Consider the following 72,089-nt stretch of genomic DNA (forward strand, 5'->3'; position numbering starts at 1 on the left):
ATTAGGACAGTTAAAGTGGATATTAAAATCTCCAAGGATTATTGACTCAGGATAGGCGATATTAAAATCAGTTAAAGTGGAGATAAGAGAAGAAAGAGAGACTTTAGTTATTGGTGGGGATAGATAGATAAGAAGAAAGTTAAGAGGAGAGGGAAGATTAATTGAAAATTGGAGAGATTCGATAGGAATGTGAGAAAAGAGGTTAACAGTATTTACCTGAAGAGGAATTGAAGCATGATGTATAATTGCTAGTCCACCTCCCTTTTTATTCGGGCGGGGTTGAAAAAATGCTTTGTAATTAGGTGGGCATGCCTGAGTGATGTAAGCATCATCTCCCTGAGTTAACCATATTTCTGTGAGACATAGAATTTGAAGGTTATGTTGAATGATAATATCATGAATTAAGTGATGTTTATTTTTTATAGAACGGACATTTATTAAACCTGTATTGAGTATAAGGGAATGGTGAGATTGATTGTGACTGAAGTTAGAAGAGGAATGAAGTGGGATGGAAATAAGTTGTCTTGATTGAGGTTTGATATGATTTTTGCAAATTGTAGGGTCGGTATAGCGACGGCCCCAAATAGTTGGGATGGACGACATGATATTAGAAGTGGTAAATGAAAGAATATAGGGGACAAATTCTGAGCCGTGCAGTATCAAGAAAAAAGAAAAGAAAAAGATATATAGTTTGAGAAGAAGACAAAAAGGACTGAAAAAGGAGGAAAAAGTAAACAGGGGTGACGGTCCTTTGAGAGAACGAGAGGGCCTGTAGAGAGTGGAGAGGACAAACATTAGAAAGGTATATGAAGAAACAGTACTGACAGTAAGTAAAACAAATAAAGTAATCAGTAAATCAAGATATAAAGATACCTGAGGTAGGAGTTAAATACAATGCAAATTAAAACAGACTTGAAATGAATTAAAATTAAAAATAAGCAAATAAAATTAGTAAAACCAATAAAATTAGTAAAACCAGTCAAGTGGAAGTTTTAAAATTGAAAAACTGAGTCAGCAAGCATAACAGTCAACCAAGCAGTGCGGCGTGCGCCGCAAAGCAGAGAAATTTATAGGGGAGGTTACCAGCGAGGTAAAGTGGGCGGAGTCGTCGGCGCCGCGGCTTTGCGGCGGCGGTCCTTTGAGAGAATGAGAGGGCCAGCGAGGTAAAGTGGGCGGAGTTGTCGGCGCCGCGGCTTCGCGGCGGCGGTCCTTTGAGAGAACGAGAGGGCCAGCGAGGTAAAGTGGGCGGAGTCGTCGGCGCCGCGGCTTCGCGGCGGCGGTCCTTTAAGAGAACGAGAGGGCCTGAGGTAGGAGTTAAATACAATGCAAATTAAAACAGACTTGAAATGAATTAAAATTAAAAATAAGCAAATAAAATTAGTAAAACCAATAAAATTAGTAAAACCAGTCAAGTGAAAGGGGGTCAGCAGAGAAATGAGAGGGATAAAGATGCTAGATCTGGTGTAGGAGAAATAAAAATGAAGAAAGCAGTGAAGCTGGAATGAATGATGTAAAAAGGAGAGAGGAGGCACAGGCTGGATGGACAGGGGAGAGGGGCATAGAAAGAAGTCAGATACATATGGAAGGGGGAGAGGGTAGGCAGTGGATGGAACGAGCAGATGCTGGATTGAAGAGACAGGGCAGACGCTGGAAAGAAAAGAGTGAAAAGAAGATGAAAGCAGAGACCACAAAAGGTAGAAAAAAATAATTTTATTTCTATTTTCTCATTAGAATATATCAGATTTGAAATATATATCCTGCTAGAGACATAACAGGGGACTGCAAAGCCCAGGCAGTGCATCTTTAGCTTCCAGCTGGCTTAGGGCTCTCTCTGACCAGGGGGCACTCCCCTAACACTATTCCTGTCATGTGTGACTGCAGTATTCTGTTAGCATGATGTTTCTGTGTAGCATTCTGTAATAACTTGGCTTGCTCAGTTTTCTTGATAGTAGAGGGGATATATGTGAAGGGGAGGGGAGACAGGGGTTTTGTTGGTCCTTGCTCTGTATATTTATATTTATAAAATGACAATTGTACAGAATATTGTTTCTTTTTATACTTTAATAAAATACGTTCAATATAAAATCATAACTGAGGCTTGTGCGGATGGGATCAGATGGTTTGTGGGGACCGAGCTTGCGGAGACGGGGCGGAAATGTGTTTTTTAAATTTCAGTCTTAGTAGTTTGCCTGTCCACAAAATAATTCTTTTATTTCCGCCGGTCCATGGGTGTAAAAAGGTTGAAAAACACTGCACTAGACACTAATGCCACCATTGAGCTGGCGTTAGTTTTTGGCGCATAGTGCGGGGGTTAATGCACGCTAACTGTTAGCGTGCGTTAAAACCGCTAGTGCAGTTTAGTAAAAGGAGCCCTTAATCTTTTCTAAATTCAACTTGATCTGCAAATTACATAATTATATAGATAGATATAATTTTCTTTTCCCTAATATAATTTCCTAGTCTTTTGTTGACAATATCCATCTTATTTATTCAACTTTCGCTTTTTTCCCAGGGCAGTTTTTATACATATGCCACTCACTTCATTCAGGCATTTTTTTCCTTTCTAGCTACTATGCCTGGAAATTAGTGGAAATGCATATAACTGTAGCATCCCTAGGATGTAATTCTTTATCATATTAGCCAGAGCACCATATCAGCATCCCAGTGGCCTGGACGTCCAGATAGAGGATTTAAAATATGTATATATTTCTAGATGTATGGTAGTTTGCCTTTCAAAAATAGGCATTTTCTTACTGTCAACTTTGGACATCTAGAGACACAGATCCAAATCGGATTTAGACGCATGTTTTGAAAATGCCCCTCCCCGTGAAACAAGTTTTGAACCAAGATTTTTCTACACGACAGGGGCATATTTCAACTTTGGACATTTGGACTTTGGACATTTCCCGCAAGACATCCAAAGTCATAGGTGGAGAAACAGTTATTTTCAAAACCGGCAAAACTGCTAGACACTAAATTTTTTTTTTTTTAAATTCTTTATTCATTTTCAAATTTACAATAAGTGTAACAATATATCCAAACAAATTAACAATAAATATAACACTTAATAATCATCAATGGTACAAATGATATGCTCTTATCTCCCACCCTTCCCACCCTCTTTTATCATATAATCAATACCTTATACAATATGTAACAATGAATTTACCCACCCCTCCCCTCCTCATAATTGAACTTGTAAATTTAAGGGAAAAAAAATAAAATAACATGTCATCTAATCAATATAATACTTTGTAAATGGCTCTCACCCAATTTTTTTTTTTTTTTTTTTTTAATTATTTACTTAGACATCTTGGCCAACCTTAGGATGTCCAATTTTATTTGCCATTTTTGACCACTAAAACATTCAAGTTCAAAACATCCTAATCCAGACCATTTGGATATGGGAAGGGACAGCACTGTAATGGACTGGCCACACAGACATACCAACAGAGCAATAGGACACCTTAGAGGGCACTGTGATGAACTTCATGTAACCTGCTACTTCCTCAAAGTGTATTTCTCAATAATGTAGTTGTTTTGGTCAAGGGTTCAATTATATTTTCTTTAAGGAAGTAACAGATTTACATTTAAAATAAACTTCACTCAAATAGAAAAAAAAACCACAGGTGAAATAAAATAAATATTAAAAGAACAGTTTATTTGTTATCAAAATTTGGCCCAAGATTTTCCTCACTGATTTCCACAGATAGGATTTCCTCCACAGCAAAAGAGGTGAAATTCTAGTCCTTGTTTAACCTCCATAGGCACCCTGGACCATATGCTCTTTTATTTCCGATTAGTATAAACTTTTTGGCAACAGGTATGGTCTAAAAACTTTGTGCAATTTTTTACTTCCAGGCCACCTTATCTTATCCTTATATTTTGATTGGCCCTAACTTATTTCTCTTGTAGAACGATATTGATTTATACAATATTATGATGGCTGTAGCACTCCAACTTATACTTAATAACAGAAAACAAGCCAATGTTCTCAATGTATATTTCTAGTGGAACTCTTTTTGTTTCATTTATAAATATGAAGCTACTGTAGCAGAATGTATTGGATGGTATAAACAAGTTTTTTTATCCCGGTGGTCCAATCTGAGTAATTACCTATTACAGTCTACTTACGAGTAATCTTGTTTCTTAGATGGGTGTTTAGGAATGGGGTGGAAAGGTTCTCACTGACCTGCATTGTTTATCACTAATCTGGTATTTGTTATGGGCCTTGGGTTTGTACATGTTGAACATTTCAATAAAAATTTTGGAATTTAAAAATAAAATGGGCTTCTTAAATGGCTAATTTTGTTAGCCTGTGCTAAGCTTTAGTAAAAGGGCCTCTGTATCCGTTTTCAAGTCTAGATTAAACAAGATGAAACAGAACACCAGTTCCTTCAACAAAATCTCCTGATTAAGAGGAATTGAAACATGGACCTTTGTCAGCACTTTAGCAATTTCACAAAATTCAACATGTCGTAATTTTATTTGTAACTATGGTGAGCATTTTTCTATGTGATGGATGAGCTTTTTATTAAATTAGCATTACATTAAAACCTTGGTTTTTCGAGCATAATTCGTTCTAGAAGCATGCTTGTAATCCAAAGCACTTGTATATCAAAGCAAATATCCTTATAGGAAATAATGGAAACTCAGACAATTTGTTCCACAACCCAAAAACTTTAATACAAAATATACCAAAAACATGCTTGTAATCCAAAACACTTGTATATCAAAGTAAATTTCCCCATAAGAAATAATGAAAACTCAGACTATACGTTCCACAACTCAAAAACTTTAATACAAAATACTATACGTACTTGTATTGCAAGACCTCACTCATTTAGAACAGTCATTACACTCCCGCAGCATCAGAGAGAGAAGAACCATTGGCTCAATTGTGATAATGTGGCGCACGTATACTGTATGTACTCGTATTGCAAGACTTTGCTTATATATCAAATTGAAATTTAATAAAATGTTTTGCTTGTCTTGCAAAACACTTGCAAACCAAGTTACTTGTAATCCAAGGTTTTACTGTACTATAAAAATAATGGTTGAACAAAACTTGAAGGATTAACAATTATATTTTGGAACTTCATACCAGTGGTATGTTTATTATACTGAATTTTTCATTTTAAGATAGTTTTTTTAAAACTTATGGCTGATGTTAAATCATGTGAAGAAACAGGTCTATGGTATTGCACCAAGAATGAAACTGGGCAGGGCAAATGAGCATAATTCCCTTTTCTCTCTCCATGTTCTAAATCTGATAGCCTCTTTTACAAAGCCATGCTAGCGGCTGCACTGCGCTAACGGTCCCGAAGCCCACGGGGCTGTTGCCGCGTGGAAGCCGCTAGCGCGGCTTTGTAAAAGAGGCTATGAATTTCTAGAGTCAGCTGTATGTGCATTTTCTTGAGGTTATATAGTCAGCACATACAGTGGTGGCTGAAATTGAGCATATTGGCTAGACATGTCACCCTGAAGTTATTCTGAATAGTTTGTCAGATGTTGTCTTGAAAACACAGCTGATTACTGCTAAGAGATAGCAGACTGGCATGAACATCTGTCACAGAATCTCAGCTACAAAAGCACTATCTGTTGTAATAGTCCCTCTATGCCTCCTATGTGACTAATTTCTATCAGTAGGTACTGGATTTGTGGAAGTGTTAATGTATTTTTCTAATTCAAAAAGACGCCTCAGCCCCACCTCTCCACCACTGAGGCGTCTTTTTGAATTAGAAAAATACATTAACACTTCCACAAATCCAGTACCTACTGATAGAAATTATATGAACAACTGGATTTGAAGATTATTGCCATTCAATATTGAGCTTCCTATGTGACTAAGGCATTTATTATAGATCATTTGATGTAGCAAAAACAATTTCTTTTTTTTTTTTTTAGTTCCAAAACTTTTTATTGAAGTTTTATATAATAACATACAATAAAGCAGGAGAAACATATTAAACAAATTACTCATAACATTGTTTATTTATTTATAGATTTCAACATAATATCAAGCATTAAACTTGTACAGAAAAGAAATCAAGCCAAATACAATCTACAACAATCCCAAAAAAAGATTGTTAAACAAATAAATTCATAATAGAACATAAAAACTACAGTGGCTTAACTTTACTCAAGTCCTCAAATTGGATCCAAAACTTACATAATTAGTGAGAAAATAGAAAGTAAACTTAAACTTAAAGAATCACTGCCTTAAGCTGAGAGCAAAATGCATAACTTTCTAACGAGCTTAAGATTTTTCTTTATCCAACCGGGATATAGATAAGAAACTAGTTAATTGAAAAGGTTCAAAGAAAACATACTTATTCATTTGGTGATGAACAATACACTTGCAAGGATGTCGCAAGTAAAAAGTAGCCCCTAAAGCTAACACTCCTGGCTTAAGTAAAAGAAACTCATGCCTACGTTTCTGCGTCTCACATGATATATCGGGAAAAATCTGTATTTTATGTCCAAGAAATTCTTTCTGTTTGTTCTTAAAGAATAAACTCAGAATCCATGCCTGATCTGGTTGGAGAGCAACAGAAATTATTAATGTTGCTGGGATCGCAATTTCTTTATCTGCCGTCTCAAGTAACGCTGAGACGTCCATTGCCTCATGAGCTCTAGACCTCTGATGTTGACTTTGACCACCAGCAGGCAAATAGTACACTTGAGACAGTGGAGGTAAGAGTTTATCTGAAATTCCCAGAATTTCCTGAAAATATCTTTTGATCATTTCCCTTGGAGTCACCAAAGTGACTTTGGGAAAATTAATCAATCTTAAATTATTACTTCATGTGATGTTCTCCAACATTTAAATTTTCCTCCTAAGATTAATGTTATCTTTAATTATTGTCTCTTGGATCTGTTTGGAGGAAATTAAGTCCTGTTCAACTTTCTGAATACTGGATTTAGAGTCACTCAATTCCATTTTAACTTCTTTCAATTCCTTTGAGTGTTCAGTTTCCCTTCTATATATTGGAAATGGGGATTAATGGCTTTTCCAAAATTAGCCACTAAATCCCAAAGTGCCTCGTAACTTCAGAGGGTTTAAAAGGAGCAATAGGTTGCTGACACGTAAAAAAGTTCTCACCAAATGTAGAAGTCTCTTTCCTCTCCTCCGGCTGGTAATTTTCCTCATTTGCAGATGAGATCGCCTTCGGTTCCTTATCTGGGCTTTCCTGATGGAGTACCCCTCCTTCTGAGCTCTCCGAAGCTGATACACTTGCCTCAGGGGACGGAAACTTCCCTATCTCTGGGGTTTCCTCACCCTTTGGAGAGCTCATTATCCGGAGTTGTGGGGCTGGAGCTCGAACGTAGGGGCTGAGGGTTGTATCTGGCCCTTGGAAGGCAACAGCGGTCTCGCCCAATCGCGGCACTTTCTGCGGGCTGCTCGCCGACTGGAGTATTTTGCATTCGCCGTAGGATATCTTCGATTGTGCCCTGAGTGACGCGAGGCAGCAGCGGCGCTTCGGCTGCATCGCTTAGGCATGTCAGGTAGGAAGACAAACCTTCCTCTCTACCGCAAAAAAGTTCTTTGTTCTCATAACATTTGTTAACACAAAGTTTAGATATTGACAAAAAACATTGAGATAAACTCCCTCCCCCCACCCTTCCACATATCCCATTCGCAGAGAGTGAAAACCTAACATACATCCATATCTGCATACATACATCTCCATTCTCTTACTCTAATTCAAACATTATCTGCAAATTCGTGTATAGGTGCCCATAACGATCTAAATTTAGCTCCTTTATTTCTCTTTTCCATTATGACTACCTCATATTTCCCAATTACACAAACTGAATTCCACCAGAAAAAGAGAATATGAATGTTTACAATTGAAGCAGTACAAAATGGGTAAATCTGACTTCAGCTTGTGAGTGGGTGTGAGTACTTTAAAATAACATTGACTAATGCTAACCACTCAATCTTGTTGTCTAGTCTAATTGCTAGATTCACAGAGCAAACGGAACTGCAAGATGTTCTGAGTATGAATCATTAATTGTAGCATAGGAGGCAACTTCTCAAAATTATTGGGAGTACCTCACTCAAAATAGTCCTATATTTTGTTGAACTTGAAGGTGTGGAGAGCTCACCTCAAAATGAGATGGTACCACAAAAATCCAGTGCACTGAGAAGCACCAAGTTCTTAATGCTAATGGCCACAGAATCCTGCAAAAACATACTTATAGCCTATAAATCATGTTTGTCATGTTATTACAGAACTGAAAGAACTCAAACAGCAACAAAACATTATCCAATCTACATAAATTTAAGGAGCAAGCCATCTACTACAAATCAGAAATCAATAGAGCAAAAAAAGAATACTATTCCAAACAAATAAAAAAAGCCAAACACACCTCCGAGTTATATGCAATAGTAAAATCATTATCCACAGAAAAGATAACATCAAATCTGACCATCCAATTACGCTCAGCTCAAACTATAGCCTCTCAGCACAAATTCCACTTTTCCCGTCTTTAGGGATTCAGTCAATACGACTGCGTCCACAAATCTTCCTTTTTCACAAATGCTCGAGGTTTACTCCCCCTATATCCCGTTTAAGAGATCAATCTACCTGCTTTAAATATCAGCAGCAGTAGAAAAACAACTGCTTTTACATACAAGCAGTAGCGAGACCTACCGCAACCACCAAGAGCCCACAGACCCGATCCTGCCAGGAGTGTGAACTCCTCCCCCTGCAGTCCATTGGAGAGATCAATCTGCCTGCTTTTAAATATCAGCAGCAGTGGAGATCAACTGCTTTTACACCCAAGCAGCAACGAGACCAGCCACAACCACCGAGAGCACACAGACCCGATCCTACCAAGAGTGTGAACTCTTCCCCCCATGCAATCCACTGTCGGCTCCGGGCGGCTTTCCCGCAGAGGAGAGAATCCTGCATTCACCATGGGCCTCATCTGGGGCAGCCTCCTTGGAGCGGCTGGGGCACGGGCAGTGTGTCTGGGAGGGAATGCATGGATGGGAGAACATCGCAGGGGAGGAGACATAGGCATCCTGGGACTGTCTGCCAAGTCTCTTCCCTGAAGAAGCCCTTTCTGGAAACGTCAATCGCTCCTCCTAAACTTACTTGCTCCACTTCATCACTGACGCTGAAACCGTGGATTGAAGACAAAGTTTTATTTTATTTTTCTTTCCAGCTTATGATTTATCTTTAATCTTATCTATTGTTTTGCCTTTTGTCTTTGTTTTGTTCTATTTCTATCATTTAAATTTCTCCAGAATTCTACTGTTCAACGGCTCCCCCTTCTGCTTCTATTCCTTTCTCTCCTCTCTTCTACCTTCCAAAGTATTTAGATCAATGCTGTCTTGTTAAAATGTTTATTTTATTTTTATTTTTCCTCTAACTCTACTTTCCACTTCTCTATTACCCTCCAGGTACTTTAGTTAGATTGTGAGCCTTCGGGACAGTAAGGGAAATTTTCAAGTACCTTTCTTATTTCTAATCTTAATGTATATTTTCTGTAAACCGCTTAGAACCTAACGGATGTAGCGGTATATAAGAAATAAATTACATTACATTACATTACATTACTCTACCGACTCTTCAGGATATTCAGAGATGTCTGAACTCACTAAACATAAAAGGTACCACATCAGAAATTATTCCACCATTCCTTCTGAAATGCTTTTTTACAATCTTTGGCCCTGACATCCTAAATCTGGTCTGTACAAATCTAACTTTAGGAACATTACCTAAAACATGGAAAGAGGCAATCATTCACCCAATAATCAAAGACCACAAAATCAGTGTACAAGAAGTTTCAAATTACCGACCTATAGTGAACATCCCTTTCTTGGCAAAGCTTACCGAGAAAATTGTCTTTTGCCAAATCTCAGATTTCACTGAGCAAACCAATTTTACACCCAAATCAAACTGGATTCCGTCAACACCACTCCACAGAACTTTCACTTATTGGTTTAACCACAAAAATACTTTATCATCTTGATCACCACCAGTCAGTTCTGCTTATCTCCTTAGACCTCTCTTTAGCATTTGACACGATAGATCACAAGCTCCTTCTGTTGTGTCTTAGCGAAATTGGTGTCACGGTTCAGATCATAGACTGGTTCTCTTCCTTCTTTACAGAACGGTCCTCCAAGTAGTCTTTAATGCAACATCCTCAGACTCTTTCATGACTGAATATGGCATCCCACAGGGTTCAATTTTATCTCCTCTACTTTTCAATATCTTCTTGGCCCCTCTATTAACATTAGGTCAATCTATTGATTTCACGATGTTCACTTATGTGGACGATGTCCAACTAATTCATCCAATAGACTTAAATAACCCAAACGAGGTAATAATCATAAACCAAAAACTGAAAAAAATTAAATCTTGGCTTGATTCTAATATGCTGTCCTTGAACATCGAAAAGTCCAAATTAATGATTTTCCCATAAAGGAAAGACTGTCCTTACGGGCTCCTCTCAAATTCAAATCTCTATCCATCAATGTCGTACCTTCATTAAAGTTGCTAGAAGTCACCATTGACAGCAAATTCAACTATCATCTTCATATCAGTACAGTGGTCCAGAGCTATTTTTATTGGCTGCGAATGATTACATCTCTTTCCAAATTGCTAGAACCCTCCTCTCTGAACATCCTAATCCACTCCCTTGTGATTTCCTGCATAGATTACTGCAATGCCCTCTACAAAGGCATAACAAAAAAAAAGAAATAAGAAGACTCCAGATAGTACAGAATACTGCAGTAAAAATTATATTTAATGCAAAAAATACGATCACGTTACTCCCCTCTTTCACAAAGCACACTGGTTACCGGGAGAAGATAGAATCACTTATAAAATCGTTTTGCTAACATTCAAAACCCGACAAAATAATCAGCCAGAATTCATTGACAGACTTCTTATTCCATATATCCCCTCTAAGACTCTTCGATTGTCAGCTCAGAATCTTCTTTCTATCCTATCATTAAAGTACATAAACACAATGAGGTCGACCATCTTTACAGTGACTGCTCCCTCTCTATAGAATTGTATCCCGGCTTATCTATGTGATAAAACAATCCTTAATCAATTCAAGACAAAGCTGAAAACATTTCTATTTCTTGATGTCTTTGAGACCTAACTGCCCTTGTAAGGGCAACCTAAAATGATTTTACCTTCATCAAACCCTCCTATTGTTTTTTCCCCTATAGGTTCTCTTTTACTTTGAATATTGTAGTTCTTGCCTTTTTACCTTCTATTCCTGTTTGCAATGGATTTTAATGTCTTTGAATGTAGTAGTCATCTCTAGAGATATCTTGGCATTTTAAAGTTTGTATTTTAGCCAATGTATGTTTTTATGATTTTTTTTATACCGCTTAGAAGTCTGATTAGATGGTATAAGACATTTTAAATAAACTTGAAACTTGAGTAAACTAAACTAAACCTTAAGTTTATATACTGCATCCTCTCTCCATAAAGACAGAGCTTGGCACGGTTTACAGGAACTTTAAAATAAGGAAGGAAAAAACATAATAAGAATTAGTGATTATAAAGAGAGTAGAGAGATTTACATTTTTGAGAATAGCCAAGTTTTCAGATGTTTTCTGAAAAATTGGAGGGACCCAGATTCCGGCAGCAGGATAGGAACGTTATTCCAAAGCTCAGTGAATTTGAAGAAAAGAGATTTCCCTAATTTTCCCTGATAGATGACGCCTTTTAACGAGGGGGAAAGATAGTTCAAGTTTTTGGGTGGATTTGGTAGTGTCAAGTCTTGAAGAATTCTAGGATAGTGGAATTAGGGGAGGAAGAATAGGATCTTGAATGTTAGGCAGGCACATTTAAAGTGCACCTTAGAAATTCCTGGAAGCCAGTGAAGTTTTGACAGAAGCGGGGGAAACATGATCAAATTTACTTTTTGTGAAGATCAACCTAGCCGCAGTGTTCTAGATCCGCTGAAGTCTTTGAATACTTTTCTTGGTTAGACTTAGATAGATGGAGTTACAATAGTCCAGTCTGTTGGTGGTAGAAGCAGGATCTCACTTTTTTCAACATGTGAAGACTAAAGAAACATTTTTTTACCAGAGAGTTGAGATGACCAAAACACCATCAATTCCTTGGGGGGAAAAAGTATAAGCTGCATTGTTACCAAAACAAATTCTCAACAAATACATTCTCCTGGCACCGGAGGTCCCTTGAAACCCCATCCCCGCCCTCTGAACTCCCCTTCCCCCGTACCTTTTCAGAGAAGTTGGAGCAGGAGGGAAGCTCAGTCTATCCTGCTTGTAGGCCCACCAGTCTAAAATGGTGGGCCTTTCCCACCCTGGTGCATCATGTGATGCATGAGGAGGGGCCTAAGGCCCTGATTGGCTCAGACACCTAAGGCCCCTCCCCAGGATACTAGGAGTATAGGCCAAAGGCCCTGCTTAGCTTAGTCAAGCCAATTAGGACCTTAGACTCCTCCCCCTTGAATCCCGGGATACAGAGGGAGGATCCCAAGACCTTGATTGACTCAGATATATAAGGCCCCTCCAAAGGCCATTTTGGACTAGCAGGCCTATAAGCGGGACAGCTTGAGCTTCCATCCTGCTCCAACTTCTCTGAAAAGGTACAGGGGGGGTCGAGGCAGGGGTTCAGGGGGCCTACAGTGGAAGGAAGGAGTGGGTATCCCTTCTGCCTTTTTGGGAGGAGAAGGGGGAGGGTAGGGGATGTTTGGGGGTTCCTGGCATGGGGATGGGCCTTTGGTGGTAGGAGGGAGTGGACATCCCTCCAGCCATTTTGCTGGTGGGAGGGGGGGTGTCTGCATGGTAGGAGAGAGTGGGCATCCTTCCTGTCATTTTTGCCTAGTGCAAGAGGGGACAAATAGCAGGAGGGAATGGCCATCCCTCCAGCTGATTTTCGCTGTGCTGCATTTGTCGGGGGTCATTGGGGATGGCCGTAATCGGCAGGGTAGGGGGCTTTTTTTAAATTTAATGGGACAGATATTGTGTGTGTGTAACATGCGCAGTATCTGCCCATTAAAAAAAAGAGAGTTGGCAGGAGGCTTTCCCCTGCCTCTCAGTTTTCAGGCTTCCACTGCTGGCTCTGTGCATGTGTGAGAGTCACTCTCATAGCGATCAATCAGATGGCAGAGACAGGGATTACGACGAACATCCATGTGAATCATTTGCATGCAAACTTTTTAGTGCATCAATAGCTCTTTCTGAATTGGCCAATAAATAAATAAAATTGAGTCTACTAACCAGGTAACTATCTGGATAAAAATAGGACAGCAAAAAGATTGCCAATGGGGGAAATTCATCCAAGCTTTAGCATGCACTAATGGATATAGTGTACAGTAAGACCCTGATTCTAAAAAGACGTCTAAAGTTAAGCACAACTAGCTAATCTAGGTGCCTAACTTAATTATTTGAAAAGCTTAATCAGTTCCCATAACAAGCAATGAGAACATAATTGGATTAAATTTAAATTAATTGGGTGGTAGGTACCTAACTCGATAGGCACCTACCACTTTCAGGTAGTCCAAAGCACATACCAGAAAGTGGGCATGATTAGGGATGGATCATGGGCAGATTTTAGACATGTTTTGCATGTAGGTGCCTAAACTGAACTTAGGCTCCAGTATATAGGTCAAGATAACCCTGGCATAAATAGGGAGCACCTAAGTTTAGGGTGCCTACCAGCATCTAAGTCTAGTTTAGGTGCTACTAGACACAATTCTATAAATGGTGCCTATCATAAGACTGAATGTGATAAGCACCACGTTTCTCTGCACCTATGTTTTAGGTGCCATTTATATAATTGGGGCCTAAATGCTAAGAAGCCCATATGTATATAATGGGCACATTAACATTTAGCATACGTTAGAACTTTGATTAATCCCCCCTCCCCCCACCCCCAAAAAATTACCTAGATAATTATCCAGGAACGGGTCTAAAGAGTGCCCATACCCAAGGCCTGAAATATATCCAGGTATTCAGCAGTGGTATCTAGGTACAGCTCAGTACTGAATACCTAGATATAAAAACACCCAGCCAGCTAGTATTGAAAAATACGTCGGCTGTCACAGGCTGAATATAGACTTCAAAATGGCAACAGTAAAGATAGTCAAAATAGCATGAGAAAAATAAATGTGAGCAGTAAAGCAATCCAGTAGAGACTATGCTCTTCCTTCAGGCCACCTCAGTTATTCAGAGATCATATTAATTCATGTGTCGGGGAGTCGGCGGGGCAAGAGGGGAAGCAGCAGGACACCGGTAGGAGCTTCTACATGATGGGGGGGGGGGGGTCGCCAGGGCCAGGAGGACTTGGGCTCCCTCCTGGCCCGATATTGTCGGGGAGTTGGGGAGTCAGCGGGGCAAGAGAGCTTGGGCTCCCTTTTGCCCTAATCGTGTCGGGGAGTCGGGGGGGCAAGAGGACTTGAGCTCCCTCTTGCCCCGATCGTGTCGGGGGTGCCAAGGTTGGCTGGGGCAAGAGGGCTTGAGCTCCCTCTTGCCCCGATCGTGTCGGGGAGTCGGCGGGGCAAGAGGGGAAGCAGCAGGACACCGGTAGGAGCTTCTACATGATGGGGGGGGTCGGGAGGCTGTGGGGGTGCAAGCGGTCCTTCAGGGTGGGGGTGCGTGCAAGCGGTCCTTCAGGGTGGGGGTGCGAGCGGTCCTGCGGGGGGGGGGATGAATCGGACATCGGGGGGGGGCATCAGGCTTTCAGGGTGGGGACAGGATTTCAAGGGGGAGAGGAGAGTCGGGGCGGGCGAAAGAAGAGTCGGAGTGGCCAGAGGAGAGTTGGGGCAGGCGACTGGAGAGTCGGGCAGCATGCACGGTATACGGGTGTGCGCGGTATACAAAAATTTCTGTACATAAATTTGTGTTTTCCGCGCGCTATACCCATGTGCGCGTTTTACACGGGTGCGCGTTATCTACGTGAAAATACGGTATTCCAATTGCAGAGGTATTAAGCGAGTCCTTAAAACCTTTCTCCTTCAATCCATTTCAATTCCTGAGCACTATTTATCTTTAAAAGAAACAAAAACAATTATTTACATTACAAACAACTCAAATGCAAAAGAGGTCACTATTGACATATTTGCTTCATTAAGCAGAATATTTTTCACAGCTGTGAGTCATTTTTTTTCTAATTAGTTAATGCAGTGTAAATGTTAAAAGTTGTGAATTAATTCATATAGAATAATAGACTTTTTATTGGAGGTTTGTTTGTTTTTTGTAAAATTCTCATTTATTTCACATTGGCTTCTGAGGAATCAGAAAAGTGCTATTTCAGTTGTGATAGTATTATTCCAATGCACCCCTACCCCCTCCTTTACAAAGACGTGCTAGCGTTTTTAGCGCCGTCCACAGCAGTAACAGCTCATATGCTCATAGGAGTTCTATAAGCGTTGGAGCTGTTACAGCGGTGGCCGCGCTAAAAATGCTAGTGTGGCTTTGTAAAGGAGGGGGCTAAACAGGAAAGGCACAAAAGGTGTAGTATTGTATCAAAAGCAGGTAAATTACAGACCGGTGAGTCTGACCTCGGTTCCGGGGAAAATGGCAGAAGCACTGATAAAAGAAAACATCGATGAACATTTTGAAAGAAACGAAGTTCTGATAACCAGCCAACATGGTTTCTGCAGGGGGAGATCGTGCCTGACTAACTTATTGCACTTCTTCGAAGGAATTAACAAACAGAAGGACAGAGGAGACCCCATAGACATCATATACCTAGATTTCCAGAAAGCCTTTGACAAGGTGCCTCATGAACGTCTACTCCGGAAACTGAGGAACCATGGTGTGGACGGAGACGTGCATAGATGGATCAGAAACTGGTTAGAGGATAGGAAACAGAGGGTAGGGGTGAAGGGCCACTACTCAGACTGGAGAAAGGTCACGAGTGGTGTTCCGCAGGGCTCGGTGCTCGGGCCGCTGCTTTTTAACATATTCATAAATGATCTAGAAACAGGGACGAAGTGTGAGATAATAAAATTTGTGGACGATACCAAACTATTTAGTGGAGCTTGGACAAAGGAGGACTGCGAAGAATTGCAAAGAGACTTGGACAAACTAGGAGAATGGGCAGAGAGATGGCAGATGAAATTCAATGTTGAGAAATATAAAGTATTGCATGTGGGAAGCAAAAACCCGAGGTATAATTATACGATGGGAGGGATGTTATTGACAGAGTACCCAAGAAAGGGACTTGGGGGAAATGGTGGACATGATAATGAAGCCGACGGCACAGTGCGCAGCTGCCGCTAAGAGAGCAAATAGAATGCTAGGTATAATCAAGAAGGGTATTACAACCAGAACGAAATAAGTTATCCTGCCGCTGTATCGGGCAATGGTGCGTCCACATCTTGAGTACTGCGTACAGTATTGGTCACCGTACCTTAAGAAGGATATGGCGTTACTCGAGAGAGTTCAGAGGAGAGCGACACGACTGAATAAGGGGATGGAAAGCCTTTCATACGCTGAGAGATTGGAAAAACTGGGACTCTTTTCCCTGGAAAAGAGAAGATTAAGAGGGGATATGATAGAGACTTACAAGATCATGAAGAGCATAGAGAGAGTAGAGAGGGACAGATTCTTCAAACTTTCAGAAAATAAAAAAACAAGAGGGCATTCGGAAAAGTTGAAAGGGGACAAATTCAAAACAAATGCTAGGAAGTTCTTCTTTACACAACGTTTGGTGGACACCTGGAATGCAATTCCAGAGGACGTTATAGGGCAGAGTTTAAGAAAGGGGGTTTAAGAAAGGATTGGACAAATTCCTGCTGGAAAAGGGGATAGAGGGGTATAGATAGAAATTTACTGCACAGGTCCTGGACCTGTTGGGCCGCCGCGTGAGCGGACTGCTGGGCGCGATAGACCTCAGGTCTGACCCAGCGGAGGCATTTCTTATGTTCTTATGTTATGATTATGCACAATGGACAAGCAATTTTTTTCTTTTTTTATTATTTGGATGTGCTAATACATTAGTTATGTTCATTTTTTAATTTTTATTGAAATTTTCATTTTAATTTTAGAAAGTATTTTCTATTTGGAAAAAGGTATTCTAATGTTGCACTGGTACATACATGTGTACATTATTTTGAGAGAACATGTACTTTTACATGATCGATGCGTAGGTAAACTTGGGGGAAGCATTTGAGCAGAGCTGGGGTATAGTTGCTTTCAAAAGTTATCGAAACGCTAAGGACCCTTTTTACAAAACCATGTAGGTAGTTCCGGTGCAGCAAATGCAACGCAGCCCATAAGAAATGACATGCCGGGACTCGGTACCGCAGCTTTGTAAAAGGAGCCCTAAGTATTTTTGAAAGAAATATTCTTGAGTATATCTGATCCTGCTTTGATAAATTATGCACATTTTTCATTTCATTTGGGACCACTGGGAAAAGTTTGAAACAGCATTTTTTGTGGATTTTTCTTGAAAAATCAAAAGCTTTCTATTATTGCATCTATTTTGCAATTTTGGAATGATTTGATGTTCATTTAAGAAATAAACATTATCCTTGGTGATATTCATGAGAGTTTATATATATTTCAGCAGGATTCTTTTCTCTTTTTAGGGAAAAGCATTTTTAAAAATTAATTTGTTCAAGAGTACATGCTATCTGTCAGCCCAGGTTTACATTGCTAGCTGTCAGCATTTTCTGCTGGCCTAACCAATGTCAGTAGAGGCCTAGGGGAGATTATATCATTCATATCTGATCTTGGGTGATATCAGTGCAGATGGACCATCAGCCTCAGAATGCCTAAATTACATCTAAATTATCAGTGCTTAAAATAACAAAAGACCTTGATACAGTCCTGAGGTTCTGAGGATGTGTTAAGATGTACTAATGTCTGGTGCTTAAGATGGATAGCAGCCCCAGCTGCATGGTTAATCAGAAATCATTGGCAGAGTGATACTGGAAATTAACAGTCTAGAAAGGACAGTTTCTCTCTCTTTTCTTTTCCAGTCTCTCATGCCCCACATACCTTATTTACCATTGTTTCAAACAGTTTACAAAAGACAGGGGTACTTAACATCAATAGATTCTATTTTTAGAACAAGTCTCAAACTTATAAATATAAGTGGTTTATCCCCATCTCTCTCTCTTTGGACCCTGGTTTACTTTCTCCCTGGACCACCCCATTCTCTCTCTCTTTCTCTCGCTCTATTTCCTCTGGACTCTTGCTCATCTCCCTGTCTTCTCACAGACACAGCCTCTCACCTATCCAGACACACATTAATGCAGGTAAACTTTCCTCTCTCACACACACAGAAAATCCACTCTGTATTTGTAAGCTTATTTCTATTTCTTTCTGTACATCTGTAACCCAGTATATGCTTGATGTATCTTTCTAAACATTGCCTTCCTATAATATTAAGCCTATATATAGTCTTTATGTAACCACTCTTGGCTGTCCTTGTCATTAATTTCACTTCCTACTGAACCTTCTATGAGGGTATAGAACCCGGAACCTGGCGGATTGTAAGGCCACCACCTTATATCATTGGGGGCTTCAATATCACCCCTCCAAAACCTTACATTTTAGGGTTCGTACTTACACTATCATGCTTTGGAAAGAGGGGGCTTAGAATGAAAGAGAAAGGGGATAGACTTAGAAGTAATTTAAGGAAATACTTTTTCATTGAAAGGATGGTGAATTCCTGGAACTGCCTCATGGTAGAGGTGCTGAAAATATCATACAGATCTTCCTCTTTAACCGCCTCAGGCAAGCCGACCAGGCGAAGATTATTGCGCCGGCTACGATTCTCTAGCTCCTCCATCTGGTCCAACATTTCAGCACTCTGCTGTTTCAGCTCAGTCACCCGGGATTTCAGTGCAGAGCATGTGTCTTTAGTGGCAGAGACCTGCTGCTCCACCTCCACTATCCAACGGTTCTGGGAGTCAAATTTTTCATTGATCTCATCCACCGCCAATTGTAGTTTGTTAAGGCGGTTCACTAGTGCTGCCGAGACTGAGCGGGTGATCTTCTGGATCCAGTCACCCACTGGGAATGTAAAAGATGCGGGCTCTGCTGCCATCTTAGCTGTAGGTGACTGGATTTTCTCTTGGACAGGTCTGACTGGATGGATGGGCATACCCTGCACTGCTGCACTGCTCAGACGCTACCGGAGAGACACGAACACTGTACCACCGCAACCGAGGCAAGAAGGGGTAAGGGAGAATTGCTTAGACCAGAAAAAATAGCTGATTTAGCTGGGGTGGGAGCGGAGTTCTCCTCTCCTGCGTCCTCTCAGGCAAGCTGTATCACGTGACCCCAGGACTTTGAGATCTTTGTCAAATCATAGGACAGCTGATCCCCCATTTGCAAATGCTCACTGGGAATCTACTCCGAAATGTGTCTTTTTTTTTTTTTAGGTTGGTGTTCATCTTATAGAAGTGGAGGGGCATAATCAAAAGGAACGTCTAAGTCCGTTTTCGTCCAAGTCACAAGTTGTCCAAAGTAAAAAACAGCTTAGGACACATTTTCGAAAAATACGTCCAAATTTTTTTTCCCTTTCGAAAATCGTCTAACTATGATCGTCCAAGCTGCTAAATCGTCCATCTTTATACCATATTTTTGTCCAACTTATCATTCAAGGCAAAAATGCCTAGAAACAGACCTTTTAGACGTGGGAGGGGTCTACAAAGTGATGGACTGGACAACCAGACATGGCACCTAAATAGTGGAGTACCTTACAGGGCACTGCTGTGAACTTCACAAAAAGGGTACCATTTCTTCATCTCACTACAGCTCCCTTATAGATAATGGCGAGCCCTCCAAACCACCTCCAAAATCCTCTAGACCCACCTATCTACCACTCCAATAGCCCTTATGGCTGCAGAAGCCATTTGTAGGGAAGTACAAAAGGGTTTGGGTTTTTTTAGGGGAGTGCACATGTTTAGCCAGCAATGCAGTGATTACAGTGGCTTATGGGCATGGGTCCTCCTCTCCATGGGTCCCTAACCCACCCCCAAGATGACTTAAGCCACCTCTGTACAGGTCAACTAGGCTTTCCTATGCCAGGCTGCCAGGTGATGATGGTCTGGAGGCTGAATTTTAAAGGTGTGATTATGATTTTTATGGGGTTGGGGGGAGAGTCAGTGATCACTGGGGTAGTGTGGGGGGTCTGTAGTTTGTGTCTGCAGTGCTTATCTGGTGACTTTAGGTGTTTTTTTGTGACTTAGACCATGTTTTAAATGGTCTAAATCACAACATCCAAGTTCCGTCTATGCTGTGCTGTATAATTTTCGGTTATACATGCAGTATGACTAAGTCTAAGCCTGCCCACATCCCACCCAAATCCGCCCTCGCTACTTCTCCTGAAATGCCCTGTTTAGCTATGGACGTTCAGTGACACTGTGAAGGCCTAGGTCGTTTTTAAATACGTCCAAAACCTGGTTTTATTATCGGCACTTGGACGTTTCTGACTGATGATCGTTCAAGTGCCGACTTAGGCCAGTTTTTGGATGTTTTTCTCTTTCGATTATGAGCCCCTTAGCTTTCAGGTGTGATCAATGCAGAAGAATCTTTAAAATAATTTTAATTATTATTAAAGATTCATTGCTTTTGTTCAAGTATTTGGCTTACCTGATAGAGGGGACAGAGAGGTTTATATATTAAAGGTTATCTATAATATTGGAAGATTAGGTTTATACCTTCAATAAACTTCTTTGTTAGTCCCTGTAGGATTCCATACACTAGGTGTTCAATCCCAACCCACAATCCAGGAGTTGCAGAAATCCAACACCTTTCTGAGCACATGCTCCACCCCCCCTTAGCCTGATAGCCAGCACACATATCCAGTTAAGTCCCAAACCAAGTAACATACCTGTACAAATCTATGACAAGGGGGTACATAGGAAGATCCCCAGCAACACAAACAAGTCTTGAACTGATCTGCTCTGCAAAACATGAACAAGTAATAAACAGGCACAAAGGCATTCCAGCAAAACATTGAGGAACAATGTAGAACTAACCTGCTGTGTGCAATGAGAACCCACATGAGATAGCCTTCAGGTATACATACTCACAGAAGTAGAAACTGCCTACAGGATCTGTCAACTTGCTGGAAAGTGTTCAAAACTATAAGAACAACCAAAGCAGAAAGAAGCAGGCTATTCCAAACCACTGAGTGTATACAGAGAGAGCGGGTTGTATAGAATCCTACAGGGACTAACAGAAAGAAAATTATCAAAGGTAAAAACCTAATCTTCCATTCTGTTACGTCCCTTCCGGATTCCGGATGTACCAAAGCAATGACAGCATCCAGGGAGGGACAGAAAAGCCTGCCCCCAAAACAGAGATCCCAAAAGTTTAAAGTTAATTAAAATTTGTTATACCACCTATAGTAACTTCTAGGCGGTGTATAATAGTAAAATTATAAAACATAGAAGACAAATTTTATCACTTACAGGTTGGACAGACAGACATAACATTATTTATGTTAATTACTTTTGATTACAAGGGGTTAGGAGGAAGAACTACAATTTTGAATAGGAAAGAAAGACATTTAAGGTTAATACACAAGGGAATGGAAGAATTCCATTTGTGCAGGAGATAAAGAGAAGGAAAGAAATTCATAAATCAAATGCATCCATGAATAAAATGGTCTTCAGGTTCGATTTAAATTTATCCAGAGAGGTTTCTTCGCGGAGATATGAGGAGTTGGAGTTCAATAATTGAGCTGCTGTGACTGAGAATATGGAGGAGCGTGTAGTGTCATAGATTATTTGTTGTGGTGCGGGTATTACTAAAAGGTTCTGATTTTGTGATCTTAACGTTCTTGAGGGTGTATATGTAATCTATGTATGAATTCTGGCTGTTTGGAGGTCTTTGTTTTAAAGGCTAGTAATAAGATCTTATAGATTATTCTGTAAAAGACAGGTAGCCAGTGAAATTTTATTAGTAATGGGGTTACGTCAGTGGCCACGGGTGCAGCCTTAGGGGGGTTGCACAGCCGGCCTGGTCCCTATCATGGTCCCTCCCTCCTTACTGTCACCCTCCTTACTGTTGCTGCTGAGTTGAATCCGGAAGTTGCATCAGAGATGACCTTTACGGCAGCCATATGCAACTACAACGTTCTGGCTGCTGTAAGAAGGCAGTTTAGACATCGCCGGCCACAGGGCAGGGAGGTTTGTCAGACTGGGCCTGTTGGGGGGGGGGGGGTGAAAGCACCACGAAGGTAAGGGGCAGGGAGGGAGAAAGGGAGGAAAGGTGGGGTGGAGAGGAAAAGACGCTGAAGGGAAATGGGTAAAACAGAGGGGGGAGAAGGATGCTGAAAGCACATGTGGAAGACATAGGGGGAGAAGACCCTGAAAGCACATGGGGAAGACAGAGGGGGAGAAGGGCGCTGAAAGCACATTGGGAAGACAGAGGGGGAGAAGGTCGCTGAAAGCACATGGGGAAGACAGAGGGGGGAGAAGGATGCTGAAAGCACATGGGGAAGACAGAGGGGGGAGAAGGATGCTGAAAGCACATGGGGAAGACAGAGGGTGGAGAAGGATGCTAAAAGCACATGGGGAAGACAGAGGGGGAGAAGGATGCTGAAATAACATGGGGAAGACAGAGGGGGGAGAAGGATGCTGAAATGACATGGGGAAGACAGAGGTCAGGGTGTGTCCCGACCGATCAGTCATCTTTCAAACATCTTTCTTAGAAGGCTTTTGGCGTCCTGTTTGAAAGATGACTGATCGGTCGGGACACACCCTGAGGAAGCAAATTTTTTTGTGAAACGCTGGCCACCATTGGTGTACCAATCAGTTGAAGATAAGTGGAAAGTTTTCTTCTATCTTTTGTTTTTCATAAAGCTAAGTACAGCATAAGGCTACATTCACATTGATGGTTTACTGCTCAACCACCTTTGACAAACCACTTCGGTGGAGGAGGAAGGGCCCTTTTCTGAGGCTTTTTCCTTCATTTTGAGGCATTTCTAGCCTATGCTGTTTTTTGCATCACATTATAGGACATAACTGCATCAACCATTCTGAAAGTGTTTATTATTCTATACATATGCTAGGTATGCCACAGAGAAGAATCCTATTTATTTCAAGCACTTCCTTCAGACTTTGAACTTTTTTCTCATGCAAGATCTGATAAGAGAGGAGGAGGCTATAAATCCTTTTTACAGTTATTTAAACTTAAATCAGTGTCTTTCCTATATAAGGAACTATTATTGGTTCAGATCGGGAGGAAGTGCCCAATCTATTTGGCAGTGTTTTACTGCTTCCCAGGATTACCAGTGAAAACTTGAAATAATATATATCAGACTATAGCAGATTTAATGGTATGATATTCTAGGTTATTAATAGTAGGAGATTTTAATGTTCAGATCGACATTGTAAATGAATATAGAACTAGATTGTTGTTATCTTTATTAGCCAATTTAAAATTGAAACAATGGGTTAATGTGGCAACTCATCAAAAGGGACATACATTAGATCTAGGGCTCCTTTTACTAGGGTGCGTTAGGGCCTTAAAGCGCTGAATAGCATGCGCTACATTGCCGCGTGTGCTAGACCTTAATGCCAGCATTGAGCTTGCATTATTCTAGAAGTATACCGCACGGTTTAGCGCACGGTAATTTCATGTGTGTGCTACAAATGCTAGCGCACCTTAGTAAAAGGAGCCCTTAGTGTTAATTTCTGATAATATTGTCAATTTAGGAGGATAAAGACTGAACCTCTTTCATGGAGTGATCATTATGCAGTTAGTTGGAATATAATGTTGGGTAATCAAGTTGATAAGTATAGTGAGTCAGCAAAGATAAGATATTATAGGTCATTGCATTCTATTCAATTAAATGAGATATCTCTTTTTTTCCTTAAGTTTCCCTCAGATTTTCTGGAAGCTATATTAGAGGATCAGGTAGATATTTGGAATAAGGTTTTACAGGAAGTATTAGATGAACTAGCACAACTGAGAGAGAAAAAAACGAAGAATCAAAATAAATGGTTTCATAAGGGATTGTGGTTACCTAGGAGACGGTTAAGAAGGGCAGAAAGAATTTGGAAAAAGAAAACAAATAGTTCAGTTATAGGTCGGTGTAAGAATGTCCAAAGCATTTTTAATAGGGAGATAAAGAAAGCAAAAAAAGATTATTTTCTATGGAAAATAAGATGCAAGAATTCCAACTAAACATCTATTTCTATAGTATCAGCTTTAAAAAAGGGGGAGTCTAATAATAGAACTAGAATAATGCCAGAGGCAGATATGCTAGCTAATTTTTTTTCTCTCAAAAATTTTACTTTTACGGTCAAGGGGAAAAAATGGAACATCAAATAATGTTGAGTTAGGGATGAATCAACAGGATAGTATAAAAATAGGAAAAACAAACTGGTCAACTTTTCAACTGTCTACGTTGACAAAACTAGAGAAACTTTTGAGTAAAATGCATGTTAATTTTTGTGAGTTAGATCCCATCCCGTCACAATGGCTATCTTGGTCTAGACATGGGCTATCGGCTTTGGCTTTAAATATGATACATAACAGTTTAAATAATGGTGAGGTCCCAGTATGCTTATTTTGAAGAACAAAGATCTAGATATATTTAATTGAGCTAGTTATAGGCCAGTTTCAAATCTTTGCTTTTGAGCAAAATTGACATAGCAGATATTTTAAGAGCAATTGGTCTCTTATATCGAGTCAACAAAGGTTTTAAATCCAAGACGGGCAGTATTTCGAACTATACAGTACACAGTACTGAGACAGTTTTAGCAGATTTCCTTAGTGTAGTTCACTCTGTCTTGGATCACGGGAACTTCGCAATGGTAATATCTTTAGATCTGAACTCAGCATTTGATCTAGTTGGCCATGAACTTTTATTGAGATTGCTCCATGAAATAGGCTTAATAGGAGTGGTTTGAGATTGGTTTGCAGCCTTTCTCCGGGATCATACTTTTAGAGTAGTTACGGATGGGTCAATGTCCAGTGATAGATTATTGGACTGTGGGGTACCACAAGGCTCAGCCCTTTCATCTATTCTGTTTAATATATTTTACAAGATGAATTCAGGAATTAGGAATCAGTACATATATCTATGCAGTTGATATTTTGTTGGTATATAATTTATCCCCTTCAACATCAGATCTGAGCCCTCTTTTGGATGGTTTGGATAGGGTATAAGAATGGTTGGGGGAACATGGATTAGTATTGAATATGTCAAAAACAGTAGCATGTTGTATTTCCGGTGACAAGGTAACACCATAACTAGATCTTCCACTACACCATCAGCATATAGAAATAGTAGATAGTTTTAAGTATTTGGTAATTTGAGAAGCAGGTTTCATCTACAGTTGCGAAAGGATTTGGGGCATTAAGACAACTTAGAGATATTCGAGATTTCCTGGAAGAGAAATCGTTACATACTTTAATCCATGCTTTTGTTCTATCTAAATTGGATTATGGCAACTTGGTATATGCGGGAATAACAGTAGGGCAACTGAAACGTTTACAAACAGTACAAAATGTGGCAAGTCAGCTGTTAGGTGGCGCACACATCTATGATCATGTAACTCCATTATATTTGAAATTCCATTGGTTACCAATGGAATTTAGAATTATCCTGATGCTGGCACATAGGGCATTATTTGAGTTCAACCATTATGGGCTCCTTTTACTAAGGTGCACTAGCGTTTTTAGTGCGTGCAAACCCCATGCTAAACAAAAAATACTAACGCAAGCTCTAAGAAGGCGTTAGCGTGTAGCGCGCACTAAAACCACTAGCACACCTTAGTAAAAGGAGCCATATATCTCTCTAATCTAGTGTTATTTTACACACCTAGTTGCTCGTTGAGATCTTTAAATGACAATAGAGTAGCTGTTCCCTATATCTCAAAGGCTCACCTTGCCTCAACCAGAAATGGTGCATTTTTCTACTTGGTTCCAATATTGCGGAACAATTTACCAGTAGAGTTAAGGAAGGAAGAATCATTTCAAAATTTTAAGAGATATCTAAAAGCACATTTTTTTTCAAATGGCTCTCCTGAATTGAATAATAGAACAGGGACCACAATCTGCCTTAATTTGTATTAATTTCTACTGATTCGTGTTGATTTGGGTTTATTTATTTCATATAACAGTTTTAGTGGATATGTTTTAGAAATGTTAATTTCTTTGATGCTCTCAAGCTCTGCCAGTGGCGGATCTGTGAAGTGTGCTATGCCGGGAGTTGTATTAAGACCTGCACTAAAATATGACTGTTTGCTATCAGGCCACTTCAGAGATTTTTCTATCTCTTAAATTTTTTTATTTTATTTTTTTTATTTTCCATAATTTTTTTTATTTTTCAAAATAAATATACAAAGTATACAAATAATTATTATAAATATGCAAATATACATATATGCAAATATACAAAAGATAACTTAAACATGAAACAGACAGTTGTACATATCACAGTTAATAAGTGGGAAGATAGTATTAATTATAAGTCAATATAACCAGTGTCTCATGTCAACCAAATCCAGCAGGGCCAGTACATATAATTTCAGCTGAGAGTATATGTGTAAAGCATAGAAGAGAGTTCCCAATGAGCATCATATTGAGCATCCCAAGTGACTTAATTAAATGACAAGAAGTGACTCTCTCTATATTTTATAAATATTACATTGATATTACATTGAGATAATTTATGTCAACAGTCCAAGCCACAATAAAGTTGAACAGGACTCCATACTTTGAGAAAAGAACTAATTACACTTTCAAATTTGTTGATTATGCATACAGTGTTCTACCATACTATGTATTCTACCTTAGATAAGTCCTTCCAACAGTGCAAGATGTTTTTAATAGCCAAGAATAATAAGATGTTATGTAAACGAGCATTAGGTTCAGGCATAGAATATGTGAGACCATGTTGTCCAAGAATAATAATTTTAAGATGTAAGGGTTCATTAATATTTAGAATAGTGGCTATGGTGCTTTAGACTTTATCCCAATACAATTTAATTTGTGAGCATTGGTATAACATGTGTGGCAGTTTTATTTTATTTTTAATTTTTTATCTTCTTTCATTATTTCTATTTCTTTGATTTTTGATCTTGGAAATTTGTTATATGTTGTTATTACATATTTTTAGTTTATCAAGTACTTTAGCTAGATTGTGAGCCTTCGGGACAGATAGGGTAGTTTTTCTCAAGTACCTAATTTCATTTTAGTTTGATACTTTGTAAACCGCTTAGGTCAGTAAAATGCAGGAGCGGTATATCAAATCTTTAAAAAACATAAACATAAACAATGGTGATTCATGTTCTGGAATGAATTCCATTGCTCCAATGACTACGAGACATTGCAGAGTATCAAAGACCCTGGACTCCTTTTCTGGCCAACCTGCCAGAGTCTAGAGGCAGGCAAAAGAGGTCTAACTTGTGCCTCTCCCAAATAATGGCCAGTATCCATTATTTATTTTATTATTTACATAGCACTTATATTCTAAGTAGTTTACATTCAGATACTTTATCATATTTCCCTATCTGTCCTGGTGGGCTCAAACTCTATCTAGTGTACCTGGGGCAATGAGGGGATTAAGTGACTTGCCCAGGGTCACAAGGAGCAGTGAGGGATTTGAACCTACAACGTCAGGGTGCTGAGGCTATAGCTTTAACCCCTGTGCCACACACTCCCATGATAAAAGTCGATTCCACTTCTGATAAAACTGAGAAGTTGGCTCCGATATGAGGAAGCCCCGCCTGACTCCTGGCAGCATCGTGGATTTTTAGGTGCAGCCACTGCATGAGAACCTGAGGATGCCTGGAATCGGAACTGTTGTAATAGGGGCGCAGCCCTGGTAATATTTCTGGGAGGAAGAACTTGAGGATCCTTGATGACATCAGCATAAGGAACGAAAAGCATTACCATCCCATCCCGACGTCTGGCAAAACTTGTTCACAGGGAGAGACTTAGGGTGGCACTCGGCAACAATAGTGATTTGGTCTAGACATTTACCAAAAAGAAGCTGACCCTTGAAAGGAAGTCTGCTTAAAGGCAGCATCCCCAGCGCAAAGACAGATCCAGAGTCCGGTGTATAGACATTGTATAAGCAGAGACCCTACTAAGAACTCGAATGAGATCATAAAGGACATCTGCCACAAATCTACCTGATTCATCACCAGCGGAGGATAGGCATGCATCTCCACAGAGGACGCAGTGTGCAGTCTAGTCAGGTCAGGCTTGCGTCATAAAGGAAGTGGCCACTGTTGCTTTGATACCTAAAGACAACACTACAAAAATATTTTTTCTTCAACATTTAAAAGGTCGGAAAGAGCTGTCTGGGGCATCACATTGTTCTGTAACTAGACCAAGGAGCTGTGGATGGCATGGAAAAAGGCACATGAGAACGGTTCCTGACTGAAGCCTGAGAAGTGGAAGGTGGAGATTCCAAAATGAGCACTTTCAGAATAGCAGCAATAAAAAGGTGGACAGAACCTTGCTGAAAAAGTCTGCAGATAGAAGAATCAGCCAGCACCCAAATCCAGACTCTCAGGGCGGCCAGGGTGCTAGTTCCGGCAAGGGTATCAGCCCTATCCAATATAGAAGCAGTGTCAGGAGACTGAAGAGGCATAATATCTGAATGTCAACTACTGCAATCGAGGTCTGCCACAGCCGGATGAGAAGGCTCCTGAACAGAAGCTCCGCTACCAGTACAACAGACTGAGAAAGACCCAATGCACCAGCCAGCTGCGTTAAACAAGCAGGATCTGAAGAATACGCTTTCCAGAGAAGCCAAATAAAATCCGGTGAAAAGTCACACCCAGCAACCATGGCAGGGCTCTTGTTGAGGCACACGTGTCAGACTCCAAAACAGCCTCTGGGTGAGAATTTTTTATGAAGTCACGGACCCAGGCCGGCTCCCCAGCCCTAGAACATAAAAATTGCCGCTGCTGGGTCAGACCAGTGGTCCATCGTGCCCAGCAGTCCAGAAGAGGTGAAATCAGAAGTTCCCGCCCCCTCCCACAGCATGCTACAGTATGCAGTACACAGTCACTAATCCAGCGCCAACCCGGTGCAATCATCCAGCAGATTAGGGGCTGGGAACTGCATCCCAAAAGATTTTTAAGACAATCGGGAGGTATTGAAGCAGAAATAAAACTTTGAAAAAAAAGGATGCTTAAAATCCAAGATGCCCACCACCAGCAAATTTGCACCAAGAACGGCAAAAATAAACAAAACCCAAAAATAAAAAATAGCGAGGTGGGGGACCTGAATCTTACCCATAGAAACTGTGAAAAATGACTTTTAAATCGTTCCACAAGCCACCCCTGAAATTCCTATAGGAAAGAATGGAGGTTTATTCACAGTTCTACAGTGCCTTGCCTGTCAGCATTTCTAAGAGCAGATGAATGGAGAGAGAGGATTTTCTGCCTCAGAAACCTTTCCAAATGACCAGAGATGAAGATCTTCAGAGTACCAGTTGGCTGGAAACCAACTATGACCTTCACCCCTGTGCCATGAAACCCGGGTCAGTTTTCCTCCAGACGCATACAACTTGTGCTTAAAACTCATGACAAGGTCAGCAGGCAAGCAAACTCCCAGGGTAATGGACCCCGAGTTTAGAAAGAGTGGCACAAAGCAGGATGGCTCCACAGATCTCTGTGAAGTAGCAGTCCAGCACCGTGGGACTGTGTGCTTTTCTCAGACAGGGGACCACCAGAAAAATGGTCTCAAGGCACTGAAGCCACTGAAAAAGCAAACTTTAAGGGGAACCCCCCCCTCCCCCCCCAATGAAAAAGAAGCAGAGCAACTGGAAAAGACTTCTGCATGGATTGCTTGCAGAAATTGTAACTGGATATGTTTTCTGGCTCTCAGGCTAAGGAGGTGGACATGTGATCAGAAAGGTGTTGGATTTCTGCAACTCCTGGATTGCGGGTTGGGATTTGAACACCTAGTTTATGGAATCCAGAAGGGATGTAACAGAATCTATATTATTTTACAGTGTATCTGTGTGGATGAATTAGGTCTATCCTGTTTTCAATGAGTTATTTTCTTACTAGTCTTTAAGCCCGTTACATTAACTGGTGCTAGAATAGATGTATGTGTCTGTCTTTCTTCCTTTCTTTCTGTCTCTCTCTTTACTCGGCTGTCCACCACCACCCCTTGCTTGCTCCCCCTGTCTAGCAGCAGCCCTTCTCCCTTCCTTTTACCTCCCCCTTGTCCAACAGCACTTCTTCCCTAATCCCCCTTGTCCAGCAGTAGGCCTTCTCCCTTCCTTTTACCTCCCCTCTGTCCAGCAGCACCTCTTCCCTGCTCACCCTGTCCAGCAGTAGGCCTTCTTACTTCCTTTTACCTCCCCCCCCTGTCCAGCTGCACCTCTTACCTGATCCCCCTGTCCAGCAGTAGGCCTTCTCCTTTCTCTGCTCCCCCTGCCCAGCATCCACTAGCTCGGGCAGCCTTGGGGTTTTCGCTAGGCTGGCCCACCTCGCATTATTGAAGTGGGCCGGCCTAGCAAATGCCCCACGGCTGCTGCGTTTGCTGGTCGGAGGGTGAGAAGAGGCGTCCCAGCAGTGCAAGAGTCAAACCGCCATCCAAGCCACCCCCGCACCTCCAAATTTGGCACGGAGGCACACATCACAGCGGCAGGGATCACAAAACCCTAAGTGCGCATGAGCGCTTAGGGTTTTATTATAGAGAATTATTAAGTTATTTTTATAATTTTGTAAACCACCATGATCTCTGAAAGCTAGGCAGTATAGCAAATTTTAATAAAATAAATATGCCATAATTTGTTTTTATTCAGGACCCCGTTTATACAGTTTTAGATTTTATTTATTTAAAAAATGTATAGCTCATTTAAAACCTAAGTGGGTTCTATAAGGTACACACATAGATCAATAACACAAAATAAAATCCATAACATAAAATACTATACAATAATATCAAATCCTACAGTACAATAACCACTTATCCTGCATCTACTGTATCCTGTTATTCATTGCTCCTCACTCACCTAGACAAAAAGCTCATGTTATTGTATGATTGCTATTAGATTTCTTTAAGGGGTCTACATTTTATATAGAATAACAGGATATATATTTAATTAATGATATACAATCCAAGTTGTGTTGGAAGAAAGGAAGAACAGAATGAAAACTGTACTCTCTTTTATTATCTCCTCTCTGAAATCCAAATACTGTAAATCTTTGGAGAAAGGAATTAAAATTTAATGTACTGTCTTGATTTCTAAAGGATGTAGAAAGGTGAGACAGTAGCAGTGTGTTTATTTTGCTATAGGCCTCTGTTAGTTTGTCAATTGCTTTTGATATAATGAAATGTAAACTATAATTTTTTTTAGGTCACACCATGACCATGATATCATTCTTACAATATATTTTGGGAAACTCAGTAAAGTCAATAATGTTGTTTTATTCATTGTTCTTTTTATACCTTCAGTTTTTTGTCTTGATAGAAAAAAATATATATATTTTAACCCTTGCACGGTTGTACTTTATTCTGCTGACATAAAAAGGCAGAAAAAAAAGATTGCTCTAGGTCAAGATGAAATATAAAAGAAAGTAAAGATGATGTTATCAGCTTCCAGTCTTTCTCCTAATGCAGAGAAAACAGTTCTTGGATAAGTAAGACAGGATGTAATTCTGGCAATCCTTCAAGACAAGGTCACAAGTTACAGAAGTTTAATAGAGCATGGAACTACGAGACATGAAAAATTGTGACACAGGCATGAAAATGCTGTTCAACAACAATGTGTGTGATTTTACAGTATCTCTGAGCATCATAGCTTACCTGATAGGAATTTTGCAGGCTTCTTTGGAATCTCCAAGCTAGAAACTTGTTTTAAGGGAGGGGTGTTGAATCTGCGGCCCTGTCAAGTATTTTGTGCGGCCCCGGTCGAGGGCGATACAATGTTTTTCCTCTGCTGCCCCCTAGTGTTTACTGTCTTGCCAGCTCCCTCCTCTATCTTGCTACAGCGTTTGCGTGGCCCCCGAAACATTTTTTTTTCGGCCAATGCAGCCCAGGGAAGCCAAAAGGTTGGATACCCCTGCTTTAAGGCTTTGCTTTCTCTATATAGAGGTGACTGTATATGGGGTCCTTATATTAAGGTGCGCTAACTGATTTAGTGTGCACTAAATGCTAAGGCGCCCACAGAATATAATGGATGCCATAGCATTTAGCGTGCACTAAATCGGTTAGTGCACCTTAATAAAAGGACCTCTATATTTTTGTCAAGTTCTAAAGTTTGTCAAGTTCTAAATCCATTTTTATCAGAAAAAATGAAAATGTGGTTATATATTAAATAACTTTATCTTCGTCATCATACAGAAGCAACGTTTGTAGTTTAAGAGAGAACTAAATTTTGCTTTATTTATATCCCTGTTGTAGACAGAACATAGAAATCAGAATTAATACATCCAGGTCAGGACATGTACAGTTTGTGATATTATGTTAGAAAAGAATCAGCTGATCCAGAATCTTTTCTAACATACATGCAGGAAAGCCCATGAATTTGTCTGCATGTGTGTAGGAACGGCCATTTAACAAAGATACCTGTTGAGAAAACCTGAATGGAGAAAACATAGCAATTTACACATATATGCTGATATTTCACATGCACTTGCTGGCACTTTTTTGTTGTTGTTGACTACGGTAGCTCTGTACCCAGTAATAGCAGGCACAAGGGCATGAGCTGTGTGGTGATTGGGGAAAAAAAGGCTAGTGTGAGATAAGCACCATGAAAGAAAAGGGCAGGAAATATTTTGCAACAATTTGTTGATTGGAGGAGGCAGTGAGGTTACGCAGAGGAATGTGGAAAACAGCAGATCACTGTTTCCCTCCTCCCTTCTCTGTGAGAAGGTAACGGTGTTGGCTGGATTGGTATATAGGAGTCTGAGAAAATGTATGGATTCTGGGTCATCACAGCTTTGTGGGCGATGTTTATGTTCACATCTTTTTATTGTTGAACAAAGAGACAACTCATAGCATAGCAGAATCCATCCAAGCAAATTTAACATTTTCATTTTCTCTTGCAGAACCCTCCCTCTACCGCTAGAACCCCACTATTCCTTGTGAAGAGAGGAAAACAATTCTCACTGATGTCATTCACCAGTATTAATCGAACAAACTCTTGAATCCAAATAGAATGTATCAGTTGACATAACAAGCTGGTCCTGTAAAGAGCAGAAAATCAGCTAATTTGTTCATAGCAAATCCCCCGCTCCACTGTCTCTACTCTTACACTATCCCTCTCCACCTACCCCACCCAAAAACTAGATCAGAAGAGAAATATGTTCGTAAGAAAGCCTAAAAGGCAGAACCCTTGCGAGGGCCCAAACTCATGTGATACTCAGGTGATGTCAGCAATACCTTCTCCAAGCAAAGGTAATGTAGTAGTATATAGTTTCTATAAAACAGCCCACTGCCTTCTAATAACCCTATGACCAAGCAGCTAGGGTGTGAACCATCATTCACCACTTCCAGAATGATGGAGGGTCCGAAGAAGTCCAAGATTGCAGAATACATTTGCAAGTTAGGAGACACACCTTACGGCACAGCACAAGGTCCCCCTTAGGCATTCCCCGAAAAGTCCCAGGCATGTCTAATTTGTGGGCGATGTTTAATGATTGAAAAATATTCAGAACATGCAGATGGAGGTTTAATACAAGGTGAGATTGACTAAGAAGAATATATATTACTAGTGCACTTGTGGCACCATCATGTTTAATCAGAAGGTTACTTTATTTTTTGCTCCATAATACGCACATTTTTTCCACCCATCACTCCATTGAGCTGGCATCCAAATTCTTTCATTCCCTCCTCCAATGGTCTGGCATCTCTCTCCTCTCCTCTTCTTCCCTCTCCCACACCCACACCCTCACGGTCTGGCATTTCACTCTCTCCTCTCCCTTTCCCCTACTTCCATCAGCATCAGCCCCCTTTCTTTCCCTCCAACCCAATCCCATCCAGTATCCTTCCCCCTTAAGTTTTCCCCCTTTCCCTGCACACTAATTCCGTCAGCATCTGCCCCCTTTCCCTCCCTCCACCACCTTTTCCATACAGCAACGGAAACGCCCCCCCAGCAACGGCAACAGCCCCCCCCCCCATGGCAATAGGCCCCCACCCGACAATGACAACACTGGCCGCGGACCCCCCGCCGGCATCGACGGACAGCAATGCAGTCTTCTGCCGGCATCAACAGTAACGCGGCCGGCTCAGCTCCATGAAGATCCTGCGATGACTGCGTCTGCCGGAAGAAGTAAGTGACGTAGAAGAGGGATGGACCAGCAGAAGCATTCATCGCGGGACCTTCTTGGAACCACGGCTGGTGTTGTCGTCATTATTGGATGGGGGCCTGTTGCCGTGGTGGGGGGGGGGGGGCGTTGCTGTCTGAAAAAAATTGGCATATTGGTAAGTCGTCCTTTAGCGGGCCCCCCTGACTATTTTGGGCCCTAGGCATGTGCCTACTGGGCCTATTCATTAACCTGGCCCTGAGCCTGGCTAGTCTGGAATAGAGAGTTGCGCGGGGACAGAAATCCCACCCATCCCCGCCAAAGTCCCACCCGTCCCCACCCGTCCCCGTAAGGACTCTCACCCATCCCCCCCGTCCCCGCGAGGAATCCCTCCGTCCCCGCCTGACCCTGCAAGGAATCCCCTCTGTCCCCGCCCGTCCCCGTGAGGAATCCCCTCCATCCCCGCGATGAATCCCCTACGTCCCTGCCCGTCCCTATAAACTACAGAAATAGTTATTTCATTTAATTATGCTACTGAATTAAAGGCTCTGGTAGAAACCCATTTAAAAATAAGCAAAAAGACTTTATTAATTTGGAAATATTAATTGGGTAGAATACATACTTTGTAAACGGGTTTCTACCAGAGCCTCTAATGTTTATAAATTTGTATCAACACAACTAATATACTACTTTATCCTGAAGCAAAAAAAAAAAAAGAATTTTTTTCCTACCTTTGTTGCCTGGTTTATGCTTTCCTCATGTTCTCATTCAATTCCTTCCATCCATTGTCTCTCTTCTCTCTGCGTCTTCCATTTGCTCTGTTACTGTGCCTCTCCCTTTCTCCCCCCCTCCCAAATTGGTCTGACACCCATCTTCTTCCCTCCGCTCCCCCATAGTCTGGCATCTCTGCCTTCTTCCCTGCCAGCGTCTTCTCCCCACTCTCTCTTCCCCATTTCCTTTCAGCGCCCTTCTCCCCCCCATCTTCCCCATGTCCTGTCAGCATCCTTCTCCCCCCTCTGTCTTCCACATGTGCTTTCAGTGTCCTTCTCCCCCCTGTCTTCCCCATGTCCTTTCAGTGTCCTTCTCCCCCTCTGTCTTCCCCATGTCCTTTCAGCGTCCTTCTCCCCCTCTCTCTTCCTCATGTCCTTTCAGCGTCCTTCTCCCCCCATCTTCCCATGTGCTTTCAGCGTCCTTCTCCACCCCTTTGTCTTCCCCATGTGCTTTCAGCGTCCTTCTCCACCGCTTTGTCTTCCCCATGTGCTTTCAGCGTCCTTCTCCCCCCTCTGTCTTCCCCATGTCCTTTCAGTGTCCTTCTCCCTCCTCCCATCCTCCCCATGTCCTTTCAGCGTCCTTCTCCACCCCTTTGCCTTCCCCATGTCTTTTCAGTGTCCTTCTCCCCCTTCTGTCTTCCCCATGTCCTTTCAGGGTCCTTCTCCCCCCTCTGTCTTCCCCATGTGCTTTCAGCCTCCTACTCCCCCCTCCTGTCTTCTCCATGTCCTTTCAGCATCTTTCTCCACCCCTTTGTCTTCCCCAGTGCTTTTAGCAGCCTTCTCCCCCCTCAGTTTTACCCATTTCCCTTAAGCGTCTTTTCTCCTCCACTCCACCTTTCCTCCCTTTCTCCCTCCCTGCCCCTTACCTTTGTGGCGCTTCCCACCCGACCGACAACATAACAGGCCCGGTCGGACAAACCTCCCTGCCCTGTAGCCGCGAATCTAAATTACCTTCTTACAGCAGCTGGAGTATTGAAGCTGTTGTAAGAAGGTAATTTAGATTCGCGGCTACAGGGCAGGGAGGTTTGTCGGCTGGGCCTGTTGTTGGTCGGTCGGGGGAAGCGCCACAAAGGTAAGGGGACCTGACCGGCTGTGCACACTCCCCCCTATGGCTGCACTCGGGGAAGACCACCCCCCCCCCCCACTTTGGTACGCCATTGTCTTCTCCCTACCTGCCCTGCCGCACACAGCCGACCGGAGTCTTCCCGATGTCAGCGCTGACATTGGAGGAAGGGAGGGCTTTGCTTAAGTCCTCCCTCTGATGTCAGCGCTGACATCGGGAAGACTTCCATTTGGCTGTGTGCTGCGGCAGGGCAGGTAAGGAGAAGGAGACTAGCCTCACGGCTTGAGTGCCATCCAACTCCGCAGGAACCCTGCGACCCTCGGAGGCGTCCCCACGGGATCCCTGTGACCCTAGGGGGCATCCCCACGGGATCCCCGCAACCCTAGGGGGCGTCCCCATGGGATCCCCATGACTCAAAGGGTCCCGCGGGATTCCCGTCGTCCCCGTTCCCGTGCAGCTCTCTAGTCTGGAATCTTCACCAATAATTTTCCCTTTGATAAACTCCAAACTTTTTCTACTGTTCCTCAGCCCCACTCCATTAAATCAGGGTCAGTAGCATATGAAAAATCTTCACCTCATTTCTTACATACTCTGAGCTTCATTCATTTCTATATCATCTTCATTTATGAATGAGTCCTCAACAAAATCCTCCCAATCCTGCCCTTCTGGAGTATAAGGCTCTGGTGCATATCTGTTTCCTGGCAGAGAAGGTCTCCCTGCTGGGTTTCTCCTGTGTGGCTCAGTGTGTGGTTCAATGTCTGCCTGTCTGCAACTAGGAGCCCCACCCTTTTCTCTCTCAGTGGCTGGAGTGCAGGTGTGCCCTTAGTTCTGGCTAATTCTGAGCTCAGGTGCTTGTTGAGCTGGCTCAAACCAGTTCTGGATTTGCTAGGCACTGGAACTGTTCCAGTAGTGGCTTTAGGAATTCTCTGCCTTCGACATGATGGGATTTGTAGTCCTGTTACCTTGCTTTTCACTTGCTGCTTAGAAAAAGGTAAACAGGCATGAGGAGTCTCTGTCTTCTCTGTGCACTGCTATGCAAAGGCATTTTCTTTCTTGGCAGTGCCCTAGGAGGAATTTTAGGCTTATCTACTGTTTTCTCCTGGGACAATTCCCTACTTTGCTCATCAGTTCTGGGGCACTGCAAGGATTTCACAGGGGGTTCCCTGTGACAATATCAGCAGTGGAACTTTTATGTACACTAGTGATTGACCATCCCAGACAACTATGAAGATAAGTACCCTACTGCACAATAACGAATGATTTGATATGGAATATTGAAAAATTGAGATACTTAAAAAAAATTTGTGTGGTTTTTTTTAGAGACCAATGACTGTGCTAGCCTTTAGAAATCAAAACAGTACAATAAATTTTAATTCCTTTCTCCAAAATATATATAAAATATATATATATAAAATATATAATGCAAAAAAAACATATAATGGAGCATTAAGTTAAAATATGTTAAAATGCACAACGTGTGAATGTATACAAATGATGATAAATATATCATCACCGCAACATATAAATCAGATTACCCCCAAAATAAAAAGAATAAGACCAGAAGATTAAACCCAAATCTATGACATATGAAAATAATAAGAAATATAGTTAGCTCAATGTGGAATCAACAGATTTAAGGTGTATAATCATAAAACATGTGGAGGGGCATAATCGAAAGGAACGTCTAAGTCCATTTTCGTCTAAGCTGCAAGTCATCCAAAGTAAAAGACAGCCTAGGACACATTTTCGAAAAATACGTCCACAATTTTTTTTTTTGTTTCGAAAATCGTGTAACTATACTTCCTGCTGATCTGATCATCCAAGCTGCTAAATCGTCTATCTTTATACCACATTTTTGTCCAACTTTTCATCCAAGTCAAAAACGCCTAGAACAAGTCTTGTTGGATGTGGGAGGGGGTCTGCAAAGTGATGGACTGAACACCCAGACATGGCACCTACATAGAGGGGTACTTTACAGAGCATTGCTGTGAACTTCACAAAAAGGGTGCCATGTCTTCTCCTCACTACAGCTCCCTTATAGGTCATGGTGATCCCCCCAAACCACCTCCAGAATCCCCTAGACCCACTTATCTACCACCCTAATAGCCCTTATGGCTGCAGGAGCCACTTATATGCCAGTAAAAAAGGGTTTGGGGTGTATAGAGGAGTGCACATGTTTAAGTATTAATGCAGTGATTACAGGGGCTTATGGGCATGGGTCCTCCTCTCCATGAGTCCCTAACCCACCCCCAAGACAGCTTAAGCCGCCTCTGTGCTGGACAACTAGGCTTTCCTATGCCAGGCTGCCAGGTGATTAATATTTTTGTGGGAGCAGGGGTGGATTGGTGATCACTGGGGTAGTGTGTGGGGTCTGTATTATATGTTTGCAGTGCTTATTTGGTGACTTTAGGTGGGTTTTTGTGACTTAGACCATGTTTTAAATGGTCTAAGTCTCAACATCCAAGTTCCGTTGATCCTGGGCTGTATAACTTTTGGTTAAACATGCTGTACGACTAAGTCTAAGCTGGCTCACGTCCCGCCCAACTCCTGCCCTCGACACTCTTCCTGAACCACCATGTTTATCGATGGTCATTCAGCGGCACTATGGAGAACTAGGTCATTTAGAAATATGTCCAAAATCCGTTTTTATTATCGGCACTTGGACATCTTTCGTTTATGATTGTCCAAGTGATGACTTAGGCCGGTTTTTGGACGTTTTTCTCTTTCGATTATGAGCCCATACGGTATATTTCAACAGCCATGAAAAGATATACAAATTGCTGTTGTGGTTAGGCATAAAGTACAAGTAGTCCTATAGTGTGCTCTAATTATGGAAAACACAGTACTGATTCTTCAAGAGCTCATTTCACTAATATATTTCTGCACATAATCACCGAAGTCCCTCAGATTACCACACTAACGAAACTTGTGTGGTGGTTATCCTCACCGGAACTATTTAATCTGTGTGTTTAATTTTCATCATTAAGTCTTTTTAAAGTGCCCGTGCTTATATCGTCTATATTTTCTTATAATAAATAAATGTGTATATATGCACGTTAGCTTTTTAATTAATGTAGTTGGTTTTTGAACAGTTGCTGCCTCATTCCCCACTGACACGTTTCATTCTTCATCAGGGTCGGGGAAGATACAACGACAGAACAGTTCAGGCACTCAGCGTATAGCTTACAAATATATTTACTGTTAAAAACCTTGACTCGATATTTGTAAGCTATACGCTGAGTGCCTGAACTGTTCTGTCGTTGTATCTTCCCCGACCCTGATGAAGAATGAAATGTGTCAGTGGGGAATGAGGCAGCAACTGTTCAAAAACCAACTACATTAATTAAAAAGCTAACGTGCATATATACACATTTATTTATTATAAGAAAATATAGACGATATAAGCACGGGCACTTTAAAAAGACTTAATGATGAAAATTAAACACACCGATTAAATAGTTCCGGTGAGGATAACCACCACACAAGTTTCGTTAGTGTGGTAATCTGAGGGACTTCGGTGATTATGTGCAGAAATATATTAGTGAAATGAGCTCTTGAAGAATCAGTACTGTGTTTTAGAAATTAAACAGAAGTGCTAGGATTGTTTTTGATAGTCTAATTATGAAAAGTCATACATTAAGAGACTCAAATAAAAAGGGGGAAACTATACCTGAACAGAATATTAAAGACTAAAACTCTATTATCTTGTCCTAAAATTGGAACATGAAAATAACCATCACCAATGGAACTCTATGTAAACGTTGAAAACAAATCAATGTTTCAAAGAAAAATCTAATAAAATTAAAATTAAAGGAAAAAAGAAAAGAACATAAGAATTGCTGCTGCTGTGTCAGACCAGTGGTCCATCGTGCCTAGCAATCCGCTCATGCAGCGGCCCCCAGGTCAAAGACCAGTGCTCTAAATGAGTCCAGCCTCACCTGCGTACGTTCCAGTTTAGCATGAACTTGTCCAACTTTGTCTTGAATCCCTGGGGGGTGTTTTTCCCTATAACAGACTCCGGAAGGGTGTTCCAGTTTTCTACCACTCTCTAGGTGAAGAAGAACTTCTTTACGTTTGTACGGAATCTATCCCCTTTTAACTTTAGAGAGTGCCCTCTTGTTCTCCCTACCTTGGAGAGGGTGAACAATCTGCCAAGTCTATTCCCTTCAGTATTTTGAATGTTTTGTTCATGTCCCCTCTCAGTCTCCTCTTTTCAAGGGAGAAGAGGCCTAGTTTCTCCAATCTCTCACCGTACGGCAACTCCTTCAGCCCCTTAACCATTTTAGTTGCTCTTCTCTGGACCCTTTCAAGTAGTACCGTATCCTTCTTCATGTACGGTGACCAGTGCTGGACGCAGTACTCCAGAAACAAAAGTAAATAAAAAAAGAAGTAAAAAGAGGAAAAAAGACAATATGGCCATTGAAATATATATGTTTTATGTTATAATGCACATTCATTTTGTTGATTCTACATTGAGCTAACAATTGTCCAATCCTTTTATTAAGGTGCACTAACTGATTTAGCGCATGCTAAATGCTAAAACATCCATTATATTGCTATGGGCATGTTAGCATTTAGCGTACACCAATCTTTAGTATGCGCTACTTTGGTTAGTGCACCTTAATAAAAGGACTCCAATATTTATTATTATTTTCATATGCCATAGATTTGGGTTTAATTGGTTGTTCTTATTCTTATTAAATTTTTTTTTGGGGGGTAATCTGATTTATATGTTGTGGTGATGATATATTCATCATTTGTATACATTTGCACGTTGTACATTTTAACATATTTTAACTTAATGTTCCATTATTTATGTTTTTATGCATTAAATATGTGTATGTTCATATATTTTATTTCTTGAACTAGACTCCTTATACTTTATCAACTTTCCGAGATAGGAATTGATTTTCAAACTTCCTTCGCTCTTGCTCCTACACTGTTAACTCTAATGGCACCATGTCCACTCCTTGGTCTCCTTCTTGCGGTGTCCCTCAGGGATCACCCCTTTCCCCTATCCTTTTTAATATCTATATGTCCTTATTGAAGCTCTTCCAGCTTTCCCCCCTTGAAACAATCTACACATACGCCGACGATATCCTTGTCCTTCTTGAAACAGACCAGAACCTCACCAACCTCCACGATAACATAACATCCTGCATAATGAGACTCCACTCCTGGTCCCTCTCGGTACAGATGAAACTAAATGAATCAAAAACAAAATTACTCTGGCTCAGCCCAAAGTTAGGACACCTGCCCACCAGTGTTCCCTCTAAGCTGCGCTGGCGTGCGCTGGCGCACAAAATATTACATCCAGCGCACAAGTTTCACGTCACAGCGCACGGCGGGCAGGGCGGCGAGAGGAGAATCGGGCGAGTTGGCTCATAACTTGCTGGCGCCCGATATTTGTAGCGCACAGCGAAAAAAATTTTGCTCACAACACCCGCCCGCTTAGAGGGAGCACTGCTGCCCACCCTCTTCGTACTGCCCTCAGACACTGCCTTACACCTTGAGTTCTCAAGCAAGGTCCTTGGCATCATTATCGATTCCTCTCTCTCTCTCTCAACGACCACCTCAACTCCTTGACAAAATCATGCTTTTTCAGCCTCCACATGCTAAGGAAAGCAAGACCCTTCTTCCGCCAAAAACATTTCGCTGTCCTTGTCCAATCCATCATCCTCTCCAAACTTGACTATTGTAATGCCATTTACCTATGCTTAACAAAAAAAAGCCTCCAAAACCTCCAGCTTATTCAGAACACGGCAGCCAAGTTGATTTTTGCAAAACGTAAATCTGACCACGTCTCCCCACTCCTGGCCAATCTTCATTGGCTCCCAGTGATTTCCAGAGTCCAATTCAAATGCTCTTGCCTGGCTTTTAAGATTATTCACGGTATCCTTCCTTCCCTAATCCCACTTTCTTTCAACTCCTCGTACCCTGACTCCACCAGGACCGCCCATAAATTAAAACTATCCTTCCCCTCCCTACATGATATTCTCCATGCAGGTAAACTGGGAAAATCACTTCTTTTAAAAATCACAGGTCTCTGGAATGACCTTACTATCCCGCTGCGGAACCTGAGCTCCCTCCATTTATTCCACAAGCAACTAAAAACCTGGCTCTCTAACATGTAATTTCTTTTCCCTTACTTTTCCACTCGATTTATAAACTTATGTAAACCTTTTCCTACCCTTTCTCATTTTTAAGTTCTTGTAAACCGTGCCGAGCTCTACTTCCGTGGAGATGATGCGGTATATAAACTTAAGGTTTAGTTTAGTTTAGTTTATGCAGGCCATTTTGGCCAATACACGTATGTGTCGAGTCTCTTCGTGAATGGATAAAGCACATTAGTACCCTGAGTTAACTTTCACTGCCTCTTGTTTTAAACATACAGAAACATATTTCAACATTTATATTGCAGGGATATATACGACTAAAACTGACATACATTGTTGCTCCTGTTACCCTGTTGTACCCTTTCTAATAAAAATGATTGCAAAAAAACAAACAAACAAAAACCTGACAAACATGCATGTGACTAGGGAGTTTGGCCATATTCTGGTTAGGACTAGGACAGGCCTAAAAATTAACATATACTCCTCATTTCAGGAGGGTAATCAGGGCCGGATTTAGATGAAAAGAGGCACTAGACCAGTGTTTTTCAACCGCTGTTCCGCGGCACACTAGTGTGCCGCGAGATGTTGCCTGGTGTGCCGCAGGGCCGCCATCAGGGCAGTACTACCAGTCCTGCATTCAGGGGCCCGGAGCTGACATGGGGCCCGAGGCAAGGGCGCCTGTAGCTCGCCAAGGCAAAGTGAGTCGATCACCCAGGACTCACTTTGTCTTGGCGATCTAATCTATCGAGCCGATAAGTCTTCTTCTCCCCGACGTCAATTCTGCAGTCGGAGAGGAAGTTCGGGCCAGCCAATCGCTGCCTGGCTGGGCGGAACTTCCTCTCCGATTGCAGAATTGACGTCAGGGAGAGCATGCGTCGGCGTCGGCTTTGGGGCCTGTTATCCATTGGTGGGTCCTGTTCCCCGATGGCAGCGGCAGTGGCAGTGGCTTGGGGAACGGCAGGGAGAAAGAAAGAAAGGGGGCAGGCAGGGAAACAGAAGGAAAGAAGAGAAACAGAAAAAAAGAAAGAAAGGTTAGGGAGAGAGGAAGAAAAAGTTGGGGGAGGGAATGAGGTGTGGAGGAGAGAAAGCATACAGGCTGATAGAAGGGAAGAAAGATTGAATGCACAGTCAGAAGAAGAAAGTGCAACCAGAAATCACCAGACAAGGTAGGAAAAATGATTTTATTTTAAATTTAGCAAAGTGGAGGCAGTATTACCACAGTTTTCAAAGGAATTTGCCCAAATAACTTAATAGTTAACTGGGTAAATTCCCAGAGATGAAAACTTCCCTTCACTTACTATGCACAGTTCTGAATTTATATCTGCTGTCTATATTTTACAATATGGTCACCTTTTACTAAACCGCAATAGTGGTTTTTAGCGCAGGGAGCCTATGAGCGTCAAGAGCAGCGCTGGGCATTCAGCGCAGCTCCCTGCGCTAAAAACTGCTATTGTGGTTTAATAAAAAGGATGGAGGGTATATTTGTCTATTTTTGTATGCTATAAAAACCAAATACAGAGAGAGACTGAGAGCTGTTGACGAAGAGCTACGTGTGTGTCTTTCTTCGATTCCAGCCAGAATATCAGCTTTGTGTTCAGCCAAACAGGCCCAGGTTTCGCACTGAATAAAGTATTTTATAATTTTTCACTATTCTGTTTACTTAATATTTCATAATAAAGTAATTATAAAATACTTTCTTTGTGTTTATTTGATTCCTATTCAAGAGAATTACTTTATATATAGTCAATATAGGCACAGAGTTAAATTTTTTAACATTTTCTAATGGTGGTGTGCCTCGTGATTTTTTTCATGAAACAAGTGTGCCTTTGCCCAAAAAAGGTTGAAAAACACTGCCCTAGACTATTCCACTTATGAGGCCCTTTCACCTCCCATTTTTAAGTTCGTAAATTACATTAGAGATAATAAATACATCATTACTGTGATATATATCAGTGTGTTAAATGAAACATGTTGTTATTGGTACTAACCTTTATAAAAAATGTGACACGGATAATAAATAAAAAAAAGTCGAGAACACTTATTTGGACATTTATTCTCAGCACCATATATAGTACTTGTAACAATAACTAATCAAACATAACACACAACATTGCCCCTTCCTATGTCCATAGTGCCCCCAGTGCGTCCTTCCTCACCTCACCCCTCCTCTGATGCCCGCCTGCCTCCCATACCCCTTCCATTGAACACCCCCCATGCCATCCTGCCTGCCTGCCTTCCATTAAACCCCCACCCCCCCCTCCGATGCCAGTCTGGGCTGCCCTGTCCTGACGGATCCACGTTTTGCCTCTCTCCCCGCGGGGCTGGGCTTTGCCCAGTTGTTTCCGGACTGACGTCTTTCCCTCCCCGATCCTCCTCCCAGGGCGAGAAAAAGAAAGGGAGAAGCCGAGTTGGCGCCCCGTTGCGGCCGGAGCCGGTTCCAATCCCAATCCCGAAGCGTAGAATTTCTCCTTATTTTCGGTTCAGTGTTTTAGTGTTCACTGTTTTTAGAATAGTGTAATTTTAATTTTGCTAACAATTTGAATATAGGCCCCTCTTGATCTTGAGGCCCTAGGCTGAAGCCTAGTTAGCCTATAGGAAAATCCGGCCCTGAGGATAATGCATATCTAAGCCCAAAAAGATTTATGTCAGGATGTCTAGGTTTCACAAAAGTTTTCTTATTGACCAGCACTCCTCTGGAGAGAATAGGAGAAATAGCCCCATTAACCTTCCCCCCCCCCCCAATCCCCAAAAGCAAAACTAGTAAGGGATACCAGACTCTGTAACAGCTTCAGAAAAAATTAAGGTTTATGTTTATAAAATGGCTGATGTGTTAAAATCAGCGTTGCACTAGCTGCTTAGTGCAGGCAGGGACAGGAAACCAGATGTGACATTTATGGGTCAGAAGCATTACCAGCAGTGGCCGCTAATGTTTGGGTTAAGCTACCATGAATACCACCCCTCGAACCCTACTTCCAAGCCCCCAACCCTATTTCTGAGCCCCCAACTGTATCTGGGACCCCAAAAAAGGGGTGGAAAAGTGGGTGCATCTTATGAAGCGAACACACCGCCCCCCTGGTAACTTTTTTTTAACAGGATGTGGTCTAGCACATTCTCCCACTGGATGGCTGCCTTTCAGTTGCAGAGCAGTGAACAACACAGGAGCATGACATTTGCACTTCCTGCCTGGTCCCGCGCTACTCTGTGATTAGCTGCAGTCAGTTCTCATATCACGTGAGAACTGACTGCAGCCAATCACAGAGCGGTGCAGGACCAGGCAGGAAACACAAAGGTTGCACTCCTGTGTTGTTCAATGTTCTGCAACTGAAAGACAGCCATCCAGCAGGAGACCGCACTGGACCACTGCCTGTTATAAAAAGGTACTGGGGGGGGGGGGCTTCGGGCTGCGGGCTTCCAAACATCAGACGAACCCAGACCACCAGACGCACCTACGTGTAGAGGAGGAAAAACCAAGAAAAAAAAATTCTGAACCAAATTTTTTTCTTGTTTTATCCTTCTCTACAGGTGGGTGTGGCTTATATAGCGAAAAATACGGTATTGTGGGTGTTGATCAATATTTAATAATGGTGCACATATCTTATTGAGCAGATAGGACTGAATATTGCTGGTGCCTCTATAACTTGCAAATCCACCCTTATTCCATCCCTGAACCAACATGGTACTGCTTGGATTGTGCTAGTGCTGTCAGAGCCCTCTGTGTTAAAACAAGTGAAGTTAAATTCAAGTAATTGAAAGGGACATATGGATGGCTGATGATCCATTTCTGTGCAATGGCATATTGTTACAATGAGATTCCTGCTAAAAATGCATTGAGATAAATAAAAGTAGCATATGTTCACTTCAGTTACAGAACGAAATGTTTCTGCTGTTCTTTCATATCTTGCATTTAGAGTAGAACTGACTGATGAGGTTGCTGCCACTGTTGGAAGGAAGTTTCAAGTCATATTGTTAAAGCTGCTGCTATGCTGCTAGCTGAGAAGGCTAGACAGGATTGTCAATTAATAGCACACAAGAGAAACCACTCATATATGACTTTTTATTAAACAGAGAGGGGGAGGAGAGAGAGAGAATGTGGAAGTCATATATGTGCTTTCTATTGATTGACAGCACATAAGCAAAATCCTATATTAGACTGAGTCCAGACTCCAGACATTACCTCTTTGGATTTCTGCTTGGCTTGATTGATTATACACTTCCCCCTCCGTATTCGCAAATTCCGTATCTACGGATTCGCTTATTCACGGTTTTAAACCAAAAAATGCATTTTCATTTTTCAGGCTATTTTAAGTCCTGTAAGCCCCCTCCCCCTTAAGCCTTACCTGGTGGTCTAGCGGGTTTTCGGGGCAGGAGCGATCTTCCCACGCTCCTGCCCCGTGCAGATCGCTTACCGCAGGGGTGTCCAATGTCGGTCCTCGAGGGCCGCAATCCAGTCGGGTTTTCAGGATTTCCCCAATGAATATGCATGAGATCTATTAGCATACAATGAAAGCAGTGCATGTAAATAGACCTCATGTATATTCATTGGGGAAATCCTGAAAATCCGACTGGACTGCGGCCCTTGAGGACCGACATTGGACACCCCTGGCTTACAGGAAATGGCTCGAGAGACTACAGGAGCACAAGGCAGCAATTTCCTGTGAGCGATCTGCACGGGGCAGGAGTGTGGGAAGATTGCTCCTACCTGAAAACCTGCTAGACCACCAGGTAAGGCTTAAGGGGGGGAGCTTACAGGACTTAAAATAGCCTGAAAAATGAAAATGCATTTTTGATTTAAAACCGTGAATAAGCGAATCTGTAGATACGGAATTTGCGAATACGGAGGGGGAAGTGTATAAGGCTTAAGGGGGGCTTTCAGGGCTAAAAATAGCCGGGGAAAGCGGAGGTTAGAGACAGAACCGGCCCGGATATTATTCGCATTTTTTTAAATATTTGCTGGCCGGCTCTGCCCCTAACCACCATGAATACAGAGGGGGAAGTGTATGTTTGTATATGCTCTTTTTGGTGGTGGCCAGTCAAGATGATTCACACAATTTGAGGGTACAAGGGAACATTAAGTCATCAGAAATATCACGTATAATAGATCAGTGTTTCTCAACTCGGTCCTGGAGTATCCCCTTGCTAGTCAGGTTTTCAGGATATCCACATAGAATTTGCATAAACTTGATTTGCATACTCTGCCTCCATTATATGCAAATGTCTTTCATGCATATTCATTGAAAACCTGACTGGCAAGGGGTACTCCAGGACCGAGTTGAGAAACACTAATAGATAATGGTAGGGGGGGTTGAGCTATAGATTTTTCAGTAACAAAAGAATAGGCTCTAGTAAGAGAACATTGCCCAATGGCTTCCTAATAACAAACTTAAGTAGAATTCTTGCTAACTCGAACAATTAGGATTAGCAAAAGTTACACCCTTCCTCTACTCTCCACATCCATTCAGACTTTCCTGTTCCCCTTCAAGATTCTGTCATCATTCTAGGTATCCAGTTAAATTCACTATTTATACTATGTTGATAGCGAAGGCCATGGGGACAAATTTGTCCCCGTCCCCTCAGGAACTCAATTTCCCCTTTCCCATCCCTGTGAGTTTTGTCGCTGTCCCTGCCCCATTCCTATAAGCTCCACCTTAACCATACGAGCCTCGAACACTTATGATTTAAAGTGTTTGAGGCTTGTGCAGATGAGGATGGAGTTTGCAGGTATGGAGCAAGGACAGGAAAAGAACTTGCAGGGGCGGGATGAGAAAATGAGTTCCCACGGGGACAGGGGAAAATTTGCCCCTGCGTCATTCTCTAATACTTGAAGGCAGAGTGCATCCATTATAGAGGGTCATTTTATAACACAGTGCCTGGTTTAAGAAGAGAAGTAGATGCCTACTTAGGTGCTATTTTATAAAGACACAGAGGTGCCTATGTCTCTTTTTAAAGTACTGGTGTATGCAGCAGAAATTACAGCTGTTTTCATGCTAGTGTAGCTCTTCTCACCTAGATTATTCATTTACCCTTACAGATAAGCATATTTTATAATTTATACAATCCAAATGTTGTACAACCCATATATAGGGCTCCTTTTAGAAAGGTGCGTTAGGGCCTTAACGCGCACGCTAAAATGCCCCGTGCGCTAGCCGCTACCTCTACCTCTTGAGCAGGTGGTAGTTTTTCAGGTAGCGCATGCTAATCCGGTGCGTGTGCTCAAAACGGTAGCGCACCTTTGTAAAAGGAGCCCATAGTGTTCTTCTATAATTTTTGTTACTTGGATCTTCGGAAACTTATGCACTAATCTCTCATCCAAAGATCCAAGTAACAAAAACTATATTAGAGCACTATATAAGGGTTGCGCAACATTATTTTGGATTGTATCTGTTATAAAGTGCATATGACCTCAGCCTACATGCTACCTAAACTTCATCCCTGTACATGTTATGGTGTGTACCTTTAAACCAGTATTGTAGGTTTTTTTTAAGTGTCTTTGTTTTATGGCAAATACATTCAGTTAGGTCCTTCAGTTGTTGACAATGCTCTCTATAAGAGGTTGCAAATAAAACAGAATATTGCAGTCAGGCTTATCTAGTCTGCTTTGCCTGCTTGCTGACCAACACTGGCTTTTCTCAAACAGAATTAAATTCAACATTCTTATGTTTGTTGTTTCTGACATACAGTTCAAGGTTGTGCACAGACTAATTTAAAGAAAAATAGAAAAGAAAACTAGTACAACACTAGGAAATAAAATTACAAGCATATCAGCATTCAAAGAATAAAAAAGGTAATGTTTAAATAGGCTGTTTAAATCAACACAGGATGTTCTTTCCACCATCCAGCTCTCAAACTGCTCACCAAGTTAGGTTAAAGAGGTAGGTTTTTAAAAGCATCCTAAACCTTTTATAAGATAACTCTGATGAAAGAGAAAGGGGAATATAATTCCATTTTATCAGGGCTAAAATGAAAAAAACATTGTGGTGTGTGGATTTCAGCCAAGCAAATATAGGACTTGATAGTACCAATCTATGGTTATTTAGTGAGCGAGCAGATGAGATGGGATATACAGTATGGTATTATATGATTAGCTACATAGTGTGGAGTTCCCTTACAAAACGCTTTAAAAGTGAGAAATGCAATCTTTAATTGAATCCTATATTCTACAGGTAGCCAATGAAGTTGAAATAATAGTGGAGTGACATGGGCCTAGATTCACTAAACTTACCGATGATCGCAAAACCAGTTTTACTGGTTTTGTGATCGTTCCCCGACCCGATTCACTAAACTGCTGCCCAATCAATCTCCTATCTGATCCAATCCAACCCATGCAAATTAGTAAAACCCCATGCAAAATAGCCAAGTGATTGATTCACTAACAATTACTTAGCTATTTTGAATCAGGTTTTACTATCCTAAAACCCGACTGCTGCAGACCTGTCGGTAACTGTGTTACCGACAAGTCTGCCGTTTTGTTGGCAGGTCTGCCTGTATTTGTTATTCATTTTTTTCCATGGCACAGATATTTTGCTTGTGTTACACATGCAAAATATCTGCCCCATAAAAAAAAGAAAAGAATAAAAGACAGGTAGAGAGACCGGTCAAAAAACTGCGCTGCTTCTCCCCACCCCCCCAACCCCGTGACCCACAAATGGTAGGAAGGATGCCTGGTCCCTCCTGCCATCGTCCTTATCGGCCCCCTCCTCCCCCGCCTGTCCGCGGCCGGCTGAACGGACCTGCCTGCCAGACGAACACCCCCCCCCGCCCGCCTGTCAGCCCACCAAACACCCGACCTGCGCTTAAAAATATGGCAGGAGGGATGCCAACTCCCTCCTGCCAGCGGATGCCCTCTCCCACCACCGCTTCCATTCCCGGTACCTCAAAAAGTTGGAAGCAGGAGGGGTTATCAGTCCCTCCTGCTCCTCCGGCCTCCTGCACAGCAATGATAGCCTTAGGCCATGTCACGATGCATCATCTGATGCACGGGGAGGGGCCTAAGGCCTTGATTGGCTCAGGTGCCTCAGAGGAGCCTGAGGTGCCTAAGCCAATCAGGGCATTAGGCCCCTCCCCGTGCATCAGATGATGCATCGGGGCATGGCCTAAGGCTGTCAATGCCACACAGGAGGCCGGAGGAGCAGGAGGAAGTGAGCACCCCTCCTGCTTCCAACTTCTCAAGGTACCGGGAGTGGGAACGGGAGGGAGCAACCACCGGCAGGAGGGAGTATACATGCCTCCTGCCATTTATTTTGGGTGGGGGTGGGAGGAAGGAATGCCGATGGCAGGAGGGAGTCAGCATCCCTCCTGCCACTTTTTTTTAAGCGGTGGGGGGAACACTGATGACAGGAGGGAGTCTGCATCCCTCTTGCCATATTATTTAAATTGGTGGGGGGAGGAAGGGAGCCCTAACAGCAGTGACAGCTTCTCTTTTCACTACTGTCAGGGCTCTGCCCCGACTCAATCGCTCACTGAGCGATTGAGTCGGGGAGTTTGCATGCAAATGATTTGCACCTCCGTGCAAATCATTTGTATGCATACTTAATAGTGAATTAATCGCTGTTGGAAAATCAGCCAGAGAATCAGCCGACAGTGATTGAGTCGCTATTGTTAGTGAATTTAGGCTATGGTTATCTTTTTTGCATTCAACACCTTCAATCAATTGGGAAAACTTGTTGCAAACTACAGCGTTCACAGTTAAATACCACAATACAACAGTGCTGAAATTTTTTTATATATAAATTTAAAACTATAAGGTAATAATAGGAAATTAAATAATATTGTACAATGTTCTTAGTGCTCCGTGCTCCAACTCAAAGGTCATAAATAAATGATAAGGCCAATCATTTTGGGAACCATCATCGCATCATTTTGTTCCCAGCACCTGCCAGTTTAATATTGATCTTGATACCACTTGCAACAATGCCAGTTCATACTATGGCAAAAGAAAGCTGAAATGTACTAGGCAGTTAAAGCAATATCAATATAATCAATGAACATAAAAACCAATCACTTATCAGAAAAATCTTTTATCCAGGAATCATTGTGATGTGCTTTATAAAGCCTGGTTCTGGTCCAATAATTTTCAAAACTCCAATCGTGAAACCGTGAAAATTATATCCAAAAAAATCCTTTTGCTCTTCAATATGCTTTCGCACAGCAGCATGCCACAAAAGACATGCTATTGTGTTTTGTAGAGTCTGCAATCATTTTAAGTTGGTTTGTAATGCCAACATAAATAATATTCCAGTAGTTCAGCCAGGATATTAATTAGGCATGAAGGAGAGTAAGAAAGATAGTGTCATTGAAGTACTTCTGAACCGATTATAAATTTTGAAAGTTAAAAAAACAAAACCCCTACTTTACTGACATTTGAGACCCATTACATAAAAGTGAGCTGTGAATCAGTTGATCACTCCAAGATGTCTACACGATTCTATAACTGGATTTTGTAATTCTGAAAGTACAGGCGCTGAGGTTGGTCTAAAATTAAGTGGCTTTAAGATTAATCTGCGGGTTTATAACACTGGATTGGATTGGAGGGGAGAGGGTTAATTAATATTAGCAGGATAGTAGGAGAATGGGTAGTGGGTTGTTAGGCAAGTTAGGTAAGAGGAGGGGTGTGGAAGTAAGAGGCTTAGGGATAGGTGTAGGAGAGTGAGGATTGGCTGGAGAAGGGGCTCTGGGATTGGAGGAATTTTGTGAGGAGAATTTGGCAGGCAGTGGAGCATTAAGGGTTTGGAGGGAGTGTGGGAAGGTTAGGGCTGGTGGGGAAAATTGTCCCGCCCTTCCCTTCCCTCTTTTGAGGTCCTCTCTTCGGAGGGTTTTGTTTTTGGGGGTGGGGGGTTGGGTTGGTCGCAGTTTTGTTGGCGGAAAAAATTCTATTTTGGGGAAACAATTTTGGATCAGTGTGGCTATGCAACAGATTTGGTGACTAAATTTTGTTAACTGCTCATGTGTGATACAACCATGGGTGGCGCTTGGACTCTGCAGCACCGCGAGTCTTGCTGAAAGGGAAGTGGGGAATGGGGGAGAATTTTGGAAGAGGAGCTAGTTCGACACCAAGTAGCTCCAGAATTTTTTTTAAATTTTTGTTTCATGCAGTTGGATTTGTTGAGTTGGAAACCTGCTCAACCAGTCAAACTGCATCAAACAAAAAGTACACCTTCCCCCCATAAAAGCAGGGCTCATGGGCTAGGGATTCTCTGAATCCCTGATGGCCCTGATTGTACTGATCTTAATTTGATTGGCTGAGCAGCATCTGCCTGTTGCCTGCTTGACCAATCAAATTCAGAGCAGTGCCCTCAGGGTCTTTAGGAGGTGGGGCAAATCCCCTGAAGGCCCTGACCACATGCTACTGTGAAGTGGGTTTATGCACAGTCAATGGATTTGATTTCCTATTGAACTTTTTGTAGCTTTGTGAGTGATGGCATTAAGCCATGCTTTTCAGAGCAGAGAAAACCATTTGGAGACATCACCTACATCACCTCATATAAAATGCTATTATAGTATGTATGGAATGAGTGTGTCTAGAAGGTTAGAATCTGCGATCCAATGAGGATTCATTCTTAAGCAGGCAACATGAATGATTGAAGAAGGGGTTACCTCTAAAAGCTATTCATATAATGCACTGAGTTAATCCAATAATAAAGGTATCACCTTATTTCCTCTTTTTTATTTTTATATATTACCTTAATACAGGGGGCTATGTCAGAATGGCATACTTTCTTTAGAAATTTGGAATAAGAACATAAGAATAGCCTTTCTGGGTCAGGCCAATGATCCATCAAGCCTAGTAGCCCGTTCTCACAGTGGCCAATCCAGGTCACTAATACCTGGCCAAAACCCAAGGAGTAGCAATATTCCATGCTACTCATACATGTCTCTCTCAATAACAGACTATGGACTTTCCCTCCAGGAACTTGTCCAAATCTTTCTTAAAACCAGCTATGCTATTTGCTCTTACCACAACCTCTGACAATGCATTCCAGAGTTTAACTATTCTCTGAGTGAAATTTTTTTTCCTCCTAATGGTTTTAAAAGTATTTTCCCTGTAATTTCATCAAGTGTCCCCTAGTCTTTGTAATTTTTTATGGAATGAAAAATCAATCCACTTCTACCTGTTCTACTCCACTCAGGATTTTGTAGACTTCAATCTTATCTTCCCTAAGCCATCTCTTTCCAAACTGAAGAGCCTTAACCGTTTTAGTCTTTCTTCATATGAGAGGAGTTTCATCCCCTTTATCATCTTGGTTGCTCTTCTTTAAACCTTATCTAGCACCACTATATCTTTCTTGAGATAAGGAGACCAGAATTGAATGCAATACTCTAGATACCTTATATCCTGTATAAGTGCAATTCTGTAATCCAGGTACCTTCATAAGAACATACGAAAAGCCCTCACCGGATCAGACCGAGGTCCATCCAGTCCTGTGATCCGCACACGTGGCAGCCCATTTAGGTACTCCTGATTGGAGACCCAGATATACCATAGCCCTCAATACAATTTGCAAGAAGGTGTTCATCCAACTTGCGCTTGAATCCCAGAACAGTAATCTCTGTCACAACATCCTCCCGGAGAGCATTCCAAATTCCCAGCACGCGCTGCGTAAAAAAGAACTTCCTGACATTCGTCCTGAACCTGCTGCCGCTCAGTTTCAGACTGTGACCTCTTGTCCGTGTCACATCTGAAAAAGTTAGCAATGCTTCTTCTTGGTCGATTTTATCAAATCCCTTTATTATTTTAAAAGTCTCTATTAAATCCCCTCTCAGTCTTCTCTGCTCGAGGGTAAACAATCCCAATTTCCTAAGGCGCTCTTTGTAGCCCAAATTCTCCAATCCCTTGACAAGTTTCATGGCTCTCCTCTGTACCCTTTCCTGCAGAATTATATTTTTCTTGAGGTATGGAGACCAGTGTTGGACACAGTATTCCAATTGCGGTCTGACCATTGCTCTATAAAGTGGCATTATTACATCTTCCGATCTACTCGTGATTCCCTTCTTAATCATGCCCAACATCCTGTTTGCTTTCTTCGCCGCCGCCGCACATTGTGCCGAAGGCTTTAGGGTTCTGTCAATCGGTACCCCCAAATCCCTTTCTTGTTCGCATTTTGCTAATGTCACCCCCAACATCTTATATTCGTGTTCTTTGTTTTTTTTTTTCCTAGATGCATCACCTTGCATTTGTTTATGTTAAAATTCATCTGCCCATGCTTCCAGCTTGTTCAGATCCTTCTGGAGTTCCTCGCAGTCCCTTTGAGAGTCAACAGCCCGACATAGTTTTGTATCGTCTGCAAACTTTATTATATTGCAAGTTGTTTCCTCCTCCAGGTCGTTTATAAAAATATTGAACAAAATAGGCCCAAGAACCGAGCCCTGGGGCACTCTGCTAGTCACCCTCTCCCAGTCCGAGAATTTCCCATTTATGCTAACCCTCTGCTTTCTGTTCTCCAACCACTTGCCGATCCATCTGTGCACTTCTCCTCCTACTCCATGGCTTAGTAGTTTCTTCATAAGCCTTGCATGCGAAACCTTGTCAAACGCTTTCTGGAAGTCCAAGTAAACTATGTCCACTGAATCTCCACTATCCACTTGTTTGTTCACTTTCTCAAAGAATTGTAATAAATTTGTCAAACATGACTTCCCTTTCCTGAATCCATGTTGACTAGCCCTTATTAGGTTGTGATCCTCCAAATGTTGTACAATGTTGTCTTTAATCAGTGTTTCAATTATCTTCCCAGGAACCAAAGTGAGGCTCACAGGTCGATAGTTCCCTGGATCACCTCTTGATCCTTTTTTGAAAATTGGGATAACATTTGCTATCCTCCAGTCTTCTGGTATTTGCCCGGTTCTAATTGACATATTAGCCACAGATTGTAGCAATTCACCAATTTCGACCTTAAGTTCCTTTAATACCCTCGGGTGAATTCCATCCAGTCCAGTGGATTTGTCACTTTTCAGTTTGTCAATCTGAGAGTATATCATGTCCATCGTCACATATACTGTTGTGAGGCTTTCTTCTATGACTCCGGTGAATATCTTTCCTGTGTCTGGCACTGTTGAAATGTCCTCATTTGTGAAGACAGAGGCAAAGAATGAATTTAACCTATCGGCAACTTGTTTATCCTCCTTAATTGACCCTTTCTTTCCTTGTTCGTCGAGAGGGCCCACTGCCTCTCTTGCTGGTTTCTTACCTTTTATATATCTAAAAAAGGGTTTGAAGTTTTTGGTTTCCTGTGCTATCTTTTCTTCATAGACTTTTTTGGCGTCTCTTAACACTTTATGACACTTTTTCTGATCTCTTTTGTGACAGTTCCAGGCCTCTGATGTTTTTTCTCGTTTCCATTTTTTAAACAAGTTCCTCTTATCCCTCACTGCATCTTTCACCTCTTTTGATAACCACGCTGGTTCTCCTTTGTTCTTCTTTCGCCTTCCTTTAGATATCTTCGGTATGTGAAGATTCTGTGCTTCTGTGATGGTGTTTTTCAGCAGAGACCATGCTTGTTCAACTGTTTGGATTTCTGCTTTGTTCTTCTTAAGCCGTTTTCTAACCATGGATCTCATGCTGTCATAATTTCCTTTTTTGAAGTTAAAGGTCGTAGCTTTATTCTTGATTGGTTTCCCCTTTCCGATGCTAATGGTAAAATAGATCATATTGTGATCGCTTGTCCCTATCGGGGCCTTAACTTTTACATCAGTCGCTCTTCCTGAAATTCCATTTATGACCAAGTCCAGGACTGCATTTCCTCTTGTCGGTTCTCCTACCATTTGTTCCAAGAAGCAATCTCCTATCATTTCCAGGAATTTTATCTCCCTGCCGCAGTTTGACGTTCCCAAATTCCAGTTTATACCCGGAAAGTTAAAGTCTCCCATAATCGTCACATTGCCTGATTTGCATCCACGATTAATTTCCTCCATCATTTCTTTGTCTGTTTCCTCAGTCTGTCCCGGTGGACGGTAATAGAGGCCAATTTGTGTGTCAGCCTCTTTATGTCCAGGAATCTTTATCCAGAGTGATTCTAGTTTCCCAATTGCTTCTGTCTCTCCTTCTCTAACAGACTCTATTTCTTCTTGGACATATAGGGCAATACCTCCCCCTTTCTGCCCTATTCTATCTCTTCTGTATAGTTTATATCCTTGTAATGCTGTGTCCCATTCATTTTCTTTATTCCACCATGTTTCTGTTATTCCTATTATATCCGGATGTTGTCTACTTGCTAATTCTTCCAGCTCTCCCATTTTGTTTCCTAAGCTCCTGGCATTCATGTACATACATTCATGTACATATTTATATGTGCACATATAAATATCTAGAATACTAGCTTTCTCAGATACATTTTCTAGAATTAATGATCCAGATATGAATATTATTTATAATATGAGCAAGATCAAGGTCATGGGAAATCACCTTAATATGGGTGGTCCAATTTTACCAATGGGTGAGAATGTATTGAAGACAAGTATTAATTATTTAATATATATTCATAATCTGATGATGTACATCATTTAACAAAAATACATCCAAAAAGTACTGCCTCATTAAGGGTGACAGATATTCAGTATTTTTCAGTTCTCAAAATCGGAGATGATATTTGAGATCAGTTTTTCTGAGCACAATCTAATCAGGTATGCTGTGCATTCATACAGATTTACCAGGTCACAAGAATCCTCATTAAGAGGTTCCTTTACTAAGCTGCAGTAAAGAACCCCTGCCTTTGCATGGGTCTTTCCTGTGTGCTAAGGCCATTTTTACTGCAGCTGGAAAATGGCCAATTTTCCATTTTCCCAATTAATAGTCAAGTGCTAATGTTGCCATTAACATGCAACCATTAAAAAAATTAAGTGTATGAGCCCTTACCACCACCCATTCTGGAGGTGGTAAGGCCTGGATTCTGTAAATGACACCATTATTGGCAGCTGCCTTAGAAATGGCCACCGATTGCATGTCAATCAGGCAATGGTACTGCTTACAGAATCGCACCTCTGGCTGGAAATGTAGGCCGGGGTTTTCAAGGCCTACATTTCTGGTATCTACCTTTGATGTGAATCACGCCTCTATAGGTGCTTTATGGCGACTAATGCTAATTCTGGCACTAGCCACGCCTACAGTGGCATTAAGCACCATAAAGTGCCTTTGGAGGCATGATTCCGGCACCGTTTTTTTAGGCACCAGTAGGCGCCTTGAAAATCAGTTTAAAATGTAATCTAGACAGTGTTTCACACTTAGCTTAAGCATTGTGGTAGGGAGCTTAATAAACTAGCGCCATTTATAGAATATGGGCCTAAGGGCCTGCACACTAATCCCACACTAATCAGTGAATGGTAATGTGACTGTGCTAGAACAACAAGAAAATTGACCCTGGTTCCTCCACAAAGAGTAATATCAAAGAAGCAAAGAAATTGTGTCCAAGATGAAGGCTTTATTCAAACAAATAAATAATCCACATAAAAATGTCTAGGGCCTGAAGCTCTGGGAAATGTATGGACCCAACACGGTCCGTGTTTCGACAATATAGTCTTCTTCAGGGGTCCCTAAGTGGTCCTAAATGCAGGCATGTGGATTAAATAATGAACGTAAAGTCTCAACGCTGTGGAGATTTATCGTGTTAGGTCCATATGTTTCCCAGAGGTTCAGGCCCTAGACATTTTCATGTGGTTTATGTATTTGTTTGAATAAAGCCTTAATCTTGGACATCGACTCTCCATGATTTCTTTGTTTCTTCAATGTGACTGTGCTAACAGATTCGCTCTGTCACACTCACTCTCTGCACCCCATACATACCCTCTCTTTGAAAAATTCAGGAATATTTTTTAATATGTGGTTTGCATGCACACAGTAAGATTTTACCACACACCTCAGTCCTTCCTGTGGTAAACCGTTTTAAGCTGTGCTACACAGGTGCTAGTGAGTACTACAGTTTAGCTAAAGCATTCCTACGTATGTCTGATGTTGATCCTATAAGGTTAGAGCAATGCTCTTAATTTAATTCAAGAAATCCACATCTGACAGGTTAGTTCTAAAGTTCATTAAACTTCTTTGCCAAACCTGCAATCTTTTTGCAGTCTCTAAATGAGCTCATACTTTTTGTTTGTTGTTCTTCTCTAATCCTGGTATAGCTTCACATTTTCTGATTATAAAGGTAAACAAAAACAACCTTCATGGTTGGGGAGAGTCCATCTTTTCAGTAAGCATTCCTAAGAGCGTAAAGGTTTCTAACACCTACATTCATCAAAATAATGGGTGTCTGAAATATATTTTAAGAAGTCATCACATCAGCATGACAAAGGAAGGCATGGGGAGGCTTGAATTCTTGGACCAACACAGAAGAACAAATGTTCAAGGAGAGGGTGAGACCTTAACAATAGACTTCTCAAGATTAATAGTTCTTTCCATTTTTGCAATTCATGAAAGTGAAGTAAAGAAATTGAAATAAAGAAATAAGAAATGATAGGATTTTTGGATGTTGGCTGGCAAATAGTGAAACAGGTAATAAAATAATTTATATAGCTAAACAAATAAAAAGAAAAACAGGCAGCTAAATTTTAGATAAGAACATTAAGGGCTCCTTTTACTAAAGTGCGCTAGCGGTTTTAACGCAAACATAGTGCACGCTACAATACCGCACGCGCTAAACGCTAACACCTCCATAGAGCTTGCGTTGGTATTTTTCATTAAGCGCGTGGTTAGCGCGCGCTAATCTTTAGCACGTGCTAAAAACGCTATTAAAAGGAGCCCTAAAATTCCACTTAATGAATGCACAACAACACAATAAGATCTAGTTGAACGCCCAAATATTTCTTCGTGAGACACAAATGAACATCTGGAAATATCTTAATACCATACTGGAGACCACACATTAAGGGATCCTTTTACTATGCCTCACTAAAAATAGTGGCCTTAGCACATCCCTTACACAAGTCTTTCCTGTGCACTAACAGCCACATGCAAAAGAAAAGCATGTGGGCCTCGAGAACTGTTGTGGTGGAATAGCTTTTATTCAAGGACCTGACGCAGGCCGTGTTTCTGCTAAATGCCTGCATCAGGACTAGCTGTAGTTATCATTCCAAAAATAAAAGATCCAATAGTTTGTAGTTCAAGATGTATTCAATTAAAGAAATGTTGAACTATGTTGAAAAAAGAGCTTACGTGTAGAGTAAAAGTTCTCAGTGGTCACATGCCCAGATCAGTTACATTTTTTTTTTAAATGCCACACATGTGTCCGGAGTCTGTACTTAGTATACATGAAGTCCAGATCAGTTATATTTTTTAAAAATGCCACACATGTGTCCGGAGTCTGTACCTAGTGTACATGGAGTTCAAATCATAGCCCCCTTCTAGAAACACATTGTATTTGGAAGACAATACCTATAACTCTCAATGCTGAAATATTGGGTCATATACACATACTCCCTTCATGAAATGGAGAATACACATGTAGATTTTTTACCTATCCCCAACAGGCCTCTTGATAAGGCTTTACATATATAAATATTGGCTTTCTGAAATTGAAGGACTTATTTCCAAAACCTGCTAAGTCTACTTTTGGCAAGTCCATTACCAGTGTAATAATTCTTGAGATGAAAAGTATATTTGTCATTTGTCTGCAGGAAAGTTGAAATAAGTCTTTTAAAAAAAAAATCAGCTACTGTAAGTACAGATGAATGTTAATTCCAAACCCAGTAAAGTCTTGTACATAGCATGGCATGCTGTAGCTAATAGTTTCTCTTCGGGGCACGATTTTGAAGCCATTGTCCAAATTCATAGACTTTTTACTGAAACCCTAAGTGGTTGGAGAAAAATCTTATATAAAAGATACCACACATTTTTTTACTTTGATCCGACAAATTCGGGATCTTACAGAGTCCAGTATTATGGCAACTATGGATTTGGAGGCCCTTTATAGCAGGGATCTCAAAGTCCCTCCTTGAGGGCCGCAATCCAGTCGGGTTTTCAGGATTTCCCCAATGAATATGCATTGAAAGCCGTGCATGCACATAGATCTCATGCATATTCATTGGGGAAATCCTGAAAACCCAACTAGATTGCGGCCCTCAAGGAGGGACTTTGAGCCTCCTGCTTTATAGCAACATCCCCCAGGAAGCAGCTATCAAGATTATTAAAGATACTTTAAGGAACGTGGATCAGCCCCGGAGAATTCCAACGTCTTTTCTTACAGACTTAGCTCAGATGGTGTTGTGTCATAATTATTTTCAATATAATCAAACATTTTACTTACAGACGCATGAGATCGCCATGAGCACAACCATAGCTCCCAGTGTGGCTGACTTGTATGTTTCCAAATTTGAAGACGAATATCTTTATAAATCTCAATGGTACCAGCATATCAGTCTTTGGGTAAGGTTTATTAATGACATATTTTTTATATGGACTGACACAAGTGAGACTTTGGAACAATTTCTGCATTGGTTGAATGGTCTAGATAAGAACCTGATATTTGCTTTGACTTGGGACAAGAGTTTGGCAACTATTTTTGGATGTGACAGTCACTAAGAAGAAGGGTGGTCTTTATACTATGGTACACCACAAGATTACAGATAGGAATATGTACCTGGCTTATGACAGCTGTCACCCCGTGTGTTTAAAACAAGCCCTGCCCATTAGCCTGTTCTTGAGGGTTAGACATATCTGTTCTTCGGATCAAGAGTTTAAAAAACAGACAAAAATTTTAATGCAGCAGTTTTGAGATAGACATTATCCGGAATGGACCATTAAGTTTAAGTTTAAGTTTATTAAAATTTTTGATTAATCGCTTAATCTTGCTTCAAAGCGATGTACATACATAAAAGAAAATATTTAAATTACAATTTTAAAATAAAATTACAATTTTAAAATTAAAAATAAAACATTAATTAATATATATTTAACCATTAAAATAAAGAGAACTATATACGAACTAACAAACATGAGTAAAGAGGAAAAGGGGAAATGAACTACAATTTATAATAGAAAAGAAGGTCGGGAAAAACATAAGGATGGGAATTCAAAAGAATTGTCGAAAAACAGCATTATTGAATTCTAGGGAAAAACTTGTTAATCAAAAGTATCTTTAAAAAGGAATGTTTTTAAGTTAATCTTGAATTTATCGATATCATGTTCTTTCCTTAAGTAGATTGGCAGGGAATTCCAAATTTGTGGAGCAGTGACAGAGAAGATAAATTGTCTTCTAGTATTAATGATTTTGAGAGATGGAATTGTTAATAAATGCTGTTCGTTGGATCGCAATATTCTATTTGTGGAGTAAGGGATTAGTGTTTTAAAAATAAATGCAGGTGTTTTAAAAAACATTGCTTTAAAAGTGAGTAGGCTTAGTTTATATGTTATTTTATGGGATACTGGAAGCCAATGAGCGTTCTTGAGAAGTGGTGTTACATGATCAAATTTTTTTGTCTTTGTTATTAGTTTAATGGAAGTATTTTGTATTATTTGAAGCCGTCTTATTTCATTCTGTGCAATTCCTTTATAAAGGGCATTGCAGTAATCGATTCTAGAGATTACTAAAGAGTGGATCAAGATATTTAGTGATTTAGAACAAAGATATTGTGAAAGAGAGCATTATATGCTAATCCAAATCTGCTATTACAGTCTCTGGAACGGGAACCCATAGATAACCCATATTGACCTACTCAGATAGAGCAAGTCAAATTGCCAGTATTATATGGAAACATTGGCATGTTGTCTATGCATGAGATTTTCCGGGAAGGTTCGTGCGTTGACTTCTGCAAGATCTTTGTTGGAGACCTCTGAATGAGTTGACGGGGTGGGGGGGGGGGGGAAAGCCATGAACCTTGCCAATCGTGTTCTATGTGCACATCTATGAAGTGTGAGGTTTTTGTCCATTGTCGTAGTAAGAAATGTTACAGACTATATCAGCAGACAACCTGTAGTTCTAAATGGATCATCTACACTATCATGGATCAAAAATTGGTTGGCGGGTAGAAAGCAAAGGGTAGGAGTGAAGGGCCACTATTCGGATTGGAGGAGGGTCACGAGTGGTGTTCCGCAGGGGTTGGTACTCAGACCACTGATGTTTAATGTATTTATAAATGATCTAGAAACAGTGACAAAGTGCAAAGTAATAAAATTTGCAGACGACACCAGCGGACCGCTGGGCGTGATGGACCTCTGGTCTGACCCAGTGGTGGCAACTTCTTATGTTCTTATGTTCAAACTATTTAGTGGAGTTAGGACTAAAGAGGACTGTGAAGATTTACAAAGGGACCTGAACAAACTAGGAGAGTGGGCGACGAGATGGCAGATGAAGTTTAATGTAGAGAAATGCAAAGTCTTGCATGTAGGAAACAGAAACCCGAAGTACAGCTATACGATGGGAGAGTTGGTAATGGGTGAAAGCACCCAAGAAAAGGACTTGGGGGGGGGGGGTAATAGTGGACAAGACAAAGAAGCCATCAGCACAGTGTGCAGCGGCCTCTAAGAAGGCAAATAGAATGCTAGGTATTATCAATAAAGGTATTACAACCAGAATGAAAGAAGTTATCCTGCTGTTGTATCAGGCGATGGTGCACCCGCACCAGGAGTACTGCGTCCAATACTGGTCGCCGGACCTTAAGAAGGATATGGCGATACTTGAGAGGGTTCAGAAAAGAGCGACACGATTGATAAAAGGTATGAATAACCTTTCATATGCTGAAAGATTAGAAAAACTGGGGCTCTTTTCCCTTGAAAAGTGGAGACTTAGAGGGGACATGATAGAGACCTACAAGATCATGAAGGGCATAGAGAAAGTGGAGAGGGACAGATTCTTCAAACTTTCAAAAACTACAAGAACGAGAGAGAATTTGGAAAAATTAAGAGGGGACAGATTCAGAACCAATGCTAGGAAGTTCTTCTTCACCCAAAGGGTGGTGGATGACTGGAATGCGCTTCTACACCTAACAAATAAGATTATGTGTGGAACATTCTATTTTTTAAAAAACTACTTAAAAACTAAGCTCTCTGTTGATATGAATATAAGAATTGCCGCTGCTGGGTCTGACCAGTGGTCCATCGTGCCCAGCAGTCCACTCCCGCGGTGGACTTAGGTCAAAGACCAGTGCCCTAATTGAGTCTAGCCTTACCTGAGTACGTTCTAGTTCAGCAGGAACTTGTCTAACTTTGTCTTGAATCCCTGGAGGGTGTTTTCCCCTATAATATCCTCCGGAAGAGTGTTCCAGATTGTTACCACTCTCTGGGTGAAGAAGAACTTCCTTACATTTGTATGGAATCTATCCCCTTTTAACTTTAGAGAGTGCCCTCTCATTCTCTCTACCTTGGAGAGGGTGAACAACCTGCCTTTATCTACTAAGTTTATTTCCTTCATTATCTTGAATGTTTCGATCATGTCCCCTCTCAGTCTCCTATTTTCAAGGGAGATGAGGCCCAGTTTCTCTAATCTCTCACTGTATGGCAACTCCTCCAGCCCCTTAACCATTTTAGTTGCTCTTCTCTGGACCCTTCTAGTAGTACTATGTCTTTCTTCATGTACGGCGACCAGTGCTGGACACAGTATTCCAGGTGGGGGCGTACCATGGCCCGGTACAGCGTCATGATAACCTTCTCCGATCTATTTGTGATCCCCTTCTTAATCACTCCTTTTACGCCACTGCCGGTATGAAATTATTCCCCTGAAATTTTTCTGCTTTCCCTTTATTGTATTTGATGAATAATTGTTGAAAGTATTTATAAGGGTATTTTTCTTCTGTCATTAGCTATATGTATGACGGCTTTGGATTACTGTGTTCCATTGCATGTGTATTTTTATGTTTTTATGCATGTTATTTTGGAAACCACTGAGGTTTTTGGCAGTATAACATTTTTTAAATAAATAAACACATTACGGACTCAATAAAGTAAATGGTATTCATAAACTTGTTCAAGCGGATATGGAGCAGATTGACAAGAACAATAGCTATAGACAATATCATAACATCAGCAAAGAAGATAAAATTGCTATAAAGACTCTTGTAATGGATAAAGTTTTAATTATAAGAAAAGCCGATAAGGGTGGCAAGATAGTTCTATTAAATAGAGATGATTATATAAGTGAAGCACATAGACAAATATTTAGTGAAGATTACGATGTCCTTACCATGGATCCTACTGAACATCTACAGGTTAGAATTAATATGCTAACTAAACAAGCACTGGGAAAAGGTTTTTTTTAACTAAAAGGGAATTTCATTTTCTTAATGTGCTATACCCCAAGACTCCAATTTTTTATCTATTACCGAAAATACATAAATCTCAAAGTTCACCCCCGGGTAGACCGACTGTCTCTAACCGTGGAGCACTGCTGGAAGCCTCTCGATATATATTGATAAGTTTCTTCAAGATTTTGTGAAACAAACACCTTCGTATATTCAAGATACTACAGAATTCTTAAGAAAACTTTAGATTATTAATCCAGATCCACATTCTGTGTTAGTTACCATTGATGTTTGTTCACTTTATACCATAATTCCACAAGATGAAGCATTGGAGATTATCCAGGAAACTTTGGATAAAAGGACTAGTCCCAAAGTTCCAACGGAATTTATATGCCAGCTCGCTAATATAGTTTTACAAGACAGTTTTTTTTATGTTTGAAGATCATCTTTTCCATCAAAGATCGGGCATAGCGATGGGCATAACAATGGCTCCGTCAGTTGTGAATTTATTTATGGACAAATTTGAACATATATGGATATATCTGTCCAATTTTTTTGAACATGTTAAAATTTGGACAAGGTACATTAATGATATATTTCTAATTTGGAATGGAGGATTAGAAGAACTAACAAGATTCTTTACATACATCAATATGTGTCATCCAAAAGTAAAATTTACACATTCATATAGTTCCTCAATGTATGTGTAGAGATTATTGATGGGGAGTTTTGTACAAAAGTATACACGAAACCAACAGACTGTAATTCTGCTCTTCACTTTTCCAGTGCTCATCCAAGTTCATTGAAGAAGAGTTTACGTTTCTCTCAGTTTTTAAGAATTCAGAGAATCTGTACATCTACTGCAGATTTTAAAAAACAGGCAGGTGTCCTGAAAGAAAAATTCTTACAACGAGCTTATCCCTTGAAAACAATAACAGCAGAATACAAGAGAGCTTATTACAATCATCGTGAATCTTTATTGACCCCAAAAGGGTATGGAAGTCAAGCAGCACAAGAGCGCTATATAACTTGCGTATTAACATATGCAAAAAATAGCTACCAGATAGTCCATTCCCTCAAGAAACATTGGGAGATATTGAAAATATCAGGAGTGTTTAAGGACTGCCATTTAAGAATAGTTTATCGAAGGAATCGCAATCTCAAGGAGATATTATGTCCTTCAGTGCCCCCGAGTATTACTCCGAATAAGGGAAGTGATAATCAGGGACATCGCACATGCGGCAATTGCCAAATGTGTGAGTTGATGTTATGTACCAAGAAATTTTGTAACCCAAAAGATAAAGAATTCACTCTGAATCATATCTCTAACTGTAAAACTCAAGGGGTAGTATACGTCTTAAATGCCCGTGTGATTTAATATATGCAGGACAAACGTCTAGGAAGTTCAATATCCGCCTTGTAGAACATAAAAGTAATATCAAGAATCAGAATATGGGGGCTCCTCTAGCAAAACACTGTATTGAAAAAGGTCATAACTTTATGACATTACATGCAGTAATAATAGAAGTGATAAAACCAGGGATAAGAGGAGGTAATTTTAGGCGCTATTTAGCCCAACATGAACAACGATGGATCAATCGTTTGGATACTTTGTATCCAAACAGTATAAATAAAAATATGGAATGGCAACATTTCTATTAGGACCTTTCGGGAGGACCATTTAGATTGATAGGGTTTGAAAACAGCTGTGCACAAATAAGAGTTATAGGGAATGATGATGTCAGTACGTCCCCGAGTGTATCAAATAGAGGCTGTCGCCATCTTGATGTTAACTGAAAATCATTAACAGAATATAGCAGTGGAGTAAGTACTGTTTTGTTCATCTGTTAGGAGAAACTTTAGACATAATGAAATAATTGTCTTTTCTTATATGGAGAAGCCTGGAATGCCTAAACTCTGGCCCTGAAGCAGCGGATAAGAATACAACTCCATGCAACGCTGGCTGCGTTGGCATTTTTTAAGACCAAGCACTGATTTAAGTTAAGTAATGTACTAGTCACTTTTTTCAGTTGAACGGAGTAGTGCATAAGAATTTGAAAAAAAGTTTAAAAATAGTTAAAAAAGATAAATAATTGAAAGTATGAGAACTTACCATAATTGAATTTCAAAATAGTTAGGAAGATAGTCAAAATTATTTATGGTAAAGCAAAATACAAATAAACGGGTTTTTTGGCCAATGACTGGAGCAAGGAGCATGAAAACTTCGCTGACCAATTCAGTCTATGATATCATGACTGTGCATAGGCTCCATTTCTGAGGCCTTTTCCTGTATAAAAGTGAATATATGTCTAATGCACTTCTCTGGAAGAGTGGAAGATTAATTTATAGTGTGTGATCCTGATCGTATACACCACTCGGGCCAGTTAAATTTTTTTAGGTTATATTCAAATCAAGGCACTAAAAAACGCACGCTAAGCACTTTTCAAAACCAACTGAATTCTGGTATAAGTCTCTGTGCCTAAACACTGCGCCCAAATCCTAGAAACACCCCTGACTTGCACATGTCTAAGCCTCTTTTATGGATCCATGTGGAAAACATTATACACATATCTTTAAAGAATAGCGTAAATTCCAATTAGTGCCAATTAACATCAATAATTGGTAGTGCGAATTATTGCTAATTGGCTTGTTAAGCAATGAATCACACACACACAATTTGGGTACTCTCAATTTTGAGTGCTATATACAGAATTATAAGCATTAATTTAAAAATATTTATAGCCCGCTTACCACATATCTGAGCAGAAAAAAAATAGACATACTAATCACATAATAAAATAAAACAAAAATTTTAAAGCATAATCGAATAGTAATCCACTATCAACAAAATTCAAAAATCATAAAATACAAAATGGCAGCAATCAAATACATTCATTTAAATTTAACTAAAACAAAAGAGCCTTAAAGTGCTTTCTAAATTGCAAAATACCAGAAAGGTTTCATAAATCAAAAGGTAAGGAATTCCAGAACCTAGCACCACCAACTTGAAACATAGCATCTCAAAAAATATCCAATCTAAAATGTTTGAAGGATGAGGCTGATAGCAATAATAGTATTAAGCAGAGTATAAGGAGGAGGGGAGGAATCCATAGCTCAATATGTGTGAGACACCCCTTGTCTGGGATACCTGAAGAAAGACAACTTTCAATAACTTTCTTAAAGTTAAATAGGACATGTCATCAAAGAATTTGTCAAACACAGAATTGCACAGGGCTAGACCAACATACAAAAATATTTGACTTCTTGTTGAAGTGAGTTTGACTTGACCAAGACCAGGCAATGAAATCAATTCCTTCTGCGAGGAGCATAAAGATATCTGTGGACAACAACTAGAAAACTTATTTAACAAATGCATTTGAAATTATACATGCCAAGCTATGAACACCGTACACAACAATTTGAGCTGGATATGTTGGTACACAGACAACCAGTGTAATTTGGACTGGAGTAATGTGATCAGTTCTTCTGATGCCTGTCAAAAGTCTAGCAGCAGTATTTTGAACCAACTGCAGATGATGTACATTAGCTTTATCTATGTCAAGAGAAAGAGTATTACAATAATCTAATCTGAATGTTATAAAAGCATTAATTAGCTTTATAAGATTTTCCAGTTCCAAGACAGTTGTAATTAATGCAACATGCATAGCTGGTAAAAGCTCGACTTTATGACATGATTAACTTGAGGATTAAGACTTAGATTAGAGTCACTCATAAACCCAAAATAGTCACATTAGTAGAAAGTTGTAATCTCATGTCTTGAATTTCTGGAAAAGCTCTCAGCTGTTTTTGACCATGAGAGATCCACATTGCAGGTGTCCTACCAATATTAAGTGCCAAATTGTGTTCACATAGCCAATTACTTAATTGACTCAATTTGCCATTTAGATCCCTAATGGTTGTTTCCTGATCATCATCTAAAATAAAACAATAATTGGATGTCATTCATAAAGAGATGAAAATTGATCCTCCAAGTATCGAGTTGCTTTGCCAGAGGCACAACGCACAGATGTTAAAATCTAACTCAGATGTGACCACCCATGCATATGTGGGCACATGCTAATTTTAGCACATACCTGAGCATAAAGCCCCAGGAACAGATTTTCAAAATGCTGTTGTGTAATCCATTTAGCCAGCCAAATTGTGAGCAAGCACTGTATAGGCAGCGGACCAGTTATGCAATTCTGTGAGTGAAAATCTTCCAATCAGCCAAATGCACTTTTATTCCATTATATCTCCCTACAATTACCAGGGCTCTAAAAGCACATTGCTTTGCATTGTGCTACCGTGGTGTATGAAAGCGCACCTTGGTTATAGTAGGTTCCAGCTTTATGGGTGCAGTTGGTGCCAAGTTGGTTCTAATATTGAGCAAGTTCTTTAAGTTTGTCCAGGGATGTAAAAATGTTTTGGGTTTAGCACCTCCAATCATTCTGAAAGGCTGGCATCTATGCTTTGACCCTTGGAGCTAGTCCTCTGTGCTCCCATAAACTTTCTGTCCACCTCACGGCCAACAAAGATTAACTTTGCTTGGAGTAGGCACTAGAACTACAGCCACACTGGATTTGGAGCAGGAACTGAGAGGAAAATGTCATAGCTTACTGCTCTTTCCTGGCCTCCAGCTGATGTTTGACTCATTGTGCTCTCATGAATCAATCAGTTGCAGGAGCTGGGGAGGCATTAGCTACTGCTCAGATGCACTTCTCTGCCTTATGGTATTAGGAAATTAGATGAAAGGATGAGAGAGAACAAATGCAGAGGGAAAGAAAGAGGAGCACCAAGAGGATAGGCGATGGCAAAAAAAAATTTTTTTAAGTAGAAAAGGGGAACGAGGGGATATGTGAGAAAAAAGAATGGGACTTAGGAGTGATGATATCTGATGATCTTAAAGTAGTCAAGCAGATAGAGTAGAGCAGGTGATGGCAAAAGCCACAAGGATACTAAAATTCATAGGAAGAAGAATGGTCAGCAAGAAAAAGGAGGTAATAATGCCTTTGTATAATTCTCGGGTAAGGTCCCATTTAGAGTGCCATGTACAATTCAGGTACATTAGATAGACTGTGAGCCCACCAGGACAGACAGAGAAAAATGCTTGAGTACCTCAATAAATTCATGTAAACCATTCTCCCAAGGGAGATCAGAATGGTACAGAAAATTGAATAAATAAATACATTCTGATGCCTAAGCATACAGTATATGCTCATATATATCCAGTTATTCTGGTATTCAGTAAAGGAAAATACCATATTTTTTTCTATAGGATGCACCGGACCATAAGGACGAACCCCTCTGTAGAGGAAGAAAAACCAAGAAAAAAAATTTGGTTCAGAATTTTTTTTCTTGGTTTTCCCTCCTCTACACGTAGATGTGTCTGGTGGTCTGGTGCTGGGCAGCCCACAGTTTGAAGCAGCCCGCAGCCAATCACAGAGCAGCACGGGACCAGGCAGGGAGCGCAAAGGTTGTGCCACTCTGCAAGGAGAAAGGCAGCTGTCCAGAAGGAGATCGCGCTGGACCATCGCCAGTTTAAAAAAGGTACCGGGGATGGGGCTGCTTCGGGCTTCCTAGCACCAGACACAGGACAGACAGGGAAAAATGCTTGAGTACCTCAATAATTTCATGTAAACCATTCTGAGCTCCATTGGGAGAATGGTATAGAAAATTGAATAAATAAATACAATTCTGAAGACTGCACCATCAAAACGAAATAAGCAGAATGGAGTCAGCTCAGAGAGCTGCTACTAAAATGGTCAGTGGTCTTTATTATAAAATCATATGGAGATAGAGAGAGGTATTTAAGTCTATCTATCTATCTATCTATACACATACACACATACACTTTGGAAGAAAAGCAGGAAAGAAGAGATATGATAAGGGTCTTTGAAAAAGACCCACTGTATTTAATCAGGAGTATCCCAAGCTAGCATCCCTGCGTGACATGCTCCCTAGTATTCTCGCTTTTGAGAAATAGGGAATATACTGTACCTGTAAATTTTTGCCCCACCCACCAAACTACATATTATACTAAATTCTATAAATCAGGGGTGTCCAATGTCGGTCCTCGAGGGCCGCAGTCCAGTCAGGTTTTCAGGATTTCCCCAATAAATATGCATTGAAAGCAGTGCATGCAAACAGATCTCATGCAAATTCATTGGGGAAATCCTGAAAACCCGACTGGACTGCGGCCCTCGAGGACCGACATTGGACACCCCTGCTATAAATGGTGCCCAAATGTGGTAGCGATAAAAATGAGTACTAACCCCTTTTCTATAAATGGCACTTAAGAGTTGGGTGCCATTTATAATATAGCATTTGACACCAGGATCTGTGGACACCAGGATTTACACCAGTTGAAACCTGGTATAAATTCTCACACCTAAATTAGGTGCTGATCTCCCTTATTCTGTAACACTGCCCACAAATTCCAAAAATGTCCCTCAACTGCTCATTCCTCTCCCATGGCTGTTCACCCTTTTTTGATCCACGCCTAAAATTTACTTGTGGATCCCAGTGCCTAAAGATACATGCATAAATTTAAATTAAGGGCATGTAGTGCTGATAATTGATCATTAGCATACAATTACTGGTGCTAATTGGCTCATTTGTCAATTAAATTACACGTGCAAATTGGGTGCATGCCCAAATTTACATGCACAATTTTGAGCACCATTTATAGAATTAGGGTGATTGGTATGGATTTCCATATTTAAATAGCATTGTCTGAAATCATAGACACTGTATATGCATTTGACTGATTGATATCAGCAAGTTGTAGTTGGAAAATATATAATATAAATATTCATTGTTAGCAATCAGCTGCACTACCCTGATAGCCTCTGCTTCCTGGAATAAATATCCATTGTTTGCAATCAGCCATACTACCCTGAGAACACCTGTTTACTAGATAAATATCCACAGTTTTCAAGTTCCTCAGGGTTCTTCTTTGTAGGTGATGCTTTTTAATTTTTATCTCTCTCTCGCCAACATGTAGGCTGTTTATGAATTTAAATGTGCAGTATTGCATACACATAAATATCCAGGGATTTTGCTAGTAGTTTCTTCAGTGAAAAATACTGAATTGAAAGGATGCATATACTGTACGTCCTTAAATGAAGATTAGCTATTAACAGATTTATAATATTGAGGTGAGGGAGCTAGATAAGACCATTACTATAGGTTGCCCAAAACTGAAAGAGTTTCAAAAACATGATTAGTAGTAGTAAGTCTAAATAACACAAGTTGGGAGACACCCTGTACTCCTCTTTTTGAAGTCTCAGATTACTGATTGAAAACATATCTATCATGCACCCAATAATTTTAGTTCAAATGTACATTGATTGCTGTAATTCTTTGTATTTAAGTCTGACAGATAGGAAGTAATTCATTCTGTCACTAAAGTCGTAAATTGATCACTTATGTTCCAAGTAGCTGGACCTTTACTCTGGAACTCGGTTCCAGATTCCATCCGTTTGATTTCTGACTTCCTGGCATTTCGAAAAAATGTCTGGAAGTCTATTTTTTTTTACTTGCCTTGCAAATTTGACCACTTTGTAATCTTGTAATTGCTTGACTTTAATTATTTTAAGGTATAGGTTTAAGGGTGTTTACTGTATGTTGTTATTTTATAAATGATCTGCCATGTTTTGTTTTAATTATATACGTATTGTTGTTATCCACAAACATAACACTTATATCCTCCAGTTCAAATGCTGAAGCTAAAGTCCAAGGCTTAACTATTTTATACCTAAAGCATACAGTTGAAGCACATATGCAGGGGAATTTGCCTCAGAAGCTACCGGGCAGTCATTGCTCCAGAGCTAGGAAGGAGAACTCGAA

This window comes from Geotrypetes seraphini, chromosome 6 (assembly GCF_902459505.1).
Source record: "Geotrypetes seraphini chromosome 6, aGeoSer1.1, whole genome shotgun sequence".
NCBI lineage: Eukaryota > Metazoa > Chordata > Amphibia > Gymnophiona > Dermophiidae > Geotrypetes > Geotrypetes seraphini.